The sequence below is a fragment of the Medicago truncatula genome, chromosome 1, assembly GCF_003473485.1.
Source record: "Medicago truncatula cultivar Jemalong A17 chromosome 1, MtrunA17r5.0-ANR, whole genome shotgun sequence".
In the NCBI taxonomy this organism is placed as follows: domain Eukaryota; kingdom Viridiplantae; phylum Streptophyta; class Magnoliopsida; order Fabales; family Fabaceae; genus Medicago; species Medicago truncatula.
Genome location: NC_053042.1, coordinates 46,297,467 through 46,369,555, shown reverse-complemented (window position 1 = coordinate 46,369,555; position 72,089 = coordinate 46,297,467). Strand labels below are relative to the sequence as shown.

The 72,089-nt window shown below is 31.5% G+C and overlaps 6 protein-coding genes across 7 annotated transcripts; 2 read left to right on the top strand and 4 right to left on the bottom strand.

Moving 5' to 3' along the window:
- Positions 1-3,746: 3,746 nt before the first annotated feature.
- LOC11405393 (GATA transcription factor 8) lies at positions 3,747-8,124 on the bottom strand. Of its 2 annotated transcripts, none has more exons than XM_024785310.2 (4): positions 8,008-8,124; positions 7,082-7,136; positions 6,150-6,370; positions 3,747-4,875 (listed from the first exon to the last, which is right to left on the bottom strand). In XM_024785310.2, exons 3-4 carry the CDS (start codon positions 6,360-6,362, stop codon positions 4,093-4,095), a joined length of 996 nt encoding a protein of 331 aa, XP_024641078.1. In that variant the 5' UTR covers positions 6,363-6,370; positions 7,082-7,136; positions 8,008-8,124; the 3' UTR covers positions 3,747-4,092. The 2 variants fall into 2 exon arrangements, with proteins under 2 accessions (XP_024641078.1, XP_003591890.1); XM_003591842.4 differs by lacking the exon at positions 8,008-8,124 and adding an exon at positions 7,356-7,605.
- Positions 8,125-29,609: 21,485 nt separating this feature from the next.
- On the bottom strand, positions 29,610-36,012 carry LOC11415222 (protein ENHANCED DISEASE RESISTANCE 2-like). The gene is made up of 20 exons (XM_024782801.2): positions 35,735-36,012; positions 35,214-35,288; positions 35,058-35,111; positions 34,902-34,967; positions 34,757-34,818; positions 34,090-34,217; positions 33,944-33,990; positions 33,763-33,863; positions 33,218-33,313; positions 33,055-33,119; positions 32,885-32,956; positions 32,209-32,355; positions 31,569-31,919; positions 31,279-31,454; positions 30,944-31,045; positions 30,783-30,833; positions 30,550-30,693; positions 30,176-30,271; positions 29,968-30,069; positions 29,610-29,880 (listed from the first exon to the last, which is right to left on the bottom strand). The coding sequence occupies exons 1-20, from the start codon at positions 35,858-35,860 to the stop codon at positions 29,788-29,790; spliced, it is 2,154 nt and encodes a 717-aa protein (XP_024638569.2). The 5' UTR covers positions 35,861-36,012; the 3' UTR covers positions 29,610-29,787.
- Positions 36,013-44,227: 8,215 nt separating this feature from the next.
- LOC11419421 (dolichyl-diphosphooligosaccharide--protein glycosyltransferase subunit 1B) lies at positions 44,228-50,319 on the bottom strand. The gene is made up of 9 exons (XM_003591837.4): positions 50,155-50,319; positions 49,886-49,930; positions 48,313-48,944; positions 47,554-47,701; positions 46,927-47,106; positions 46,768-46,836; positions 45,753-45,842; positions 44,581-44,729; positions 44,228-44,491 (listed from the first exon to the last, which is right to left on the bottom strand). Exons 1-8 carry the CDS (start codon positions 50,272-50,274, stop codon positions 44,604-44,606), a joined length of 1,410 nt encoding a protein of 469 aa, XP_003591885.2. The 5' UTR covers positions 50,275-50,319; the 3' UTR covers positions 44,228-44,491; positions 44,581-44,603.
- A 5,316-nt stretch (positions 50,320-55,635) lies between these two features.
- Positions 55,636-57,828, top strand: LOC11427984 (BTB/POZ domain-containing protein At5g03250). Its single transcript, XM_024782733.2, has 2 exons — positions 55,636-56,988; positions 57,146-57,828. Exons 1-2 carry the CDS (start codon positions 55,828-55,830, stop codon positions 57,656-57,658), a joined length of 1,674 nt encoding a protein of 557 aa, XP_024638501.1. The 5' UTR covers positions 55,636-55,827; the 3' UTR covers positions 57,659-57,828.
- Positions 57,829-58,668: 840 nt separating this feature from the next.
- Positions 58,669-62,109, top strand: LOC11427983 (uncharacterized). Its single transcript, XM_003591834.4, has 4 exons — positions 58,669-58,825; positions 59,046-59,243; positions 61,534-61,660; positions 61,737-62,109. Exons 2-4 carry the CDS (start codon positions 59,077-59,079, stop codon positions 61,812-61,814), a joined length of 372 nt encoding a protein of 123 aa, XP_003591882.4. The 5' UTR covers positions 58,669-58,825; positions 59,046-59,076; the 3' UTR covers positions 61,815-62,109.
- A 1,429-nt stretch (positions 62,110-63,538) lies between these two features.
- LOC11410528 (E3 ubiquitin-protein ligase WAV3) lies at positions 63,539-67,907 on the bottom strand. The gene is made up of 2 exons (XM_003591833.4): positions 67,351-67,907; positions 63,539-65,947 (listed from the first exon to the last, which is right to left on the bottom strand). Exons 1-2 carry the CDS (start codon positions 67,579-67,581, stop codon positions 63,992-63,994), a joined length of 2,187 nt encoding a protein of 728 aa, XP_003591881.2. The 5' UTR covers positions 67,582-67,907; the 3' UTR covers positions 63,539-63,991.
- Between the last annotated feature and the right edge of the window lie 4,182 nt (positions 67,908-72,089).

Genomic DNA, 72,089 nt, shown 5'->3' with positions numbered 1-72,089 from the left:
GATACCAAGATTGCATAGAAAAGAAAATTTACTCCATGTGTATAGTTAATAAATTACAATTTTATAAAGAATAATTAAATTGAAGGTGTATCACTAATATATTTTTAACTTTGAGGGTACTATAACAACATAGGGTGGGTTTGAAGAATTTATCTAAACCTTCAAAAATCTTCATTCAATTCAACTTTTGAGTTCCCATATTTTGGAAGGATTTTCTTAAGAAGCAAAACAAACCCCCTTATTTAAGCTGGAGGACTATCATTTCTTCCATTTCCCTTTATTTGTCCGTGTTATCTGATGTAGGTTTGGGCCATTTTGAGTTGGACTTGGTTAGAATTCTTAGTCCACTATCTAATTTCTTCTCTAACTCACTTAAATTAGAATAAAAAGGGTGAGGTGAAGAATATTCATCAAATGGAATTTACGTGTTGTTACAAGAAATTTATTTGTGTGATATACATTTAAAATAGGGATTTTATTTATATATTTTTAGATATTTATATCCAAGCTTTTTTTTTATCTTATTCTGTGAGCATAACTAAGTTGGTAGGAACATTGCATATAATATGTATAGGAGTAGGGTTTACATCCCAGATTCTCCTCTTATTTGTCTTAAATGGTAATTTTTTTTTTGAGAGATTAAATGGTAAATTTCTAATCACTAGGTTATTTGACCAAAAAAATAAAAAAAAAATTATTTTACATTATATAAATATTTGTGTGATTTTCCTTCAAAAAAAAAAATATTTGTGTGATTTATAAACAAATATATTGCTAGAAATATACTTTAAAATTACCATATTTATCCTTTTTTTTTTGGTTACATCCATATTTATCTTTTAAGATGTCATCAAACACCACAAGTCTATTTTAAAAAAATAAAAATCAAGCACCACAAGTCTTCAATTTGATAAAAAATAATGTATCATATCTCCCGTACCAAAGAAAAATTATTGGATCGTGTTAAAATAAAAATGAATTGCAACAAATTTTACGAAAGTACAACGTTAACAAATAAAAAATGAAAAAGATGTGGCATGCAGGATTCAATTAAGTGGCTTCTCCTTTCTTTTTGTATTCTTTAATATTAAGCCACTTTTTTTTTATTAAGAGATTCATGTAAAATGTGTTTGGCCCAGCTTATTCCTTAAATGAGAAGAGAAGTTAAATAAAGGCGGGCCAAACATAGTCTTGAACTTCAAAATAATATGAATGAAGAGTTGCGTTGCTAAGCAATGATCAAATATAACTATTTATAAGATGATATAACAGTTGAAGATTGTGACAGATTTAGGATAGGGGCTGACTGATCAAAACGACTATAAGTATATAACCAAAAATGAATAAACTCAAGTACCTCCGTGAACATAGTTCAGTTGGTAGGCTTACCATCATCTCATGGAACACATTGTGGATAACTCGCATCTAAGGATACAGAGGGATTGGAACAAAGTATGGAGGTTGAATGTGCTGAACAAATTTAAAGTCTTCCATCTCGCGACAGACTTGGCCAAAGAGGAGTGCACTGCCCGAATACATGTGTGATGTGTGTACTGTCAAAACAGTTGGGAAAATTAATGACATAAATTTTTTTAGTTGCAACTCAGCAGTTGAAGTTTGCAAATAAAGAAGTGGGATATTGGAATATCATTGAATCTTATGTGGAGCAAGCTGAAGGATTTGTGAGTCCATATTTAGTATGGTAGATTTGACATTATCCGTGGCAGATTACTAGCATGGTAGCTTTAACGTTATGGTGGAGAAGAAATGGAGTGATATGGGAAGATACCAACAGAAGTGGATGTGGCTATACAGACTAGCACAATTTCTACGGAGTAAAACCAATCAAAATCTCTATCAAAATCTGCTAGCTCGAACCATGACAGCAGCTGCGTGCAAATACAGAATAAGTGACCAAGCGGATTTCTGAAATGTAACGTTGATGCGGCCTTATTTATAATGGATAACATGTTTGGTTGCGGTATGTGCTTGAGAACTGATAAAGGTTAGGTAATACAATCCAAAACAGTGTCGCAATTTGGCTCCCCGTCAGTAAGTAGCAGAGGCTAAAGCTTTTGGAGTGTTGGAGGTGCAAATTATGTTACGTGGTTGGAATACTCACAACATTTATCTTTTTTTAACAAATATGGGATAATGTTATATTAGGAGACAAGCCAATTGTGTTGCTCACTCTCTTGTGAGGGGATCACGATTTTTTGCTAGTCCACAATTTTTTTTATTACAATCCTCCTTGTATTGATACCATTGTGATGAATGAAATGCATTAGGTTTGCTTTGGTAAAAAATATTTTAAGGTAGTAAGAGGTATGGCCTCACGTACATACAAAATGAATTTGGAATATCACATTTAAAGTGATACATGGATGCAAATTCCACTTTGAAACAATAAAACTCGATTTTATAATCTATTTGGGAATGTTTTATATTGTGTTTCGCAGGCGTAATATAACATATTTTAAGGTCTTCGCAATGGAATTTCAACCAAAATTTTGACCACAAGGCCACATTTTATTCAATATAAAGTTTTGCAGCGTAACCACAACTTCAACTTAAAACCATTGGTTTTGCTTGTGTCTAGCAGGACTAACTTATGTTAGAAACAGATTTTTGAATAATTTATTCTAAAGTCATCAATCAACCTTTATAAGAGATTTAGGTTTTTCACAGACTTGGAAACTTGTAATCTAAGGAATTGGAGATAGATGCTAATCAGTAGCAATTTTTTAATAAATGAACAGATCAATGATTATGCTTTCATCTTCTATACAAAAAAACTGTAAGAAGTTTCTCTACTCAGACCTACCCCAGTATGATAGAGAACTTGAAACAAACTTGCTTTTGAATAGATTGGTTATTAGACCTAAGAGGTTGGTGATTAAATTGACCCAATTTTGCACGTTATTAACAATGTAATCTTGGTTACTTGAATTAAAATATACATAAAAAGTAAACATGATGATGAAGAGGTAGCTTGTCCTTTTATGATTTTATCAAAGTAGTAATATGTCTTAAAATATGGTAGATGTATATGTCTGAAAGAAAATCATATCACCTGGAGAAGTTGAAGCAACTGAAATTCATTTGAGCAATTAATTGAGCTTACCAGCAAAGTACCATACAATTTATTGTTAGTTGTTAAGTTATGGAAGATCATGACATGTTGCCAAATCCTTTAAAAGGAACCTAAACTCATAATTAGATTTATATATTAAGCATGGTTCTTACCTTATAAGGCATGAATGAGTCTTACCAATAAGAATCATCATTTCTTTCTCTCAACTTTTTTCTTTTGGGTTTTGGTAGGTGTCTCCCAATATAAGTAATTTGCATTATAAATGATGATTACTAACATGTCTTTTTCTTCCATGTTCTCCCCACTTCCTAGTTAAGGAGTCAAATCTTAAATCCATGTAATAATAATCACTTCAAAAGAAATTGTTAAATGAAATAAAAACTTCTTCCACAGCATAATAGCATATCCTTTATGGGCAATTAGCACTCAGAACCAACTGGCACAGCAGAAAGGTTTTGGTATTGATTCTTGATTTTATGGTACATTTCTTGCTTCACAGAGAATATCAGCAATATGACAAGAATCTAATACTTCCAGGCATTCATCAAAATGCAATCCAACATTCAATCCAGTTAAAGTTTTACTCAAAAAATATATATTTGGGACATATTCATATAGATGTTAGTATAGGATATATGCACAACCAGAGTGATTGAAATGAAACAAAGCAAGTGCAAATGCAAATCTTGTCTCTTACTCAACTCAGAAAATTTGCTACAAATAAACTGCAAAAAGAATTCCCATGGATATGGATATTATAAAAAGAATGCCAAAGAAAAAAGACACTGACTCCTACTGACCTAAGTGATCTAAAATAACTAGACCTAAGATCCTACCCTTTTCTTCCCTTTTCTTCTGTTCTATTGATCCTATTCTCCCCATTCCAGCCCTGTACAAAAACCAATGACCAAAGGAAATAAAATTCAACAAAAAATAACATACGACGCGACTCTAGGTAAGGCGAGGAGAGAGAAATCTCCAACTAGGCTCAGTTCCCTTCAAATGTTGTATTCCAAGGCGAGAACATTGGTGTTTGGAATGAGTTCAGCCGAATCTGATTCAAAACTATCCTTGCATCTCATTTCAAGGACCTTTTTGTGCGAATTGGAGTGCACAGCTGGACAAAACGTTGGACTAGCAGCAGGCCGGTATTCAGGGAAAAGTCGGCCAGACTTGTACCGAACACCGCAAGCATTGCAGAGTGTTTTTGGCCCCATTGGACCTGCCCTCCATTGTGGAGTCTTGGTTATCTCACAATGCATGCATTTCCTAACAGGTAGTGAACCAATCTGTTCACCACTGTCAGCAGGAGCAGTAGGAAGTGGTGCCTTGATTTTCTTTTTCTTCTTGGTTTCTCCAGAAGAGAGCTTTGGTTTCTTGACAATAATTCGGGACTCAGCAAAATTTTCAAAATCTGAAGACATCGCCTTGGTGGAGATAACATTAGGCTGCATGTTCTCCTCAACAGAAGAGGAAGTAGGGGAAATGAGTTGCATGGCAGAACGAGGGTTGAAGGCTGTGGGGCGTGGACGCTTGGTGCGTGCACGTCCGCAAGGCACGGGGATGGGGACGTAAATCCCTGTGGTCTTTCCACCAGAGCAGGAACTACTGCTTTCAAGGACAGAAATAGGACTTGGTGTCTGAAATTGGTAATGCCCAGAGTCCTCCTTGCTGACAGCTGATGATGATGGCTGCTGCTCCACCTTCATTGTGAGACTCTCCTCACAAAATGAATCGTCCACAATATTGGACACCCATTCCAATGAAAGAAGATCTTCGAACTGCAATAATATAACAAGATTGATCAAAATCACAATTTTATTAAAAGAACAAAGCTTAGATTGTAATAAAAACAAAAACTTAGATTCACATCTTCATCTATTATTCTTAGAGGCTAGTTTTATGGTGCACAAATGAGATAAGTTTTGCATCATGCACAAGTTATTTTCCACAATTCGATCAATAAATCGCATCAGTGGATCAAATGAGATATCATGATACTTATTGATTCAATGGTGAAAAACAAAATATATGTGTGCATTGTGAAAGCATGTTTTTACATATAACTAATATTGAAGTATAAACACAATGATTTATTAAAATGTCATTCAGTTCAAGCAAAGAATACAGTTTAGTAGAGCATATAACAGACACAAAAAGTATATTACTCTTCAAATTCAATGAAGAATAAGAATTTGTGCTTTTGTGTTAATTAAATAAAATAAAAAAACAAACATGGGTTGTTACTGGCTAGATTGACCACCAATTTGAAGGTTCATTATTTATTTAGGTGGGTGCTCACATCACGTGATAATCACATGCAAAATCACATGACATCCAATAATGATGATCCAAATAATTGAGACAGCGCACCCCTCAAATTGGAGAGTAGGGTGGAAGTGATGTGCCACATGTCACCGACACAATCAAGTGACATGCCAAATGACCAAACTGCCCTTCTCCATAAATACTTTATATTAAAGATCTCAATTGGTTAATAATAATAATGCCTTCCAATTCAAGTAAAGCAATTTTCAACTTTTTGGACCAATTTTAGAAAATAAAAATAAAATATTAAAGTATAATATTTTTCTATTAGAAATAAAATCACATGGAAATATAATATTTACATGTATTTTACAAATTAACTTAAAAAGTGATAACATTCAGTGATTTTACTTTTATTTATATTTTGGTCAAGTAGAGCGGTTTGATTTTTTATAAGTTGTATATAATTAAATTATATTAAATTTTGTCAAAAAAAAAAAAATTATACTTCAAAATAAAGACAACACAAAGAAATGTTCCTAAAATAATTCAAAATGAGTCAATAAAAAAGAATTTAGAAAAATCACATAATCCGTATGACAGGCTGGAAATAGTAAAGCTAACATTCACAAACAGACAATCAGGTCCGTACACGGAACTATTATGATGTCATAATCAATCAATCAGACGGTTACAAACAAAGCTATTACAGTATGAATTTATTTATTTTATTTTTCTGACAAAGCAATTATGAAATAAATTATACTTTAAGTAACTCTCTACTCACCGGATCAACGGGGAGCTCCGCCGAGAGGTCTGAAGTACTATTGCCGGAAAAAACCGAGTCAGACTCATTCGGCCAGATACTCGCCAACGAGTTGTAGTTTCCCGCGGAGGAAGGCAATGAGGCGGCAGCGGTGTCAACATCGTCGACGGGGTAAATGTCATCAATGTTGTCAAATAAGTTGAAGCAATCAATCTCGTTCATTGTTCCAGCCATTTTCTTCTCTGCAAGTCAAATATTTTTTCTTAGAAAACGTAAAATAAAGTTCAGTTTTGTAATAAGTGAAAAACAAAGAATTCCTTTGTTTTTATAGAGGTGATTGCGCGTATGTATTAATTGTGCCATGGAGTATTTTTTTACGGAAATGTTTTAAATAAAATAAAAAAAGACTAAATTAAATAGGGCAATGTGAGTTTTTTGTGCAATTATTTAATTTTGTTTTCCTTTTTTAAACAAAGAAAATAGAAATTAAAGATTTTTTATTATAAGTATGAAATTCAATGTTTAAACAAAAAAAAAAAGTTAATTTTTATGTGGCAGCAGCGTAATTCATCCAATGAGGTCACGCCAGATAGATATTAAAATGACTTGATTGGATAAATGTGTAAAGATTTCATTGCATCGTGTATATAATATATAATTAAATAAAAGAGTATGAATTCAATTAAGTCAGCAAAAGCCCATTGTATTTTAGCCACCGCTCGCGCTGGTCCCAATATTTTTCTTTCGAAACAACACTGTCCCAATTTATTTATTTCATATTATTAATACTTCTTCCGTCTAAAATGTAAGCAAAAATAAGTCATCATAAGTTGATGTAGCTAGGACGAAAGAAGTAGTATATTAATTTCCAGTTTCTCCATTTATTTTAGAATCAAATAAGCTGATGTATCTTCGGAATGGAAAATTGAGATAAAATTAGGAGGGCAGCTAACCTTGTTGAATTTGAGTAAACTATGACGCAGAATGTATAATTTCACAATTCAACTCCTGCATAATAAAAATAAAAAGGTAAGAAGAAAATTAAGCAAAATGGTGACAATTTATTCCTCTCCAAAATCAAAATTGTTTATAATGAGTAAAATGAAAGAAAGCAAGGGCAAAATTGAATTCAACCGACACTGCACTCACTCACTAACTAATGTTTCTCAACCTAAGAAAAAAACTAGAGAATTTGTGAAGCAAATGAGAAAATGAAAAGAACCAAACCTGAAACAAAACTTAGTTGTTTATTTGAGGTGAAATTGAAATTAAGGAAAGAGTAGTGAGAGAGAGAGAGAGAGAGAGAGAAATAGTGTGTTAGAGTGAGTTATTTGAAAGAGGAAAGAGGAGAGTGAAGAAGGTTTAAATGGTAAAGGGGGGGTTATGAAAGAAGAGAGAGAGAATGTGATGGATGGGCACTGGTAGGTGAGGCTCCTTCTTCATTGCTAGCTGTCTTTTACTATCCCCCACTGTCGTGATGTTGAAGTCTTCTTTCTTTCTTTCTAGTTACCTTACCCCTCTCTCTCTCTCTCCTCTTTCTTTAGAACATTACCCACGGGTCCCACACTTCCCACCCCTCCCTGTCTCCTTCATCCCTTTCCTCCATTCACGGATTATTACCTTCATTTTCTTTCAACAATTCATATTTCATTCATCACATACACAATTACAAATACGTCGGCATTGATAATAATTTGAGAAAAAAATATATATTATTTAACGTAATTATATATGTCTGAGTCGTGTCAAATACTATCTGTACATAAATTTCTATGAATATAAAACAAATGAAAAAATATTTTACCAATTTAACGTTAAAAAAACACAATTGAGTTTTGAAATTGAAGAGGAAAAATGGTCACATGATTTGGGTTATTACCTTTGTTCTTTGCGGTTTAAGATTGTGGGAAGTGCAAGTATAATGATTCTTTAAAAGAGGAAAAAGGGGGAAAAAGTGAGAAACGAAGAAGAGGATGGTTGTAGTATAAATAGAAGAAAAGGTGCAAGTTGGAATAGTCTTTAACCGCCGTTGTTTCAGACACGGTTTGTCTTGTTGTATGTTTTGTTACATAAAACAAACAAATATTTACTGCATGGGTTGAAGAAAAGTGGTACTGTACCATGAAAATTGTTCAAAAAGTCAGAGTTTCCTAGAAGCGCGTGATGTACACGGAAAATCATTTAAGTTTTTGTTTTTGGTTCAGAAACCGATAATTGTTCTCTATTCTACGCTATCTATGGTAAGTTTGGATTGCGTTATTATTTAATTTAAGAAAAAAAATTATAAATTAAGGAATGAAAATATTTTTTTAAGAAGAAATTAAGGAATGAAAATATTAATTTTATCACAAAGTATATTAATTATTATTATAAATTGCAAAGTACCATTTGAAAATAATGCACAGAAATTCTCCATATTCTAAAATAACTACTACCTAACCAAATTGTTTGGAACTCCTTCCAAAGACGTATCCAGAAAATATCGGGTTCGATTTTCAGGGGAAACAATACTTGGCCAGTGCGCATGCCTCTACGCATAAACCGAATTAGTCGTCCACCATTGGTAGATCGGAAACCGATGTAAAAACCGAAAAATAAAAATAAATAACTGCTACCTACATTCTAAAGAGTGAACCTAGCAAAGGGTTCAATCGCTCGTCTCACTAGTTCTTTGGTGTATTTTTTTCGTGTTTCTTTGTTTGCTTTTTTATTTTGGTTTTCCTTGAGTGTCTTGGCTTTTGTCCCCCCTATTTCTATGTACTCTACTCCTTCCGTCCCAAATTGTATGATGTTTTGGGCATTTCACATATATTAAGAAATATAATTAATATTGTGTGGAAAAGATATGTTATGAGTTGTTTTACAAAATTGTCCTTAATAAATGATATGAGAAAAATAAATGAAGGAATTGAAAGAAGAGAGAGTAATAAATAGTTAAGGATATAATCGAAAAAATAACATTAATGTTTTATTGGTATTGTAAAGCGACATATAATTTGGGACAAATATTTTTTCTAAAGTGACATACAATTTGGGATGGAGGGAGTATTTCTTTAGATTAATACATGATCGGGTGCAACAGGTAACCCCTGTGCATCCAATCTTTTGCCAACAAAAAAAAAAAGAAATAATTTTACATCGTGTATTATTCGCATAACTTATTTTGATCTTATTTTTTTTCAACTAATGTATAAATATGAATGTTTTTTTTACAAAATATAAATATTAAAATTAGCATGGATGATATTGTTCGATTTATCTCAATGAATGTTTTTAAAATATCAATTTTTTAAAAGATAATTAAATATATTACTGGTCAAAACTGTGTATTGACATGTGTGAAATGGTTGACTGTAGCATGTATATAGGAATAGATGGAGTACTGATTCCATAATAAAATATAAGCAAAATGATAATTGAAAGGTCAATGTATGTAGTTCAAAATTTAGTCTACATACATCAACTTTTCAAGAACCCTTTTTGTTTATAATTAATTCATTTCGGAGGGAGTATTTCATAATTCACTACACATTTATAATAATGAGTTAATGACTAACGATCAATAGTTAATCCTACCTCCGCCTCTTTTTAATGAGTTAAAATCTTCTATGTTCTCCTTGTTAATAGGTTAGGATCCTCTCCGATTTCACAAAAGAAATGGACATGTAAGTTATTGTGGTTTTATAAATGCTTATTGTTACGAAAAATATTCTCTCCTCTCACATTTATATGTAAAAAATAACATTTTGAATTCATTAAATAACTGATATATATATATATATATATATATAGTATAAATAATGCACAACACAAGAAACACACGATGGTTACTATTCGTATATGTTTAGTATCATGGTAGATATGTCAGAATTATAATAGATATTAATGAGATATTCTTTTTAAAATCACAGTAAATCACCGTGATTTTACCTAAATTATAGAGCGTAACTTTTGAAAAATCATACTCCATCCGTCCCTTAATAAATGACCTAGTTGACAATATGCATTATTGACTTGATATACTTTGACCATACTTTTCTACTAATTCACAAAGATAAATAATATCATGTAAGATGTTGTTGGATTCGTCTCGATGAGTATTTTTAAAATATTAAATTTTTATAATTTTTTTAGTAGAGAATTGAAGATATCAAATATAAAACATATGCATTGGTATGTGTGTCAGAGTCAACTAAATCATTTATTTAAGAACGGAAGGAGTAGTAAATATTATAATTTTGTCATAATCACCGTAATACCAAACATATTTTCTTATATCTTACTTCATAAATAGCAGACTATTAACCTCTCACATCTCATATAAGAGCTGACATTTTGAAGAGTAATTATTTATCCTAGATTAAGAATATGATTACTGCGAAAACTAGTACAATTACCAGTACTAATACTATGTTTGGGGCTTTACCTAACTGCCTCCCATTTTATGTTTGACAAATTCAGCTCTTTTACTACGGCCATTGTTATTATATATTAGGCATGGCAATGGGGCGGGAGGTGGGGACGGGTTTTACCCTCCTCATCTCCGTCTCCGACGGGTTCGGTATCCCCGTCCCAATCCCATCCTCATTCCCGTATCGAATAATTTTTTTTAATAAAAAATAGAAGTTTTTTTGTATTCTTATGAGCAACGTTGTAATACATTATCCAACAATATGCTCACTTTAACATCTGTTAGACGGAATGATTTAGTTGATCCTTTAAATATCAATGGTAGTTTTTATTAACATGACAATTATCAAACAAAATAACATGACATATCAACATAAAATAATTTTTTACATTTGGGACGGGTATGGGTTCGGGTGAGTACTTATATTCCCGTTACCCGTCCCATACCCGTGTTTTGAAATCGGAGAAAACTCATACTCATACCCAAACCCAGTCAAAATGGGAAAAATCCGTCAAATTAAATTTAGTTTGGACGGATAACCACGATTATGGGTTTTGTTGCCATACCTAATTACTATTGGTTGCTTCTATGAAAAATTCCTTTTCATCTCATTTTGTTGCCATGTATAAGAAACAAACAATCAAGTCTATTAGTCCCGGCTCAAATTAATTATAATAATGCAACAATACGAGTTTAAGAAAAACTATCTTTGAATAAAAACCAAGACTTACGTGCTGTCATCTCAAAACCAACAAAGAAAATGTGTTGGAAATTCTTTTTCTATTTTTATCTTTTTTTATCTTGTTTAATACTCCAATTGAAACAGTTTTTAATTTTTCAATTTTTCACACATTTCTATAAGCCTGATTTTCTAATTTTAAAAAAGTTACCCAAAATTCATACCCCTTGTATATAGTATAAATAATATTTTTCCGTGAGATTTTTTTAATTAACATTTAAAATAATATTGTTAAAAGATAAAATAATAAATAAAATAGTTTAAACAAAAGATAAACTAATTAAGAAAAAAGTCAGACCAAAATCATGTATTCTTATTATATATCGTATAGATTTGCTCTGGTTTTAAACATATTTCACTAACGAATAATTAGATTGCTCTCCCAAATTATTTAAAAATGTATGTCTATATAACTTTTTGTCAAAAATATATATTATATCTAGCCTTGTTTTTTTTAAAGAATCTATATATCTAAATAGTTTCTTCCACGATTTATCTAAATAGTTTCTTTCACGATTTATCTAACGACTCGAATGATATTATATATACACCAACAAAAATACTTCTAATATTAGAAATTAGTTTTTTAAAATGAGGAAAAAGGGGGAAATTGAGCATAGCTAGAGCATATTTAGTGAAAAATGCTTAAAGTTTTCTTTAATATTACTCCTTCATGGTACATTTCGTTCACAGGCACAACATAGTTATTACTTTGATAGAACAGTACATGACATTACAAAACTATACTCGAGAAAGATAGACATGATATTTTATGTTCGAGAATAAAAAAAAAAAAAAATTATTTTTTTTAATAGTTTGTCTATGTATAAAAAGTTATCTCATGATTTAGTGAAGGACGAGAAATCATATTTTTGTCTAATTCTTACTACATATTTTGTTAAGTTCCATTACTAGTTTTTAAATCAAACAGGTGCACAAAAAGTTGTTCAATTTATTCTCATGTCTTTTAGCAAATAAAAAATACACTCAATCTCTAATCTTCGGTCGTTTAAAATGTGGACGCATACATTAACCAATAATGTAATTATATAAGTTCATATCGTTTTATCCTTGATTTTTTAAGACTATATTTGATAAAGTTGGATTTTGAGCTTTTAACTTATAAGTTTATATGACAAAAGAAAAAAACTCATCGATAGCATTTTTACGAGTGCATAGCTTATATTTACTAGATTATAGCTTATTTTGATAAGCTAATTCAATTAGCATGTAGCTTATCGTATTTTCTCTCAATGTTACCCCTATCATCTTACTTAAAAAATTAAATATTAATATAACATATTTTTCTTTATGTCATTTTCTATTTATAAACCAATTCAACCGTTAATTTAACTAAACACTATAAATTCAACCAATTCGCTTATCCGTTATAAATTAACTTATAAGTTATTCGTTTATTTGCCATAAACTTGTTGCCTATAAGCCGGCTTGTAAAAATAAATTAAAAGAGAATTATACAACATTATAATATGTATTTTTTCTACATTTGAAGTGTACAAGTTAGAGAGAAAATAAGAGATATTGAATAGGGTGACAATTTCTTGAGAAATAATCCAATACAACAGTCGCATGATGGACCAACTGTGGAGACTTTTATCTAAAGATCTCCAGACTGCTACATTGAGAAGTTGTTATATGGGATTCAAGTCCTTTGCTAATATAAATGATAAAAACTCATTAGTGATGGGTATCAAAAAAATTAGTTATTGACCTTAGACTACTCAAAAGACTTAAAATGAATAAATTTAAATTTAGAAGTATTTTTTTTAGGAATGTTTGGAATCAATGAATCAAGGGGGGGTTTTGTACCCAAAAGATTAGAAGAACTTAAGATTATATATTAAGCGTGACCGCACAATGTTTAGGAATGTTAGGCACAATATTCTTAAGGTTTGTATCACACATATTCACATTATATAGGTAGAAATTAAGGTTTGAAACTTCAGATTTTTCACTTATTTACTTTTTAAGGGTATATTTTTAACCACTAAACTATTTTGAAAAAAAAAAAAAAAAAAAACTCATTACATAAGTAAGGGATATGTTTGGTTTGCAAAATAATAAGTATGGGACATAACAGTACAAGATAGAACAACACAATAACAAAGCAACAAATTTTTTATGGCAATGAGTAATTTTTTGTTTTATATGATTTTTGGGGGACAAAATGCTATTTTGACATTTCAGACAACTTGTACGTGGGACGAAAAGTTGTGTTGTGGTTTGGTGAGGGACAAAAATATGAGTTTTTTTTCCCGTCCCTTGTCTCCAGTTTGTCCTGTACCTGAAACAGTTTTACAAATCAAACACTGAACAATCAGAGTTGTTATGACATATTCTTTATTTTTTCGCAAATCAAACGCACCCTTACGGTTAGAGCGTTCAATCTAACAATTTTATCATTTTAATTACCAATTGAATTAAGATTTTATAGATCGGTAATGATTGATATTAATAAGGATACGGTAGTGAAATTACAAATATTTCCTTTGTTTATACAATTTTCATAAGTGTGAAACGGTCAAAGCAACATTTACAGCTTAAGAAAATTGGAAAAGAAGATTTTTAGAAAATAAAAGAGAAAGGTTCACAAATGTGACTGCACAACTGAAGTGTGTTTGGCTTTAGGGCAAAATAGAAATGATGATGGGTCTCTATATATCATATGAAAAAAAAAACTACCTTGTGTTACACTCTTTGAATCAATTCCTTAAAAAATACTCACCCTTCTCCTTTAAAAAAAATAATAAAAAATCTGTTAAAAAGGAACAGATGGAGACAGTGTGTGTGTGTGGTAGTGCAGTGGTGCTTCTTCCATTTATCCTTTACTTCTTTAACTAACTTGGGTTGCACTCTTTGAATTCCTTTTTCTTACAAAAGACTTCTTCAAACGAAAAGAAAAAAGATAATCATAATAATTGGTTCAAAATCCAATAAAAAAATCTCTGAGCAAATCGTTAGGCTTAATAGCAATCAATCCCAAAATCGCCGCCTTCAAAGTTTGTTGAAAAAACAATTTAGATTTTTGAGTCACATATACACGTACTCATACATACATATACAAATAGAAGTAAGAAGATACACACACACGAACATATTTATCTTTATTTGGTATAATTGGGTACACATTCACGAATTTATCAATACAAAAATAAAGTCTGAAATAGCCTAACACATAAATTTTATTGATATAAGCCTAACACATTTATTCATACCAAAAAGTCTTACCATTCTTCAATAAAAAAACTAAAAGTCTACTTTTAGCTAACATGTTTTAGGATTAGATTTCCCTCAAAAAAAAATGTTTTAGGATTACACATTTTTATATTGTAATAATTTTTATCATATCATCATATTAGGAATTGGTTTGTAAGTTATTTTTTTTTCTTAAATAATATTTTTGTAGTTATTTTTAGTTTTGATCCTAACATTTTTTATTAACATAACAATATTTGGATATATATCGATCCCTAGAGAGCTGATCACTGCATGGTGCAGTCTACTGCCAGGATCTAAGCACATGTATACACACATATGTACATATCAAAAGTGTATTATTTAATCATAATAACAAGGTACATGTGAAGAAGAAAAAATACTCTTAAAGATGGTGGAAATTGCGAATTTTTTTCTTTCTTTCTGATTTTTTTAATAAATAATGGCTAGCATCTTCTTTAGTTTTTGATGGCTAGTATAATAGTATTGCTTTAAACGGAAGCAAATAGTCGAAGTCACATTTAGAGGCTTGTTTTTATCTTGTATATGAATATTTTTCAACACGCTTATACGCACCAATACAACTATATTTTTTTGACTTCACATAGAAAATACAGTTCATTTATCACAATTCACAAGCAACTTTCTCTTTTCTTTCTTTCTTTTTCTTTGTTTTTAAAATACTCTTTTTCCTTCTTTTGTATATACTCTACAATTTTGAGTTCAGTCATAATTATTATTAATTAACGACGTGCTTGGTGATTGCTCATTGAAGGTGGAGTTGCATGATCATAGTTATTCTTACTTTGCATGCCTTGAGGCTTGTAAGAGTTATAAATCTTTTTTCCTTTGTAAAAGGAAAAAAAAAAGGACGATTTTACATTAGATTTATATTAAACAAAATTATCAAGTTGGTAGCTTAATTAATTCTTTGTGTGTCGGTACAAGAAGCAAAATGCTCTCGTACATGTACGAATTGAAAATATGTCACATGGGTTTGTATCCTTATTGTATGAGCATGAATGATGAATACGTAAAATCAAAATATCCTTAAAATTGAACTACTACATATTATTATTGTGCATAATTTATTGAAACAAATAAATCACCGTAAATATTGATAGCATGCGTGCAAATATATATCAATAAATGATTTATTGTTCTGTGTGTAAAAAAAAAAAAATCATAAACCACCGTATTTTTTTTCATAGAAATGGATAACAGTTAATTAATAAATATAATTAACAATTGTTTTTCTCTTAAAAAAACAATATTCTTTTGGTCTTAGCAACTACTCTTACAATTTTAGGGTGGAGGCATTTGTTTGCTATCGTCTTCATAAAGTAGTTATGAGATTTCCATAGTCAAACATTGGTTGTTATTTGTTAATATGTTACTAGTTAGAAACCCCCGTTCTCTAAAATGTAGTTATGCATGGTTATTGAATCCAAATATTAATTAACATTATGTAAAATTCATTTGTGAATATTTCATTTTTGTAAATTAAGGTATTAATGTGCCAACTTTTAAAGACTAATCACTCAATCAAGGTAATTATTGAGAAAAATCCAAATCTGACATTGAATATATAAGACTATCAATAAGAGTTTGTAAAGAGGAGACGCTTCTCACCTTACAAGTCGATTTTGTAAGGACGAGTTAAACTTAATTTAAATAGTAATCGAAATAATTAAAGACCGATATCTTCCAAGTTCTGACATACTTCTATGTTTTTCCATTATATAGTGAGCAACAACAATCTCTTTAAATGACTTTTAAATTTTAATTATAGAAAATAAATATTTGATGGGTTGAGGTCCAACTCAAATTTTGAAGACTCTTTTTTTATTTGTTTTGGTATATCGCTTACTTGAATTAATTAGTCCACTTATAAAATATTATTTTTCAGCTAAAACACTTGTTGCCTAGCTCTTGTATACTAGAGCAAAAGGATCTTAGAGGATAAAACTTAAAAGATCAAAGCACATGATATACTTATCGATGAGATTATTATAATATGACAACATGGTGGATGGTGTCATTGTAATTGTATGATTGTATCCGTGTATGAAGTATCTGTCATTGATGCAAGATGAACGGAAGTTGAAGCCAGAACAGAACAAATTCGTGCAAGCAAGTAACAAACAACTAACCTTAACCTTTGTTTTATTTTAACTTTGAATATTTTGATTGATCTAAGTTTCTTAATTTCCCATGTTCTAGTGGGTCCAACATTGCATGTTCTTAGAGTCGGTCCACACGTTGATCAACGTGGCGAACGAATATGGACTATTTTCACTTACTGTGGACCCTACCCAGTGAATCAACCCATTCACTTCCAGCTTGTTTTTTCAGCAGAAGCACGAGACGTGGGCTCGTGCTCACGTGACCTTTACATCTTCTTCATTCACATTTTTATCCATTGCTTCTTAGTTCTTTTACTTCTTATTCGTCACTTTGTTACACTGTGTCGCATCTGATTCAGCCACGTGTTATTGCTGACTTTTGCGTCAAAGAGAGAGAGAGTAGTGAGTGAGTGCTAACTAACTGCTACCAAAGCCAAATTTAAAATTAAAATAATGTTACATTTATTTGATTTTATTATGAGGAAAGGTGAGTGAGTGAGTGCTAAGATATTTTACTTTCATTTGTTTATGTGAATATTGTTATAGTATTTGAGATATTTGGATGCATCATGTGATGGTGGGGCATAATGGAACTAATGCCGTACCTAAGCAAGGTCCCCGACAAAATGTGATCTCAAGGGCTTTTGTGGGTCATCATGAGTACATTGTCTACCCCACAAATCAACCCTAATTTAGGACAACAATTATGCTTAAACAAAATTGATTTATCATTGTCTTTATTTATTTATTAGACAAATTTAGTTGATGCTTGTTTTAATCAATATTAGGATGTGTTTTCTCTCGGGGAAAACGAGCCTCAGTAATATGAAGAACGGCGGGGTAATAAAAGTTTAATCAAACTCATATATTTTTTTGAACAATTTATTTTGTTAAAATTCATTAACCAGGATTCTACATAAGAAGAGAAAAAAAAAGGTCGAACTGGGGAAAAGAGGTACTCATGGGTTGCAAATTTAATTTTTGAGTAGCTTTCTCCCTCTCAATCATGTTTTCCTGGCCTTTCGACCTCATTTGCATTTTACTTGGAGATGGTTCCGACCATTCCCTTGTATTTTTTTTAACCAACATGATTTTTTTTATTGAACTGAATTGTATCATCTATTATTATAGTTGATAATTAATATTTTAAAAAGAAAATTAAACAAAATTTAATATTTGGACTATTTCAAAAAAATCAAAAATCAAATTGAACTGTTAAACCGAACTGAATTGAGTTGGTTCGGTTTGCTAACTATAGTCACATTTTTTATTTCTTTGTGCAATTTGATAATGTTTAGCGGTTTAATTTAGTTTTTTGTTTTTCACAATTTTAAAGAAAATGAGAAAAATGAAATAAAAGTCTTTGAAATTGACACTCCTAAATAGGGGAACTTCGACGAAATAAAAAGGGAGGTAGACAAAAAAGTATTATAAATATTATTCATTATGTCTCAGGTTCGAACTCAAGTGAAGATGTTCAGTCTAATAATAACAATATTGTCAGTTAAGTTAGACCTTACACATGACACCACTAAATATGAGATGCGTGAGTTATCTTTCTTATACAAAATATTAAATTGTTTTTTTAGTAAATAAAATATTAAATTGTAGTTAGAATCATGTTTAAGTTTTTATTAAAATTAAATAAAAAATGCATATATATTATAAAAATAAAATAGTGTCTCCGTAAGCATAACTCAGTTGATAGGAACATTACATTTTATACGCAGGAGAGTTTGAATCTTGAATTACCCACATATTCACATCATCGGTTTATATAGATTATAACAAGAGGCTTCAAACTACTAGCTCCTAATTTAGAAAGGATATTTACACAAGAATTGTCCATAAGAAGGATAGGAGAGAATCAAGAATAAATTAGACGAGTGATAAAATATGAGAGTGTCACTGATCGCCCGGTAAAAAGAGTAAAAGAAAGATATAAGCTTCATATAACCTGCCTAACAACACAATTTTAAGGTATACATCCACAATTCATAATCACCTCATGGATATAGTTTAAAGATAAATTCAAGAAGTGTCGTTGATGAACAAGAAAAGTGATGGTGGTCGCAACATTAAGTAAGCACGGATAGGATTCAAAAGAAAGATAGTCAACTTGGAGTAAACTGGCACATTGACACTAAAAATTGTTATGTTTGCAAATATTGCCATTAATGTGGCCTTTCACTCATTGATGTAAATAAGGTTGAATATACCTACATTTACAACTACAAGTACTTGTGTCCTTCATATCCAAAACACTTCATAACCACGCACTCACACACATAAGATTGCTTAGATTATCAATTAACCCGTTCAAGATTCCATGATTACATTGATTAAACATTCATTTATTTTCGATGTGACACATTTTTGAGTTTACAATAATCACTTAGATTCCAACTTCCAACCAAATGAGTCGTTACTATACTTCTAGTGGCATGCTTTTGCAAATGTTAGTTGTAAGTCACGTGCATGCATGATATTCCAATTCTAAACCTACGAAACTGGAAATGCAATAGCAGGACCAACATTTACATACGTAATTACACATTTCCTCCGATTTGAAATGTAAACAATTTTTCACTTTTTAAATTTATATTATAGATTACGTACATTATTTATTGACTTAACTTAAAAAGTGAAAAATTGTTACATGTAAGACATGAGGGAAAATAAAGCAAAACGATGTCGTTCCACACTGTACCATTCTACTCCTCATCGCAGATAGTTACTCCCCTAATCTACCTGCCACGTAAGCTGGTATTAAATTTCAAAGGCGAAAAGGAAACATTGATAGTGAGAGCATGTAGAAGGGACAAAGTGCACCGCTCCTGATATTAATATTTTTATCATTGGTCAAGTTTTTTAGACAATATTATTCATCAATTTATCCTTGTTACTACTTTATAAAATTTTGAAAGCATGGTATAGTATAAAAATGATAACGACCGTGATAAATATGTGGTGTCGGTACCGACGGTTATTGCACGGTTTGCACCGACAGGTTTACCGGAAATAAATAGTTGTTTACCGGTTAAGGAAGGTATTAGCGTCGGTGCAGAATATTTTGACTATAGGTTTTCTGTTAATATTATGGAGATTGTATGAGGAAATAAAAGTAACAAAGCCTTTTTTTTCTTTCTATAATAATAAAAATAAAGTAATAAAGCTCACGTATGGTCAATGAGAATGTGAAGTAAAGCTCATGCATTCAAGATACAGAATGATCTAAGTAATTTTTTTTATGTAATTAATCATATATATAATACATACTCGAACAATATTAAATTATAAGATACTTTGAAAATTCCATTTAGACTTTCTTTGAAAGTTTGCATGGAAGGAGAAAAGAGGACTTTGGTCGTGGAGAATATGAATAAAAATTGAGAAATATTCACATTTTTTAAACACATTTGGGAAAATGAAAGAGGAATGTGTATCATCAAGAAGTAGAATCTCACATATTAGCTCTCTCCTTCTAAAGTCTTTTATCTCTTTTACCTGCTTTTGTTTCCTTCCTTAAAGCCCTCCGCTTCAAACTCGTAAACAAAACTTTATATTAAATAGGTGTTTGTGAACTTCTTGATCAACCCATTAGAAGGAAGATTGTCACTTAGACTAACATATTTTCTAATGTAAAGATGAGTAGGAGGAAAAAATGCAAATCATACATGATAAATGAATTTTGTTCACAAGTTGTTAGTTAGTTTTTTTTAATCATTCTAATGCATTATCAAAAGAATCTTTAATCTTAAAATAAATCCTTGGACCAAAAATAGAAAAGCCCTAATATCAAGAAATAAAAAACATTACGAATAGAGATAGAAAACATCTCAAATAAATAAATTCAATTGACCTTAAATTCGTCATAACATAAAAGAGTTCCTTCAAAATATATTAATTCATCCCCAACAATGAGAATTTAACAAACTCATTCATAAACATAAACATTAATAAAGAAATAAGAATTGCTTCCATGAATAACAGTTCCTTTCGAGGGAAAAAAAAAGTTGATAATGTAACGCCCTATTTAATTATTTGATTATTTTGTGGAGTTTATAATCTATTTGTATGACTTATGTGATTTATATGATTATGTGATGTGTTGTTGATTTATTAAGTGTCTTATTTTATTATTTAATAGAATAAAATTTGAAAATAAAATAAGATTAAGTTGTGGGGGCTGTTTTGAAATTTAGAAGAGTTTAGTGAAATAAGTGGAAATAAGATAAAGAGGGTTGAGGAAATAAATAGGAGAAACTAGAGTCAGAATAGTTTTCACGTAAAACAAGTTTTTAGAGAAAAATGGAGAAAACAAGATAAGAGAAGAACCAAAGAGGAGAAACTTGCAATCGATTAACCTAAGGTAAGGGTGAGACTAACCTTCTTTAATTCTAAGTTGTATAATTCTGAGAATTGGATTTAACATGTTGTAGGTTGTAGTTTTGAGGATTTGAGAATTAGGTTAAAAGTTGGAGAATTGATCAATTAAGAGTAGGAACCAGTTAAATTGATGTAGAATTAGTGTCCATACCTTAGACTATTCATAAAACAATGATTAGAATCAGTTTTATAGTTAGAACCATGAAATTGGATGAGTTTTTGAGAAAATCTGCATTCTACCCGAGCTGACATTCATCGCTCCCCTTAGCGAGTAACTGATCTCGCCTCGCGAGTGATGAACTTCATCGCTCGCCTTGCGAGTAACTTCCCCTCGCCTCGCGAGTACACCTAGTTGTCACTCGCCATTGCGAGTGAATCACTCGCCATGGCGAGTTACCCAGAAAGAAAAACATGATTTCGAGAATTAATGTTAGGGGTCGAGTTTTAGATGGTTTTGAGTGCTTTAACCTGTTTAGGAATGATTAGGCAAGTTTTTAGATTAAATTTGGGCATAGAGAAGTTAAAAATGAGATTTTTGAGTGAAAAATGTCAAACTCCTGAGAGCCATCAGTTTGAGCTCGCCATATCGAGTAGAGTGGCTCGCCTCGCGAGTACTCAGTGGCAGACAGTCCTACTTAGTGTTCTTGCGATCTTTTTTGCACGTTATGTTATGAGTTGATCCTTGGGGTAGGAATGGAAGTTGTTTATAAAGGTTTAGCCTTTCAGAGAATCTAAATTGAACTGATTAATGTTCTTGATTAATGTGAAATACATATATTATGTGAAAAGGTATGATATAGAAAATAATGTTGTTATATCATCCAAGATGTTGTTATTAATGTTGCTACGTTGCAAGTTGTTTTATGTTGTTGTCTCTGCTGTTGTTGAGTCATTAATATCATTAAGTTGCAAGTGTTGGTCTAAGTTGTAAAGTTGAAGTTGTTGTTCCAAGATATTGGAATCATATAAGTTGTTGAAGTTTGTCTAAGTTGTAAGTTGATGAGTCCATGCATACTCATATATGTTGAGGGCTTGATGCCCTGTGAGCCTTTGCTCTTTACGTTGAGGGCTTGATGCCCTGTGAGCCTATTTGCTCTTTAAGTTGAGGGCTTGATGTCGTGTGAGTATAATTATACTCTACATGTTGAGGGCTTGATGCCCTGGTTGGTACCACATGCATGATTAAGAAGTTGAAGTTGCATAGTCGAGTCGAAGTTGTTGATGTCGCATTGTCGTTGTCTTTAAGTTGTCATTGCTTTCAATGAGTTATTAATGAAGTAGTATATGAAGAATTATTATTATTAATTGATGATGTTTAAGTTGTTAAATGCATTTGATGAATTATATGTTTATTATTATTGAATGTAAAATCTGACCCCTTCTGCTTGGAAATGTTGCCTCTACGTGGGTAACTTGCAGGTAATCAAGGATAGCTGTTGAAGTGAGTTGTCTCTCTCACGTGTCGTCTTAGGGTCGCTCTGATACGTAATGGGGTGGGGATTTTGTTTGTTTTTCATGTGTTATGTATTTATTATGATTTTATGTTGAAGATTTGTTTAAACTGGATTTTAATAAGTTGTTTAAGTTGAGGCCGTTGTGCCAACATGATGTTGAATTTAAATGTTTTCCGCTGCATTGAGATTTAAATTGATGACATGAGATGATTGAAATAAATAGTAATTTTACTATGTTTATACTTGAAAAAAGTGTAGCATCCTGTTTCAGTTGTTTATTCTGATTTATGTAAAAAAAAAAAATTGAAAAAACGGGATATTACAGATAACAACGCTTGTCTCATGATCGAATATTCACTTTTTGGTCTTTAATGTGTCCTAACTATTTTTCTCTATGCTAATATATACGGACCACTAATTAGGAATTAAAGTATTAAACAATCTAAGTAATATTTGGCAAAACTTGTACCAAAAAAAAAATAAAAAATAATTGGCAAAACATGGTATCCATTGCGAGCAGATCGTGTGACATCCATCTAACACGTGTCTTGGTAATTAAATGTTTGTTTCCTGGCTCAACCGCTAAAATACCGAAATTGTTAGCCCAGACGCCTTGACGGGAATTCGAACCTCCGCCGCTCCAGTTGTGTGTGAATTTATAATGGCTTTTCCATTTCGTCTATCTACGAAAAAAATGTTTGTTTGGTAAGACATGTATTTGAGATTATGTCTTATAAGTTTATTTGACTAAAAATTTGTTTGATAACATTCACATTCTCACGTGCTTAAAATTTATTTTTATGAACAATGTATGATAAGCTAATTTAAGCAGCTTATAACTTAATCTTATACCTTATCACTTTTTAATTCAATTTTATCTATGTAATCTTGATTGAAAAAATAAATATTAATTAAATTTACATTTTTTTAATGTCATTTTATATTTATAAGTTATTTCAACTGTTAATTTTATCAAAGATTAATAATTAAATCAGTTAACTAGCTTATCCGCTATCAGTTATAAACTAACTTATAAGTCATTCAGTATAAGTTCATTCGCTATAAATCAACTTATCAGATATCCGCTATATTTTACCAAATAGAGTCTAGGTCTCGCAATACGAGTTGATATGAATTGTGTAATCATTTTCATAAAATATTTTTTTAAAACTAGATATCCATCCTAATTTGCGACTAATATGGAGGATCAATATCACAATCCACAGGTGGTCCAGTTAAATTAGAACAAAATGGTTATAAACTAACCCAACACAAAAAAATGTTGGCAGGTGAAATACAAACAATATTGTTCCGAGAGAAAATGCATACGTTTTGGTATTTTCTTTAAGCTATATTGTATTTTGCTAAATTGATCAAACCATGTGATAAGTAGAAGTGGCGAACAACACATTGGATAAAAGAGGGTTAAATATGTTTTTGATTCTTATTAATATGTCAACTTTTCGTTTTAGTTTTTCTAAAAGATTTCTTAAATTTTTGGTCCTCTAAAATATTTTTATCTTCACTTTTGGTCCCTCATTTGAAGTAAACTCGTATGTAGAATTCATATTTTTGAATAAACTTTATAATATTATAAGGATATTTCCAACAAAAAGTTAGATTTTTTTACAAAAATATGAATTTTTATATTTTTGGTGGTAAAAAATTCATATTTAATTTATGTTTTTTTAAATAACTATAATTATTTTTGGAGTGATTTTTACAATATTCTATACATTTCTGCACAATTTTATTAAAAATACAAAAATTTAATTCAAAATAAGGACCAAAAGTGTTGGTTGAAAATTTTATAGGGACTAAAAATTGAAGGAAAATTTTAGAAGGACTAAAACGAAAAATTAGTATATTTATAGGGACAAAAAACATATTTAACCCTATATTTTTTTTGACGGAATATTTAACCCTATATAAGAACACCAATATATATATATATATCTATATATAATTATAAACCCAATATTTAGATATGAAACACTTTGTATACATTCTTGCTTCTATAATACCCAAAGAAGAAGACAGTACAACAACGGTCAGATTTGAAGTATATATAACTAATTTTTTTTTTTTTTTTAGGAAAAGTATATATAACTAATTATTATTAGCTTCTCTTAGACGAGTTCGAAAGTGTTGCCATAACCCTTAATTAATATCATTCTTAAAAAAAATATTTAGACACAAATTTTCTACGTTGTTGGTACTCTTTCAACATGAGTGTGCTGGCAGCAAAGGAAAATAAATGAAGCACGTGAGGTCTCATGTGGGTCATTATTTTTAATTTGTGAAAAAGATATTATTTGTAAAAAATAGATTTTGATTGAAATGAGAATTTCAATCACCGAATTAGACGCCGATAATAGGGAAATGAAAGCGATGGTTACATGTGAGCTGAGGACTAACAAGGTCGTTTAAACATTTTTTCTTTAAAAAAAATAAGCTAAAATTTCAATTATTTTTCAAACATATGCGTACCAAACATTAATTAAATTAAGGAAAGAAGGGAGCACATAAAAATATGGTGTTGTGGAAAGTGGCAACCCACTCCTTATCAAAAACATTGGGGGACACATCTCCAAAGGGCTCAGAACAGTATATTTTGTTAATCACAGCCAAATAAAATAATTAAGAGGTAAAAGGGAGAGTATACCAAAAGTAATATGTTACTATGTTTTATAATAAAATAATTAAGATATATTTGTGTGCAGCACCTTGTAAGATGGATTGACTTTTTTTTTTTGGTCATAAGACCATCCAGAATGGTGAATCCTTCATTTATTTAGCACCATATTAAATAGGCACCTCCAATGTGGAGTATAACATATGGGTGTTTATGGAGGAGGGTGGCTATGGAAGCACCCTCTCTCTCTCTCTCTCTTCATTTTCATGGGTTTCATTTAATAAATCTTAGTAAAATGAATAAATTTTGTTAAAAATGTAATGATATAGAGTTATTGGTGGAGCTTATTAAATAATTTCTTTTGAGGTGCTAGGTTGGAGAAAATTGGTGCTTATTAAGTATTACCGTAAAATTGGTGATGCGGACATAACGGATCCACTTAAGCACCCAATATCGGGTGCTCTATTATGAATAGTAAAAGATAAATTGACATTAAGTATTCAACTTTTACTACTAACTGGTACTTAACAATTTTGTAAAAGGTAAATTCACCAACCTAATGATAAATACTGTGATAATACCTTTTCTTTGGTTACAAAGTTAATCAAAACAAAACAAAAGAAAGAGTAAAAAAAAAAAGAAACTAGAGCTTAGAGAAAAAAGTTCCCAACGCGTCGATCCTTAGTAGGACAGGAGGTCGACTGGAGACGATGAGTGAATGATGAAATCATAGGAAGCTCCTAATTTAACCAAGTAGTCGATATACTAATTTCCCTTTCTCAATATGTTGAAGAGAGAAATTACGGTTGGCTAACAGGTCCTTAATATCTTGAACTAGAATAGCATATATGTAATACCGCGGAGTGTCAACCGAGATGAGATTGATGGAAAGGAGGGTGTCTGAATAGCAAATCAAATCATCAATACCCATTTCGATAGCCATAATCATGCCATGGTAAATTGTTGAGAGTTCTGCCAAGAGGATATCATTTGAGTTGGGGATGAAACCTGAAAAGCCTAATAAATAAAAACCTTCACTGTTGCGGAGGACACCGCCATAGCTTGCACGAATAGGGGTTCCTAAGCAGCTACCATCAACGTTGAGAATGGAACTAGGATGATTGTTGCAGTTCCAATTAATTAGCCAATCTGGATGGGCGACACACCATCTCTTTGGAAGCTTGAGCTGATTACATCTGCTGAACTGTGTATGTTGTTGCAAAGACGAGTCAGAAACGAAGTTTCATTATTGAAGCACATTAGGTTAAGGTTCCTCCAAACCCACGAGAGACCGACATGAAAGACAGTGGCGCGAGGGCCTGAGATGCCATCTTTTATCCAGTCATGCACATTTGTGATATTACCTTTAAGATCAAATGAACCAAAATTTTAATAATTTAGACTTTCGTGGTTATACTATTCGATCATAAATATTTACTTTTATTTTAAATAACATACAATACATTAAATCAAAAAGATAATGAAGAAATAACTTTTGATTTGTATGAAATTTTGTAAGTTTATAGGAACTCCTTGGTTGACTTAAGTTTATTTCCATTCATAAATAGTTTTTTTTAGGTAAAATTGAAAGTGCAAAAACATCATTACATTTTATTGACATCCAAACTATATTGGCACTCAATAAGACAAAAATCATATGTAACATCTAAAAGTTTTACGAAGAAATAAAGAAAAAGAGGAAAAAACATTGGTGGGGGTGGAAGACTAGACCAAAATCCATATAGAAAAATGAACGAAAGTGGTATAAAAAAAATATATCAAAATTGATTACGGTAAAAATCATCACATATACAATGTTTTGCAAGATCCCATCAAGTGAAATAACAACTGGAAAAACCAATATTATACATATATTACATATATATTGAGAAATTGCTCTAAAAAAGAGTTTGTAAATTGTGAATGTTTTTGTTTACATATTAAATTTGTGGGCCAACTGAAGTACAGCGTTGTCGAAAGCCTAAACCATATTTGGAGTTTATGTAGAAAATTAATGATGGTTGCTTTATAAACCCCTTGCATTGATCAAAATCTCTTTAAATTATTCGGATTGTAACTCTCGATTCACAAAATCTATAGATAGTTACGACTCGATCGTTGTTTTTTGGGTCGGTGAGAAGCTCTCAATTGGCTTATTTTAGAGGTTGAAGAATCTGTGATGCCTATAAAGCAATTACTAAATTTAATTAAGAACCAACAGGGGCCATGTCCATCCCACAACCAGAAAAATGAAAAAAAACAGATAGGGCTAGCAAAAGCAATCAAACGAAGCAAAGTAATAAAATGATGATGATGGGCAAATTAACATCAATGGATTATTTATTATTGACTCAACAAACCACCGACATTTTTCATTCAATTTCAAATTTCCTTTGGAATTTTATTTTTTGGGTTGATATAATCCTTTGCAAATTATTTGAGAGCAATGTATTTCAACTATAATGATTCGCATAGACAATGCTTGATGTCTCACTACTAACACATGAAAAGTATGTGATGAACATTTCTGAAAATTTTAGCAACTTGACAACTCGAGTTCAACTCAAGTTTAGTTTCTGAAATTTTATTGTAAAAACCATTCATGTACAGAAGTAGCGCCATCCCTTTTATCTTTATGACTAAAAATCTAAAATTTCACGTGTAATGGTAATAATATCTGAGTGATAAGGGCAAAATTGTAAAGATCACACTCAGCCTGCGGACGCATGGATTTTTCTTTAGTTTTAACTTTTAAAGACTCTAGAGATGATCTAATACATTTCGTTCACAAAATCACAATGAACGACCGTAATTTTGTTAATATTATACACTTTGTAATTTCTGTCAAATCACAGCACCACCGTAATACTAAACATGTACTAAGTGGATAATTGCTCATTTCAACCTCCGCATATCATATGTATGAGTTGTACTTACATGATTCATTGTATGTTCTTTTAGTTGTATACTCATAAATAACAATTAACAAAATTTGATGATATGGATGCTTATTTAGAGAAGAGTAGCTAATTGACCTAGCTGGTAGTTAACCGCAGAAAAACTAGAAAATTTAATTTGATGTGTCTGAACTTATTAACAATTATTATTATTTTAAGAAAATTAATATAACTTATAGATTTTTTTTTTTTGAGAGAAATATAACTTATAAATATAAGATGACAAAAAATAATGTTTTTCATTAATAAGTTATCAGCTTGAACACAACTAGAAGTTTTATGTAAAAAAGTGCTACTAGATATCAAACTATGGGAATAATACTCACCGTTTTTTCTCTCTCATATTTTATGATCTTTATCATTTAAACTATTTCTTTTGTTTTCTTCTAATTTCTCTTTCTTTTTCTTTTCTAATGAATGGTGGAGATTTCAATGGATCTCATGTGACATGAGAGGGTCCATTTCGATCAAATTATATTTTGAAACATAGCCTAAAAGGAGAAGTAAAAGGTTTCGTTTTTTGAATTGTTAGTATTCAATTAAAAGGAAATTGAAAAAGAAATTAATAATTTTGAACGAATAATGAAAATGACCATTAAATTTTATGGTGTGATTGTTGATGAATTGGATAACAATATGGCACACTAAAGATTAAAGAATACACTTTAGTTTAATCAAAGAAAAATAATATACACTTTTGAACAAAGAGAGAGTGCATACATGTATTGCATTGCCAGTCATCATCCATAACCGATGGCAATAATGTGACATATTATGTGGAGTTGTGAGTCATGGTACCATGTGACTTGTCTTTAATGTAGGGCTACTTGCTCATTCCCTGTGTTGCTCTTAATCCCTCTCAACCACCACAATTCAACTTTCGGTAGAATTTTTTTACCATGAGGATCTACTTGAATCCATTTTTCGATAGGTTTTTTTTCCTTGTGCAAATGAGCAATGTAGGGGGGCGTGTACAGCAATTGCTAGGCCCGGTTTCTAACTAACGTTTGTTCAAACCCAAAACTCAGCTCAATTTTTTTCTTTTTCTTTTACTTCTATACTTTCTCAAAATTTGAAAAATCATTTATTTTGATAGAATTTTTTTGAATTATGAAATGGAATGTGAAATGGCAATCTAAATGTGACCGGCACCCACTAGGTTGTGGGTTCAACTCTCGTTGTCGGTGTGAGAATATAATATCTCTATTAGTGTCTGCTGAACTTTGAGGTCTATCTTGACTATGCTGAACCCTCGAAACCCAACTCATCTAAACTTTCGTTTATCATAAGAAAATGTGACTGACAACTAAAAGTTTTTGTAAAAATTCTACTTTATAATTAAAACTTCAAATTGATTTAATTCTTATGGGTTTAATATCCCAAATTAAAGATTGTAAATTTTTTTTATATCCACAACAATGGCAGTTCAAAAATTAAATCCATAACAACCAATCACAAGTTCACAACTTGTCAACACCTTAAACAAAAAAATGAAAAAGGTAATTATGCAAAAAAAAATTAATTAGTATGCTATGTGAAAAAAATATATCTAATAAACCAAATATACATAGGTGGAGCTGAATTATTTGGTTAGTTCTATAACATGTACCACTTCTCATCCTTAAATTTGTTTTTTCTTCTTTTGCTTGTGTGTTAATACTATAGGAGACAATTTCAGCTTCAAAGACATGAATAAATTTCAAGTTAGAAATTAAGGATTCACTCCAATTGCTTTGGATGCATCCATATGATTTAGTCGACACGTTCCGATGAGGACTTCAGGGAGCTCATCTTGTGTGTTACCCTGCACATTATTTTTGTGTAATACAAAAGAGTTACAAAAGTTCTACATTATCAACAAGTCATAACCATATTGATTAATTATTTTTACCTGTATCAAAAATGCCATTTCTACCACCAAATTGTTCAGATATCCAAGAACTAGGCTTGCCACTCCTCTTGCAACCGTCGAAGATCCAACATCGATGTCAAGCTAATAATATGATTGACACAATTTAAATGTTAGCATATCATTAAAACTGATACAGCAGCAACCACTATTGCTTTAAGGATTAGATATAGTTTGCATTGTCACTAACCTCTAGATAGTTCTTGCCACGAATGTAACGTATTTCTAGTGCTTGGCCAACCAAACATGCTTTCTTTCCAACACTTTGCTTGACTATCCATGATCCCTAAGAGAAGAAAATCACAAGGTAATGCAAACCATTAGATACATAATCATCTTGATATATAAACTATATATTTGTAAAGATTTTTTCACACTGCTAATTGATTGTAATCGTCCAATCATTAAAATTGTTTGACTTGAGCATAACTACTATTGTCACAGATGATTGATTTTGATTTGTTGAAAGTGTGCCAAAATTAAACTCTACCCTACAATTTTGTTCCAAATTTATACTTGTAATGAACTTAAAAAATGCAGCTGAAATCTTAGAATGTTGTTAACCTTGGAAATATATGGTATCAGCTTAAATCTTGAGTTTCTATAAGTATCATCTCCTTCAACAAAGCTGTGCAATAATGGATTGTCTTCTAAAGGAGTTTTCATCATGTAATAGAGTGCAATGCTATACATGGGACTTCCTGGCATCTGATTCATGACAATAGTGTAAGTAAATTAACAGTCCAATACTTAAAGGTGGTTAATAATAAATAATCAAGATATAAGATCATACTCACTTGTATGTGGATAACAAAAAAGAATTCTGGACCACCTTTTGCTGCATATTTCTGAATAAATACAAACCAATAGCACACATGATAAGAAATTTCTAGCAGTAATATTTTAACAATGATAAGTAATCTCTCTCAAGTAGAAAATGAAAGGAAAAAGAAAATACCTGAACTATGGAACTGGGACGACTACTCAAATCATCTTCTCGTGTGTTACATCGGAGCCAATCTGCACCTACTAATTGCATCAAGGTGTCGTTTGCTTTGACCTATAAAAGAAAAATTTGAACTGTCATGTGTAAGCGCATTTAATTCTAAGATGGATTTGGCTTCTCTGAAGCGAGTAAACCACTTTAGAGTGGAAAGGAAAGCATATAATATGGATCATTGATAAGAAAATCAATGCTCTATATTCTCATACACGGAATTTCTTATGTATAACATTAATTATTAATTTGCTTATATATACTTGAGATTATTTGCTTTACTCGTATTAGTTTACCTTTTGATGATCTTGTAAATAAGTTTCTCCTCGAACCAAAAATAAAGATGGATCAGAAGGAGCCCAGCTGCAAGGTAAAGTACAATTTGGATCTTTTTGAAGAGTGTTTCCATAAGAGCATGATGCACTTTCCTCCTTAGCTACCTCTTGCAAGTCCATGTAACCCTTTTTATGAACTGCAACATATGTTTAAACATGAAACATTTTCTCATAAAATCTTTTAAAAAAAGGCATTGGCCTCAAATTACATCCCAAAGTATTCTAATTGAGAAACTTCAATTAAAACTAACCGGCAAGTTCTTGTAACTTTTTCACAAAAGAACCAGCTGGTGATGGTTTGGGTTCTGAAGGAAAGTCAGAGTGCCATTGATTATCATAGTGATCATATTCTGTTGATTCAGGAACATCAAAGAACTCATCAGAATCAGTTAATCCCATTAAACTGATGCGACCGGGAATTTCTTTGTCGTCCACTTGATCTTTCACCTCAACAAGTTCCTCAATTTTGCTCTTATTCTCATTTGCAACTTCAATCTTAACATCCTTCTTTACAGTAACAGTAACAGGCAATACAATATCCTTTGTCATTGTAATAGGTTCTGAGTAGTTTCCTACTTTTGTTCTATACAACTCTCTTAGTGCTACAAAAAAAGAAAGGATCATTGTAAAAACTCATCTATAGTATCACATTCATATATGTATAAAATTATGCGAGTAAACTACATAGAAGTAACTTCATCGAAAAGTAAGTAATAGTAAAGATTGCATGCAAGAACGTTCTATACATTTACTTGCACGGGGCTTTTACTATTAGTTACTTACTAATAGTTACATCCCACATGTTAACACCGAATGCCGTTAAAGATAAGTGCGAAATTGTGTCACATGTCAACAGAGAGAAGACTTTTGTTAGAACAGATAGGTAGATACCTGCAATTCGCTCGAGCATACGAATGGTTATGGATCTAGTAGATGAAGCTCCCAAATATAGTTTCCATAACTTCCAGTCAATAGTAAGCATATGTCTCACAACTGACTGAGTTCCTTTGTTAACAGGAGTCACCACAAATCCTCCACCTGCCAAGCGTTACAGTAAATATAGAATCAAATCAAATAGAATAATGTACTCAAAACATCTGTGTTATTTTAGGCATTTTCCCAAATTTTAGGAAACAAATATTGATTTTAGGTAAGTCTTCATTTGATTAGGATATGGGGGTAGGGTTTTGACAACCCCTTGTGTTCCAAATATCTAAATATTTGAAGGCGATTTTTAACAAAATCTTGAGGATTTGTTTTGTTTTTATTCTACATCATGTATTCAATTGAATAAGATACAAATTAACAAAAAGGTGCCCCTCTATATTATTTTCAGTACGTATCTAATTCAACCAAACAAAATTTCTTACGCCTATATGCATCTAGGTAGGAATAGTGAGAAAAGGAAATTGAAAATAAGCTAATATAGTACTAATATGATATAATGTTATAATAACTCATATATGCATCTCCTATAATATGCTGCAATATTTCAGAATTAATAGCATTTTAGTTTAAATGAAGGTAAAAAAATCAAGAAAAATGTAAAATTTAAAGCATACATTACTTTTAAGGCAAGCTCGGACGTAGCCTTTCTTGGGTGGGCACTTGGAATGATACACAGAATGATATAATAACACTGTTTGTTGCAGAACCAAATCAAAAAAAGGAAAAGTTAAGTGATGAATGAAGCAAATCTTCAAGATATTATAAATATAGCTATATAGCAGCATGTACCGTATGTGCCATCATCCTCTCTTCTCCAGTATCTTTGTAACAGTAAATCTCTTGGTTTCATACCCCTACACATATTTGATGAGATAACATTGATAAATGTCACTAGTATTAAAACATGTTAATTAGTCGGTGAATATATAATATGTGGATTAGTACTACGTACCATGGCAGCCAATCATTGTACAACTGGAGGTGAATGATATCAGTATGACCATCTATGTGATCAACCACGATGCCTCGATGTATACAAAAGTCCCATCTGTGTGCAAAATTAATAAAATGACATATTCTCAAGGAAGAATGCATTCTTCAAAATAGCAAGTGAATCATGTTAGCCTTTATTTTAATATGCAGTTTCAAATTAGTCTTCTATTTTGTATTTGTTTAGGTAGTCTCACATTAATTTATGAACAAATTATTCGACCAGAACCATCTGAAGCAAAACATGTTAGTTCGCTACATTCACAATTTACTATATCAGTTGTACCACAAATAAGAACTTGAATATCTTCTGTAGAAGGTCAAAAACAGGTCGATTAGACAGAAGTTGCTAAAATTTTAGACCATGTCCTATAGTAGCTAATTTGTGTTTTCAAGTGTTAAACAAATTATATATAGCATATCAAGATAAGTAATGTTCTTGAGCATTTGCATTGCATGCAACAGAATAGTAATAAATAGAACCATAAAGTGATTTGGAATACTTACTCCGATCTTGAGGGATCAAGAGACATAAGAGTATGGAAAATAGCCTCTGAAGTTCCATCAATAACACCAACCGCCATTATTGCCGATTGCTCACCCCAATGCTGAATGAATAATACACAATTTTCAAAACAAGATCATCCTAGTACAGAAACAAAACATTACCAAATTAGTAACAACTTACCCTTCCACGTGAATCCGAAGATTTGGCTTCTTTGAACATCCTTAGTCCTGCACAAGAAATCAATCAACTATCACATTATATACATTAAGCCACTAGCTTTATATTTGTGTGTACTATAAGAGTCTAGCTAGGAGAAAAAGCTTCACCATTTTGACAGCCAAAAATCTTCCATTGGGAAGGTGCAATAACATCAGAGGTCATAGCTTCAGAGTATACACATGATTCAAAACTCAAATTAGAGTATTTCCAATCTGTACTTTTTGACCCTCCATATCTGTTTCAACAACACTTTACACATGAAGAAGCCATAATTTGTAGTATAATACAATTGAATATCATAATCACGAATTCAAGAAGTTTAGGATAATCAATTTAAAATACAACGATAGAGCCTTATTCAACTAAGTGGGTGTCAACTATCAAAGACGTCATAGTGTTCTATCATGATCAATCTAAAGTAGTACAGAAAAAAAGTAGGTATATCACAATTTCAGTGTTGTCAGTCGTGCATCGCGAAAAATAGTATTCTTTTTTATTTTCAAATTCCGCTACACTGCAATGTTATAGCGGTGTGAAGAAATGGTATAGCCACTATTTGGCAATACATTATACTAAATTGTGCATCACAAAACATTAGCAGTTTATTAAAACTCTGCTACAATACAACACTATAGCACCTCTATATCAGCTATTTGAGAGCACTAAATTATTCATAACTCCTTCAAAAAGGGGTGTGATTGTGTTCATTCTGAAGCATTATAAGATGAAAAGGAGAAAATGGAAGGATTAAATATTGGAAAGTAGTTGATATACCTTAAACTTGAACGCCTTTTCTTGGAACAAGCCACATAATTCTTAGCTGGATTTGGATACTCCTGAAAAATACATTAAGAGAATAAGTTTTTCTTTTTCATGAGACAAATCCTTCTACTCATTTAAGGCCGAGAGAATTTAGAACCTTCACTGCAGCTTCCTGAAAAGAACGTATCCATTTTGCAGCTTCTTCTGAACTACGTGCTCCCAACTATAAATATATGGAATTTAAACCATGAATCAATCTAATGAAAATAAATTTTGACTAAAAAACTTGTTTGAATTTTTAGTTTTGACAAACCTTAAGCTTATCCCTTTGATTTGAAGTATTACATACAGTGAAAATAAATAATACCTGTGAATTGCAAATAAATTTCTAAATTCAATTAATTGCTCAAAGAAACAAACGCCATTGAAAATTAATGTAATCAGAATATCAACATCCTAAGTTTCTTACTTTTTTGTTAATACTCTCCCTTCCATTGTCAGTAACACGAATAGTCGAGTCTATCATTGCACTTCTCATTGGCTCCTGAAAATTACAATCCTTTCATTCATTTATCACAATCAACAACATGATCATTTGCAATAATGAGAATTATGTTTAAATTTTGCTCTTATTGATACATTACAACATTTAATATATGAAACCAATGCATGTTGCTTGCATAGTAAAAGTTGTTAAATTAAGGAACAAGATTTTCTACAACATCCATAAAAATCTATTAAGCAACTTGAAAATTTAGGAAAAATATAATAACTAAATCACAACCCTAGATGGCAAAATCATTGAAAAACCAAGTGAATACATAAATAAATCAGAAACATTCTTAAAATTGTTATGCATGCAACATATTAAATATGGTAAAACCTAAAAATAATACCATTCCTATTATTCTTTTGACGTTCATCAAGAATCAAAACATGAAAATATATATATAAAAAAAAAGGAGAAAAATGATAAACATGAAAATTTACCTCCATTTGTGAAGTGGGTTTGGTCTTGAAATTTCTGAGAACATTTTCTTTGAGAATGAAGTATCTTTTACGTGAGTAATGTTGAGTAAACCGATTAGAACGAACGAGATAAAGCCACCCTTCCATTTTTTTCTTTACTCTTAGGGCTTCAAAAAAAAAAAAAGATTATGATGATGACGATGATCCTCTGATCCCGCAAAAAGGGAATCAGAGAATCAAAATTGAAATTGCAGAGACAATGTTCTTATGTCGTTGTGTTTCGTCTTCTGTTTCCTACGTTGCCGGTTCAATAACAACTATTTTTCGCATGTTTTATTGTTGTACATGATACGAGAATACTTGAGTTTACAATATTGCCCTTTTTTATCCAAAACCAAATTTACTGCCACTCTGTAAATCCAATAACAATCTTTTTTATTCATTTACACGATTAATTTTTTTATATGAAATACATTTAATTTTCTATATTAAACTAGTTACAAACCCGTGCTTCGCACGGGTTGAATAACGTATTTTTTTTAAAATTTAGTTCTGAAGGAAAAATCTTATAAATTACGGAAAATTGTTGTCCTTTATAAATGTGCAGATTAACGTTACATAATAGTTAGGTTTATAAAAAAGACTGCAAGTGTCATAGACTAACCAAAAAGGGATTTTGCTAATATTTACATCAGATAAAATAAAAAAAACAAATGGCATCCCAAAGTCAAGATAGTTTACGATTACAGTCCAAAGTGATGCGTCAAAATAGTAAAAGTTCAAATAGTTCACCAGCAAAGATCTACTTTGGAACAACTCGAACATGCAAGTTCTTCGGTGACTTTTCAAAATCATGAGCTTACCACCTTCTTCCATCACACGTTCTTTGCAGAAATTGAATCACTGCCCACCCAAGTATTTTTCATAGTTTTCTCTTTCGGCGGTAATGAGACGACACTTATATTTTCTCTGTGTCTGGTCATCAATGAGAGTGATTGCTTTGCGCTTTTCTTTTAGAATTGTTCTTGACACCTCGTTTGGGAAATGCTAAACAGGGAAATAAGAACAATATTAGTCTAATGGATATTAACATGGATAAAATGTATGCGAATATAGTTACATATAATTTATAAAATAAAGGTAGCATAACTGATTTTAAGCTAAAGAAAATGTATTATGACTTCAAATTTATTTTCCTATTATCTTCCTAAAAAGGCTAGATAAATGCATTCATGTGCATTATATGAATCCCGTTGACCAACTAATATTATTGAAACAAATGGAAATTAAGCATCGCTCTCGCATGTGCATCTATAGCTAGCACCATTTGACATTGATGTCTTCGAACATTTGGCGCAACTCTCATAATATCATCCAAACTGGTTAGGATTGAATTTAGTTGCTTTCCAAATAGTGATGCAATATGTATCCTAACACAAATTATGCACGTGAAATAAAGAATAATGCAATATATATTTTTAATTTGTGTGTAAAAAAATACAAAGCATGCTTGTGCATAAAAAAAGCAGACCTTGACTAAGTTTATAAATTCAACAATTGGCCTAACCTGAGACAGATTGGAAAAATCGTTGTACGAATACATTGAGAAGAAGCCGAACTCTGACTTAAGTTCAGACTGATGCTTTGACTCTGAGCTTGAGAAGTGTTAAGGTCACGACAACAATTCAAGAAACATAGTCAAAAACAATCAAATCAAATTGTGAAATAATAATTTACTCTAACACTGTATTGTGAAATCATAATGCAAACTTACTAAGTCTTAAACTTCTCAACAACCGGATAATGTAGGTTGATGAGCAGCCTCGAACCAATTGTTACATATATTTGGGTTGTCATTGACTACAAAATGGAAGCAAAGAACTCAAGGTAAATAGATGGTAAATGATAAAGCTACGGAATATTTTTCCCATAGTGTTACATCAACTATATTCTCACTGCATAAGGAAAGACATCTTTCAAGTCATTATCAAACTTATACAAAATCCTATCATCTTATGCTGACAAATTAGAAAATAATACCTTTTATCTTTCAACACTATGTTCGTAAACAGTTTCTTTCTAGTCCCAATTGGCATTGTCTTGACAATCTCATGAAGAAGCCCGATGATTTCTTAAAAAAAATTACTATTATAAATGTTGGAATTTATATTATATGATATTATGTCATGGAAACATATATGTTTAGTTTTTTTGAATAAGAAAAAGATATGCATAGTTTGTTACAATATAAAGGTGGAATATATATATATATATATATATATATATGGCATTTCAAATGAGAGGAGTGATTAGAGGACTTAATAATAACCATTGGATCTAAACTAATCATGTTACTTCATCAATAACTATGTAGTCAATTAAAACCAAAAAACACAGCTCTTCGTGTTTCCTCTGCACACGCTTCTCAATGCAACTTGTACATAACCATTTAGTTGGCGATGGCGATGACGATGCTTACTACTTTTGTTAGAAGATTTCTATGGCCACCTAAATCATACATACCCCAATTGAATGTTTTTTATTTTTTTTATTTTCCATTTTCGTGATCCGTTTCTTAACAATTGATTAAATTTTTTAAAAAGGGTTAAATTAAGTTGGATTTGAACAATAGTAGAACTAAACTATAATTTCACTCTTAACCAAATCAGCTTGTGATTATTTGTTAGTCTTCTACGAAATTACTCTAACTAATTGAAATTTCTCTCCCAAAGCTATCATAATCTTTCTTTTCTTTGACAAAATCTTATTATGTTTTCTTTCTATTGAACCTAAATTGAGGGAGAGGAATGAAAGGAACAGAAGAACCTTGAAGAGATCCTTTCTATAGAGAGAAAAATCAAGGAAGAAAAATACATAGAAGAGGTAAAAAGAGCAGTCACTTATGGCTTATGCAATAGAGAGAGAACGGGATAAGGGAAATGGAGAATGCCAATTTACTCTTAAGAGGTGCAGCAAAGGAGTGCTACCTCAAAATTTTATAAAAATAATCTACAATTTTGAAGAAAAGACATCTACAATTTTACTTTTTTTTTTAGGGATCTAGACCTTTTTTAAAGAAAAGACATCTACAATTTTACTCTTTTTTTTAACCAAAAAAGAGGTGCAGCAAAGGACTGCTACCTCAAAATTTTATAAAAATAATCATACGCATTATGCAACACCAAAAAAAATTATACGCAGTAGCGTAACAAAAAATCAGACACACATAAAGTATTACTCTAAACACTAATGTGTGTTGTGTATTTGTGAGGTTGAAGAAAGAAAATAAAAATATTTGGTATCATCAATTGACAGCGTGAATAAAAATATTTGTGAGGTTGTGATGATTAAACAATATTGAAATTAAATATATAAATGATAAAAAGATAATAAAATTCCTTTGAAAAAAAGGTAATAAAATTAAATGGGACCTCCTTAAAAAAAATTAAATGCAACGGTTCAAAAAAAAATTAAATGGTAGAAAAAAACGTATTGAAATATAATATTAAAAAATAAAAGAAAAGCTTCCCAACGTGAATTGTAGAGAGATACTTGTGAAATAAATTGTCGAGAAGTAGATTTTTGAAGTAACATTCAACAACTTTTGGCCAAAGCTCATTCCATTCAATTCTATGCATTAAAAAAAGTACATTTTTTAGTAAGTACTTAATTGATATTGTATTTGGCCTAACTTCTCCTTAAAAATGTAGAAAAGTTGAAGAAAAAAAAACCGGGTCAAACGGTATCTTATTCGTCCACAACGGCAGTGTAGAAGCAACTGAATTTGGAAGAAAAAAATTGGAAAATAGTTAAAAATAAAAAATTATAAAATAGTTAAAAGTTTTTAAAAATATAAAAATTGGAAAATAGATAAAAATAAAATAAAATTGGTGAGGTAGCACTCAACCAAACAACACTAAAAAAATTATATGCATTAGTAACAAAAAAACAGACGGACATAAAATATTACTCTAAACGTTAATATGTGTGTGTATATTCGCGAGTTTGAAGAAAGGAAATAATAATATTTGGAATCATTAAATGACAGGGTGAATAAAAATATTTGTGAGGTTGTGATGATTAAACGATATTGAAATTAAATATATAAGTGATAAAAAGATAATAAAATTTCTTTGAAAAAAGATAAAATTAAATGGAACCTCCTTAAAAAATTAAATGGAACGGTTGAAAAAAATAAAGTTAAATGGAAGAAAAAAATATATTGAAATATAATATTAAAAAATAAAGAAAAGATTTTGCGGCGTGAGTTGAAAAGAGGTGTTTGTGAAATAAATTGTCGAGAAGTAGTTTTTTAAAGTAACATTCAACAATTTCTGGTCAAAGCTCATTCCATTCAATTTTATGCGTTCAAAAAAGTACTTTTTTTAGTAAGTACTTCTCCTTACTAATTGATATTGTGTTTGGCCTAACTTCTCCTTAAAAATGTAGCGAAGTTTGAAAAAAGTCGGGTCAAACGATACCTTAATCTCCCACAACGGCAATGTAGAAGCAACTGAATTTGGGAGAAAAAAAATGAAAAATAGTTAAATATATAAAAATTGGAAAATAATTAAAAGTTATTTAAAATATAAAAATTAGAAAATAATTAAAAAAATTGGTTAGGGGCAAAAATGGAAATTCATAGGTCATAGTTCAAAAAAAAAATTAACCAATAAGTAGATTATCAAATTGCCCCTTATAGGGATAAAATGGTAAATTCATGGGACATTTCTTTTTATATAAGTATATAGAAATATTTATTTCATTTTAAAATTATTTATTTACGTAAACGTGTTCATCGTGAATCTTGCGTATATAAAGAAAAATAAATAAAAAATACTCAAGTGTTAATCAGAAAATCATTGGTGGAAATTATAGTATTAGTCATCGTTAAGAAAATAAATGGTGAAAACTCATATCAATAATACGATAGAGTAAAAAACAAAAACACTTGTACCAAGATGAACATGCTCACCTTAGTGAAGACCGTTAGGGTTTATACCAGGTGAGTGACTTTGTAGCAGGTAAAGCTAAGACGATTCTGATGAACGGTGTTGAAGATCCAACCACTGCGTTCTGTAACCCTAGAATCCAGTGGCGGAGCTAGAAAAAATATCGAGGGTGGGCTAGCAAATTATACTCTAATATATAAACTTTATCAATATAACATAACTAAAGTAAGCAAAATCTTAATTCACAGCTATACATATTTGGGAAACAAGTTTACATAGAACTGTAACATGCATTCTCATTCCAAAGAGGGAGAAGAAGTTGTGTCTAACGTGTAATAGAGGAAGGGAAAAAGGCTGGGAATGCTGGGTGAACCATTTGAGAAAAATAAATCAAACTTGGGTATTTTTGTAGTTTCCCTATAAGGAATTTATTTTTTTAATTTTTTTCTGGGGGTGGGCCGTGGCCCACCTCAGCCCATATAAGCCTCCGCCACTGCTAGCTAGAATCAGTGTTAACTTTGTTAGTCGCAGGTGCAATGGATTTGGGGCCTATTTATTTGTTTTTAAAATTAAGAGGTTAAAATTGATAAAGATAAAATGCTTCCTTTTTTTTTTTTTTTGGTACAAGAGAGGGCAAAGCCCAAAAGAAAACAAAATTAAGAAGTTAATCGAATATTCCTAGGCATGCAAGCCCCAGATAAATCATCAAAAAGGATTCTTTTGACCTCACAAGGAGGAGACTCCAACACTAGAAAATTAAAAAGATCTGTAGAAATGCTTAAATTAGCGAGCCAATCAGCACTCCTATTTCCTTCACGCCAAGTATGGTTGAGTTGAACATTCCAACTCATCTTCAGCAGCTTCCGGATACGGTAAACTAAAACAGGAATATTTCCATTGAACTTGAAATTATCAGAAATCATGTCGATCAAAATGCTTCCTTAATTACTCTCTTTTTATCATATGATTGTAATTGTGTTAAAGCTTTTTTTTCTTTCTTAAATTTATATTCGTTTTGTTACTTAATCTTTTTTTTCTAAATCATGTTAGTTATTTATCTTTTTTCTAAATCATTTTAGCCGTTTATCTTTTTAAAAGGATGATGTTTTAGTCTTTTTGACATACCATAGCGAAAGAAAATAAGGATTAAAATATCAACTTGTTATCTATGTATATACGGTATATAAAATAACGTTTAAAAATTATGAACGGTGTTTTTTTATGAAATTTTGATTTTAATTAAAACTAAAAATATAAATATTTATTATGAACGGTGTTTTTTTATGAAATTTTGATTTTAATTAAAACTAAAAATATAAATATTTGTTTCTTTTAAATTATAACAAATCAAATTAACTATGATTATCTATTTCAATGACGCCAATGTATAACAAAAACAATCTAATTTTTTTTTTAATGACACCAACAACAATCTAATTTTTTTTAATGATTGTGTAATGAAAAAGTATGTGTGTGTGTGTGTGTATATATATATATATATTCATCTTGTTTGTTACACTTTTTAAAGGATAAAGGAAAAGATATTGGATGTATATATAATCATATTGTGTTTGTTACACTTTTATTTTAATATTTGAATTTACCCTTATCTATTTGTTATATGTAGTATTTGTATTAAAAGTTGAGGGTAATTTTTGAAAGATGAAAAATCAGCCCAAAATAGATAAAACATGTTATTTTCTTTATATGTAGTATTGATATTGATTATATCCTTTTTTTTTTTTTTTTGGTATTAGATTATATCCTTTTTATAATATTACTTAAATTATTAATTCAAAAATTAGTTAAATCTCATTAAAATATGGACAACCTCAACAATACTCCTATTTATAGCAAGGTATAAAGAAAATAAGAGATTAAAGGTTAGATTATTTACAATTCCAATTATACCATTAACGAATTTTTCTATAATAATATTATATTGCTGATGTCATTGAAAAGGATACAAATTTATATTATATTGTTTATATTTGTTGGTACAATTTTAAAATAAAATAAGCATGTCGTTACAATTTTGATATAAAAAATACTATTCATAAATTACACGTGTTGGTCCATTAAAAAGAGCAAAACAAATGGGTACGAATTGTCCGTCTAAACGCTAATAAAGACAAAAGTACTAAAACGATTTTAGATAAAAATATAAAGAACTAAAACGATTTAAAAAGAAAGACCGAAACAAATTTTTATTTTTAGTAAAAGATAAAGGAAGAAAAATATATTTAGGGCTTTTATTTTAAACGATTTAAATAATTTTCAAAACTCAACAACAACAACAAAATGTCATTTTGTAGCAAAGGGAAAGGCAGCATGGTCAATGAACAACTACTATAGTCGTCCTGGTTCAAATGCTTAAATAAGAAGGATATAACAAACTTTTTCTTCCGCCAATGATGTGGTAGTTAGGATCTAAAACATTACAATCAACAAACATAACTGGCGGGAGAACTTTCATTAAATATCGTCATTCATGATTGGTTTTAAAACAAATAAAATATTAAGATGAATATTTCTTCCATCTCAGATAAAATATACTCTTAACCCTTTATTACTCCTTATTTCAATTTTTTAATTTATCTTTTCCATTCCATCAATGAAAGATAATTTTGAGAAATAACTCATTATTTATCCTTTTTATATAAAATAAATAACAATTTGAAATTTGTGTGAGATGACTAAAATGACTTATAATTTAGAATGGAGGGAGTATTTCTAATTAAAAAGATGAATATCATTAACTATTTTTTGTTTCACTTCCCATACACGCTAGGACTATTTTTAGTTTTGCAACTTCTGTATTCTTACGGTGAAAATACCTGGGACAAAAAATGGTTTGAAAACGCAGTTTCAAACACCGCCAGAGACGTGTTTAGACATTGAACTTTAGGCAACAAAAATGGTTCAAACCCAGTTTTAAGAGTTGAAAAATCATTTTATCGATTCAGAATTCACTTCAAAATTGCAGCGTTAAAGAGAAAAGAAAGAAAAAAAAAATGAAAGCAGAATAACAATAATATGAAAACTGATGTTGCAAAACAACACAAGAATTTTCTCCTTCGACCTTATACACAACATGTGCACACATTGAGTGCAGTGATATTGCAATCACTGAATGAAAATATGAAATTCCTTTTCTTGTTACTACTACTGCACCCAATACATTGAAAAATTATTAGATCTACAAACACTTCTATATTCATGATATGGGAGAATGTTTCTCACCCCCTAATCACTTCTGAACATATCAAAATCAAGAACTTCTATCATGTGGTTTTTCAGAAATATGGAAGTGGGTGATTTACTAATGGCTAATGAATGAGACATAGAAGATGCTAAGGTACCAATTCCAATGCCATGGCACTAAATTGTTCCTAGCCGCAACTATTCCTCTTTGTCGATGGCCAAGCTGTGTGACTAAGTGGGAGTCAGGACAGCAGCGTGACAAAGAGAGAAGATCATAAAAGGGGTGTTGTGCCTAACCAAGTATTTCTCCATAAAAGAGATGTTTTTCTTTTCTTTCTTTTTTATTTTAGATTGTATATTGATTACCAAGTATAAAATTAAAACATTTCTAATACCTCGAAAGGAAGATCCTGTAATCTTCTTACCATCACCTGCCTTTATAATGATAACCCAACTAACACATCCTATGTTTCTTAAATGCAAGTAATGCTTCAATTCTAGTTTAGAATCATGACATAAGATTAATTTGCCAGGGGGAAATCATACAAACAAGCAAAACTATAGCTGTGCTAAACTCCATACAATATTGCCAAAATATTCGATCTGCTCAGTCCCGTGTCGCCTGTCAAAAATGCAAAAAGTGTTGAATTGCCAAGAGGGATTATTTCAATCATTAAAAAAAAGAAGTTAAAGCGAGGATTTAACATGTACCTTTAAGAAAACTAGCTAGTTGTTCATGACTTGCGTATGGAAAGATCCATATGTAAATATGTCACAGAAGCCGCAAAAAGCAGAAAAAATACAGATGCTAGCATCAATGGCTCAGCAAGCATGAATATGGGGTTAAAATTGTAGTACACCTACACAACAACAAAAAGATGGTTAGAGCATAGTCTAGAGAAGAAAATTGTTTATAGATAGGAATTAAACTAGTAAACATTGACCTAGATTTGACAAGTTGGGTGCACATATATCTTGAATAATAATAAATCCATGATTTCACAGCACGAATAGAAGTATGTTATATTAGTAGTTTTGGATAGCAAAGTATGTACTTTAGTGTTTCAATTTTCTTTTTCAGCTTCTATAAATAAATCAAAGTTCGAAGTAAATTTATATGCAGACCTTTGTTCCAAAGTCGAGGACTAAAAATAACTACCCAACTTGATCAAACATGTTACATGTGTCATTAATCAATAAGCAACTACTTCACAACTTTATATGCCCATCATATAGAGGGAGGAAGAGAGAAGGAAAGCAAGTTGAATATGGTGAAACATTGAAGAACAATGATAGAAGAATAAATGTCATAATGGCACAATTGAAATTGCTTTATGTTTTAAGGCATGGTACTATGGTAGTAAACAATAATCTAAAGCCAAACATGTCTGAAAGTAACAGATTTGACAAAATTAAATAGAGTGGAAGTAGAAAATACAGTTACAATTTATTTGAGATTACTTTAAAACTCTACAAAAGCATTGTTTCACTCGGGTATATTTTCGAGGGGGGAAATAATACAATGAAAAGCAGAGAAAAAAAACACCTATAGAATTTTTTTACCAAACATGATTGGTAAAGTTGTCTAAAACCACAAGCAAAAACAGATTTTTTTTACCAAACATGATTTGTAAAGTTGTCTAAAACCACAAGCAAAAACAAAGCCATAATATTGTAAAACAGGATAAATTTCTGACTGCGATCAGAAATCCATCCATTTGCATACATCTGACACAGGTTAAAAGGTCACGTTTATCAATTGTCATTAAGAATTTACTCTTTTATATAACTCGAGAATTTCAATCACATCATCACATACAAATAAACAGCATTTTTGCGTACATTCAAAACCAACTTTAGAAAAGCCTGGGCTTGGTTGATACCTGGAAAGGGATGTTATGCTCAGGAACAACATTTCTCTTTTCCAAAACCACCACAGTCCTTCCCACAATGTCAAGGTATGAATACTTGGTCTGCAAAAGTTCAAACATAAAACCACTTTAATCGCAGATTTTACTATGCTATAAAGATAACAAGTGAAATTCAGCATTAGCAAAAGCAAGAACACCCAGAAAAGAAAAAGAAAATATATCACGGAAATCTGTGTATATAATTTAAACATTATTTTTCCCCAATGAAATATTACAAATTAACTAAACCACTTTTTATCTTTTCTCAATAAATAGTTGGTAGCATAGTGTTTATCTGTAATTCTGAACGTTCGAAATTCCTATCAAACTAATATGGTTGTATATCATTTCTTGGACATAAAACAAATGATACAACAAACCACTTTTGATTTTCAAAAGCAGATACAACTGCAGGTTTTCTTAGAAGCTGCTCCTAAAAATAATCAGAATGCCTTTTTTCCAGATTCTAATATTTCCAAGAAGTCTTCAACAAGACATTCTAACATAAATTGAAACAACTCTTTTCAGATTCTAAATCCTAAAAAATATTAAGTGTTTTTATTTTCTTTCTGAAAGATGAGTGATCTTTTCAAGATCAGCATTACCATATTAAGGACGGCTCCAATGATTTGTCATAGAAATTGCAGACTCAATGTAAGACTTAATTGCATCAATTCGCTCACAATTGTCATATCTAGTCAAAACTAAATATCTTTCATTATTAGGAGGCAAAAAATGAAAGATATGGTGACTACTTGGCAAATGATTTGATACATACAGCTTATACTTGGTCCCTCCTCATAAAACAAAGAGAAATGCTATGACACAGTTGTTAAGTCATGACTGCATCTGTAACTCCATCTAAGTTTGATCGATCCCTCTGAACACTTCCCTTTTATTTAAACACTGATAAAGCTACATATGCAATTTGTGCAGTTGAAACAAAGGCAGTGTTGAGTAAGCAGTATTATCCTAAAAAAATCATTACCTCTAGATGTTGATCTACTTGAAAAGGAATCACGGCTGCAGGATCTTTGGATCCCTCTGGAAGAACAACCTAAATTAAATGATTCAAAAAGATAAATTTAGCCTCCATTATTGCATGCAGAACCAAAGGGCAACAATAACAATGCAAATCAAACCCCACTTTTATAATCAACTTGTCAACCACCGTCTGAGCAAGAGGGCAACCATAAGTAAAGTTGAGGTATCTTCTGCCATCTGGAGACTCAAAAAGGAAGTCTTGTAATGGTAGTCCATAACCAAGAAGAAAGGTGGATTTCCAGCCTCCAAATAGAGGATACCGAGGTTCAAATTCAAGCTCTGACTGCAATTAATAAACATGTAAAGAAGTATGACATCAGAAAGGCTGACGGAATAAAATATAGAATATGTAAGATGCATCATTTTGTTTGTCAAGACTCAAGACTATTGTCCTTCCTTTTGATGAACTCTAGCCTCTACAAAACTAGTAGTATAATATTTCCCCTCAAAACATTTCATTAACATAGAAACATGCCATGCAGAAACTACAAGAAATCATCACTTCCGTACATCTGCTTTTATCGGCTCACTATGGTCTGGTCTGTGTCAATGGCATCCAATAGTACATGGTCATAAATCAAATAAAGATTACACTCATGTTAAAGAAAGAGATACAAGTGAATTTTTTTTTTGGTTACAGAGATACAAGTGAATTTGAACGACTAAACTAAAGTCAGGTGGGGGTGTGAGAAAAGGCATGTTATTTTAAACCCCAAATGATATATCTCACCTTTAGAAAATCTGTGCGTAAATGTGATGAAGAAATATTGCCTATTTCATCCCGATAGTATACTGAGTGAACCCTAGGGGGTAGTTTTGCAAGAAGATGTTTAAATGAAGCAACACCACTAGCACCTGATCTAGTTTGATATTCAACCCTGTCAATAGAGAAAACCCCAATTATACATGATAAAAGAAATTTCAGATGAAATGAAAAAATATTACAATAAATCCAGAAGAATTTCAAGATTATACATAAACCAAGAGATGCTATATGCTAGCCAATGTTTTATTAACCTTAACCCAGCTGGTCCATTGGAAAAGCATAAGTCAAAGCCTAGGCCTTTTCCAAATCATGACAGTCCTAACTCCTAATACAAGAGTAATAACTACAACTGGAGAACGTACTGTAGAATGATCATTTTCTGCTATTAACTACTTTAAAAAGAACGATTGATCTATTTTGCCAACCAAATGTTGCAAAACCCTACATGTTTCATTCCAAGTTGCAATGAAACACAATTTTGATGATACATCTATTGATGAATTAGAATACACATAAGAAAAACATCCATACAACTAGCATATAAATATATCAAAAGGCGGGGTGTGTCGCTAAATATCTAAAACTCCAACTACTTCAAGGTGTTGAAGAGATCATTTTGTCATGTAAGTAGTTTTTTTTAATACAGTTACACGTGTTGTTCCGCAAAGAACAAAATGAAGGTATGGAGCACTGAGAAGAATGGGCAAGAGATAGCAAATATACCTTGAAAAAACACCTTTGTGTCTAGCACCAGCATGAACCAGCTTATATCGCTCTGTGATTTGTAGGCTTCCCCAATGAGATATTTCAATTTCACGTTCTAGCTCCTCAACAACGGCAAAGGGATTGTTATTCTCAAAATGAACAAGTACAGGAGAATATGAATACGGTGTCTGCTCATCATATGGCCCATATTTCAGCTCTGTACCAGCACGTTTAGTGGGCTCCACTACTGTGAATGATTCTACCCGAGCGGTTGGTGTCTTAATGAAAGTTGTTTGTTGCTTGACATGATAGGGAGACAATAATATTGCACTATCACGGAAATAAACCAACTGCGACTCTGATTGACTTATTTCTACCGGGAAAGGTTCCAGGGAATGTGTTAATATGTAAAGCACCTCAAGTGTTGTCGTCTCACCTTTACTCAGTGGAGTTAACAAGGTTACAGGGAAAAATTTAGATCCATTTGGTCCATCGGGTATCTCAGCAGATTTAACATCAAGCGGAACATAAGTCTTCTTCTTCCTCTTCCCGGTAGTTGCGGCAGCTTTGAGTACTGCTAGATGTTCGGCTTCAGCCGGTGAAAAAGCAAGATGTACTTCTGAAGCAGGAGTAGTGCCCGAGTTTTCAACCTGAAATGAAAGCTCTATGAAACACAATATCTCACTAATTGTAGTAGATGTTTTAACAGTTAAACTCATTGAAAAGAAAGAAAACAAAAACTAAATTTAAGGGAAAAGTTTGGCCAAAACAAATACTGATTTGTTGGTTTACGAATCCAAAACAAGTTATGAAGCTCAATAAACTGGAGCACACTTGAAATGTTCAGTGGCAGAGCCTGGAGGAAAGGGAACATTGTCATGCCCCGCCCCCCTCACCCCCAAGTTTGTGCTTTTCTCACGTACTCAGTCATATACTTAGTTGATGTCCCTATTAGAGTTAATTAAAGTGTCGCATAGCTCTTTCATGTTATATATGCTTAGTTTGGTCCCCTCTTATACGAATATTCTGGCTCCGGCCATTCCATTCCAACTCTGTAGGAAGAGTATTCTTACTCAGTAGAAAATAAGGCATGGAATGATCTCTCCATCTCTTCACTCCATAATCTCTTCACTCCATACAGACAGAATCTCCACGTCCTCCAACAAGGAGAGAACATCCATACATACATTCCTTACACATTGGATGAATTGTGTTTTTCTTCGTATCTAATTTCATTAATTATAGGCCAAATACATAGTTTTTTTAGTTTCAAATTGTAAACAAGTTAGTCCATCAATTTTATTTTTTTTGGGTAAGAAACTGGTCCCTTTTTTCATCCAACTTTGTTCAAAAGTGCTTACATGACCATTTAACGTTGAGGTGGAAGGTCCAAAAAGTGTTTATGACACCAAAACTTAATTACTTGCATACATTTTCTTCTTATTGTTTCCCAACTCAATCCTAATTTTCCAGATAAATATTTCATCAACAACATTATAAATCAAGTAATTGAAGATACTATTATGCATCAGCTAATGCCATCAAAGATTGAGTTACTATCAAAAGAGTAACAGCGTAGAGGATGCATTACCTTCAATGTCAAGTAGACCTTAATTATGTGAGAATTCAGATCAATCTGCATGAAATCATTAGCATATTAGTCACACAATTTGAATTAAACCCAAAATCACACACAAAATTAAGCACGAATCTATGATCTATATAAGATACCAATTTCCAAAGTTGAAATTTATTTCGTCTTTGTTCACAGATCTAAAGCTAAAAGAGGTTCCTTTATTACGCAACAAAGAAATGAAAATTGATGTGGAAATGAGTAGAAAAAGAAGAAAGGTTAGTTACTCTTCGTTCGGCATTGATGATCTGAAGGTGTTGAGAAGGAAATGAGTTAACGAGAATGGAGAAGTGGAGGAAGAGAAAGAGCAGTGCGATTCTGAGCAGAGGTTGTTCCATGGCGACCATTGATGGTGAAGTTGACGAAGAGAAGACTCTGTTAAAAGAAGAACTCAACTCTCTCTAATCTCTCTATATACACTTCTTGGGCTTAGTATCACACAAAAATTCATGTGGAAGTTACTATCCTCACCTCCTATTTTTTTTCAACGTTTATTTTGTGAAAAAATTCCTAACTTATTTCTTAAAATTTGTGTTAGTTTTAATTTGTTAACAAAAAAAATTATTGAAGTGAATAAAAAGTTATTTTTTAAAACAATGAAAATGTCAAATTTATTTTCAATATTTTTGTAGCATGCATTTTTTTTTTAAATGGTATTTTATCTTCTCTTCATTATTCATTATAAGGACATCGTTGACAAGTAAAAGTAACACAAATTTTATAAAATGAAATAAAAACTGTTATTGGCCTACAGAATTCTTGTCGATTCAAATGCTTCGGTTGAGTTTTCTTCATTTATAATCTTTTTTGTTTCAATAGAGTATGAAGTTCTTCATTCATTTTGAGGTAAACGTATAAATATATAATGAAAATTGAAAAGTTATCCAAAATGAGAATTATAAAAGGAGCATTGCTAGCTAGTGCGAGAAACAATAGCACGACAGGCACACGAATCATGGGGTAGTGGTGTTATAATTTCAAAATACATGAAAGTTAAAATAATTTGCAATCTCATGAAGGATTCTACGGCATTTATTAATTCGTTGTTTCTCGTCATTAGTTTTGTCGCACCATAAAGCTTTTTCCTTATAAAAGATTTCGACCAAATTTGAAATTTGAAAATAGGGATTTTTTCCGTTAAGTAGTAGCCCAGTGGCTAGAATTTTATCTTTTTAAAGTGGGAAGTCCAAGACCCCTGCATATATCATGGCATATCCTTACCACCTGAGTTACGCTCATGGAAATAATATGAAAATAAGAATCTATTTGAAAATTTTAAGAACCAACTTGGTAAATTTGAACATTTATAGGGATCATTTTCTTGGAAATTTATAGGTGCCAATTCACAAGTTTTTTAAAAAATTTATAACCAATTTGCATAATTTAAAAGAGTTGTAAGGACCAATTTCACATTGTATAGTTTAAGAAAGGAATTTCAGAATCTTAGTTTTTATATGATACTTGAAATTTGGTAACCAAAAAAAATATGATACTTGAAATTTTCTTAATTTAGTTTTGATAACATACTTCATGAAATCCATTCATTATAAAAAAATCTTCAAACTTATCATCCAAACAATGAAAAATAGTCGGGGTGTTCATGGGTTGGGTCAATCCAAAAAAACCCATTTAAAAAACTCAAAAAAAATGGGTTGGGTTGGGTAATTGGGTGGGTATGGTTTTTAAAAATGAAAAATTCATAAAAATAAATGGGTCTCGGGTAAAACCAGACCCAAACCCAAAAAATTCACTTACGCAATAATGTTAATATTTTTTATCTTTATTTTCATAGGCGAGAATAAAGTTATATTTCCAAAACATACACATTGTACCCTATATATTAAAAATCAAAACATACTAGAGTTACTAATTAATATCTTACACTTTTTGATTATTTTGATACTGATGCAATTTTATGTCATACAACTTTAATTTGTTGCAAGTATTTTATGATGGAGTTTATTATTTCATATTTTATATGATGCATAAAATTATAGTAAAATAAGTTAAACATTTTTTTAGGAAAATTGAAAAGTAGAGTACTATTTTAAAACAAAATTATGAGGACTTGTCATTTAGTCATTTAATATTTAAAAAAAAATGGAAAAATAAGTTAGGTAACCCATTACCCAATCCAACCCAACCCAAAAATTAGTGGGTTTGTCCAAACCCATCCAATATTATAACGGGTGGTTATTTTACCTCACCCAAATCGAAGCACCATCTTTAGTTTGGTTTTGGGTTTAGTCAAACCCAACCCAAACCCACCCACGAACACCCCTAAAAAATAGTATATCCTGGAAAATTACACTACCTCCAAAAAATTCTCCCATTTAAATACCGTTCTAGCGATATTGATAATTTCTTGTGAATGAAAACGGTATTGATCATATATTTCTTCAAAAAAAAAAAATAGTATATCCCCATTTCTAGTTAGAGTATAATTCAAAGCTATAATTTTTTTTTTCATGCTAAAGTTGCCTTCTAGAAGTTCATGTCTGGACTAAGCATTCTTTTATAAAAGAATTGTTGGCATCTTTCTTAATATGGGAGGAAGCCTTTTGGCGTCAACGAATGTAAGACTTTTTGAATTCCAAAATTTTCCATACCTCTAAGTTAAAGGCAAGGTTTTTGGGATGATAAATGGTGATTAAAAATTTATTGGCATTTGCTCTTGGGGTGCCAAGATGGTGTTCAGTGTTTGAGATTATGGCTTTGTTGATGTTTTTTCTCTCTTCATGTTTAGGAGCATCTCAGCAAGGATCAAATGGAAATGTTTGTGATGATAATTTGAGGCATTTGATAGAAGTTTTTGGTGTAATGTATGTTCTTTGATTGTGACTCAAACTACCTAGTTCCAAGCTGTGCGCATGGATACTTGATGGCTCACACCACCACCCAAGAGTATCAACGTACGGGTATTGGGTGAGATATGAACACTGCTATATAAAGTCTATTTATTGCATATCTCTTATGTTTTCCGCAATGATTTTTATTATGTTTGTGTATGTGTTATGGACTTTATATGCAATGGTATTGGTATGAGCTAACATGGTGTAATTAAAAAAAATCTCGACTATGAACTACATCCAGAAGTAGAATTTTTTAACAATAGATTTTTTTTTAAACGACAAAACTCATACACATTAAGCATCAAGTAGTGAAAAATTACGGATTTGAATCCACATCTCAAACATCAATATTTATTTTCTGGTCAAGCATCACACTAAATAGAAAATTTGGATGTCTATGGAAACGTGGAAGGAATCCTATAAGAAATTCACATGACAAGAATCTTTCGGGCTGATTATTGTTGAATAAAACAACCATTAAAAATCCAATTTTCTCTATTTTAATAAGTAATTTTCGTTTTTATTTTTTGGTGGATTTTTAGATGGTCTTTTGTATTCTCCTAGCCTCTTCAAATGCTTCAAAGTAGTGCTCTAAGTTATTATAGTGGCTAGTGGGAATTTTAATCATGTTAGTGCCTATTTTCTAGGTAATAAACATGCACTCATTGTATTTGCTTCAAAATTGCAATATTTTGTTAAAAGATCAAGTTTCCACGACATCAATGCATAGTAATTAAGTTTAATTTTTAATTTTATTTAAAAAAATTAATAATCAAAGAACGTGAAAATAAATAAATAAATAAATAAATCGTGGTAACAATTTGAATAGAGAATCATTCTACACTACAAGAACAGAACTGCCACATGTAATGTAAGAGTTGCAACCTATTCTTCTTCCTAGATTTCCCCTCCTTTAGACTCGGGATACTATTTACGTGTTACATTCACATTTCACACTTCTCAAATTATTGCATCTGAGTTGAGACAAAAATCTCATAAGACAATAAAGGGAACACTTTAACGTTTGATGTTTTAATTCAATCAACAAACATGGCGTGCTTGAAACTTGGATCCAAGTCTGAAATATTTTACCTCTATGGCCAAAGTTGGTTAGTTCTTTCTTTTTTGTTACTCTTTCATTAAACCACTATACAATTCATTGATGTCATTAGTTTTTGTTCTTTCACGTCTATGTTGCTGTCATAACATGTTCCTTTCTCATCCTTTACTCGTTGCATGTTTGAAATGCCAATATGATGAAATACGGTGATTTTTTTTTTATATACTCTAAAGCGTAGTTTTGTTAAAATATTGAATCATAGTAAGTCGTTGTAATTTTGCAAAAGCTATTGTAGCTTCAACAAAATCACGGTGCTACCGTGATTTTGTCAAACTCATCGCGTATGTTTATTGAATATTGGTAATTGAAGAGAGTTTTTCGATTCTAGTCCATGCTAGATTGCTACCATGAAGAAAGAAAAAGAGAAATGTTTAATTATGCACGTTGGTCGATTAAATTCACAATCTGATAGTTACGAATTATTTTAATTACATTACATTATCCTATTCTACACATAATTCACCATTTTTATGAGGTAAATATCATTATGGTTTATGATCATTAACATTGTTGTATCTTAAATCTCCATCTCTAGGCTCTGCTCTACTGGACTTCCAAGTGATGTTATTATTGAAATTGGTGATGCATCCTTCCATCTCCACAAGGTATATATGTTTCATTACTCTAACGAGAAGGTTAATGCATATTTTGATTGACATTGAGTTTTGCAAAATCATGGTGATAGATATCAACGAAAGTTACACTTTAACAAAATTGAAGTGTCTATGTGATTTCGTCAAACTCGTCATAATTCATAACTTGCTCTTCAACAAATCTTAAACTTTAAGAGTCTTAGTTTTCATGATTCCAATTATTGAAAATTGTGCTACTAATTATTTTTTAAAAGTCTTGGAAAATAGAGAAACAAATTTCATTACATGCTCCTAAGTCCTAATGATAGAAAAGGAAATAGATATATTTGACACCTAGGGCAAAAAAATTCTTATTAATTTTTCAAGTCGTCTTGATGGAGAAAAAAAGTTTCTCATGATTGTAAAGTTTAATAAATGTACCATCGACACTTCAAATCAAAAGTGTATTTCGTGTCCAACACCAACACAAATATTACATTCAATTACTTTCATTTTTTCAAAGGGAAATTCTATGGTGAAGTCATGATAATGACTTTTTTAGTGAAGTTAAATTTACTATATCATATATATAATGCAACAATACTGTATTGTGAAAAAAAAAAAAAAAATACTAATATACAAGATTTTGTAGCCATTAACCACCAAACCAACGCTATAAGTACCTTAATTTTCTTAAGTAACTCATAGCCTGTCATCCCTGGCATGCAATGGTCTCTGATGACTAAATTTACTTTGGAACCCTACAAAAACCACAAATAGTCACTTGTTAGCAAGTGAGAAATGACTTGTACGAAAAGAAGGAAAAAATAAAGTAAGGAAAAGGAAATCAGGTGCATTAAAAAAACAGCCATAAGATGATGTTGAGGCTATTCTGCCACTGCTTCTCCTACTATGCCAGTAATTTACTCTAAACTCTAAATTATTTTCTTAATCTTAGATGAATTGAATTTAATTGAGACTTTATGATAAAGTTTAGTCTTAGATTAGTCCTCAAATAGAACACTAGCTGAAATGACATCAAACCGTTATATTATTGACTAAATAAAATAGTTAAATAAAATAACTTTTTCAAAAAAGTCAATTTCGTGACTGCACCATAGAAGTGCCCTTTTTCAAATTACTATCATTGTCAATGGGAGAGTGCTTGGTTTTTGTGTTTGCACTTCAGTTTAATACATAAAATATCAAGAGTATCTCATATATATGCTTTGTCCTTGCTTGTTAGTTATTGTTGTTACTTGTCATATATGTTGCATTTTTTTTTGTTAAACCCTTAATTTCTTGTATTATTACCAGTTTCCACTGATATCAAGAAGTAAAGAACTGGAACGTTTCATGAAAGATATACCAAGTGACAGTGAGAAGTCAATTTTGGAACTTCATGATCTACCAGGAGGAGCCAAAGCCTTTCTCCTTATTGCTAGGTTCTGTTATGGTGTCAAAATGGAACTAACTCCATCAAATGTAGTTCCTCTAAGATGTGCAGCTGAGTTTCTACAAATGAGTGAAGATTATGGAGAAGGAAACCTAATGATACAAACTGAAAATTTCCTTAACCACATATTTGGTCAATGGACAGACACACTCAAGGCACTCAAAACATGTGAAGATGTTTTACCTTTAGCTGAAGAGCTTCACATAACTTCAAGATGTATACATTCTTTAGTTTTGAAAGCTGCAGATCCAACTTTGGCTATCTTACCTCTCTCTGGTCCAAGTTCTGTTCAAAGTCCAGATAATTCAGAAATGTGGAATGGAATATCCATGAGCCTAACATCAAAGGAAACTGGTGAAGATTGGTGGTTTGATGATGTTTCTTCACTTAGTTTACCTTTGTATAAAAGATTTATGCAAGGTGCTATTGCTAGACACATGAAACCAAGGAGAGTTTCTGGATCACTTGTTTACTATGCAAAAAAACACATACCTTCTTTGTCAAGTTTTCAAAATGGAAACTCGTCAAAATCAAATCTTTCTGAAGCAGATCAAAGGAATCTGATTGAAGAAATAGTTGAGTTGCTTCCAAATGAAAAGGGTGTAACACAAACTAAATTTTTGCTTAGAAGTTTAAGAACAGCTATGGCTTTATATGCAAGCTCTTGTTGTTGTGCAAGCTTGGAGAAAAGAATTGGTTTTCAATTAGATGAAGCTGATCTTGAAGATCTCTTGATTCCTAACATTGGTTACTCAATGGAGACAATCCATGATATTGATTGTGTTCAAAGAATGCTTGATCATTTCATGATTGTTGATAATGATGATGCTGATTCTACATCTAATAATGATATTGTTGAGGAAGAGAGACGCATTGTTGGAAATTGTCAACGTGCTACTCCAATGACAAAAGTTGCTGATTTGATGGATAGTTACTTAGCTGAAGTAGCACCTGATGTCAACTTGAAATTTCCAAAATTTCAGTCACTTGCTGCTGTTATTCCTGATTGTGCTAGGACCTTGGATGATGGTATTTACCGTGCAATTGATATCTACCTCAAGGTTGCCTACTTTCTCTATATGCTTAATAGTAAATAAGAGGATCAAATTAATAATATTTGTCTCATAAGATTTAAAGAGATTTGTTTTTTCATTTAGTACACATGATGTTTCATTGGTAATTTTTAGACAGACACTAACGGAAAATTATGAATTTCAGAGCCATGCATGGATGACAGAATCTGAGAAGGAACAAATCTGCAGGCTGATGAATTGCCAGAAACTCTCATTGGAAGCAAGCACACACGCAGCTCAAAACGAAAGGCTACCACTTCGTGTTGTTGTCCAAGTTTTGTTCTTCGAACAACTCAAGCTACGCACATCTGTTGCAGGTTGGTTCTTTGCTTCTGACACTCTTGAAAACTCAACAACCCTGAGTGGAAACCTTGCTCTGCTAAGAAATGATGGAAACACAACACATAACAACCCTGTTGTAGCTTTTGATCACATGAAAGATAGAGTTTCAGAGCTTGAAAAGGAGTGTCTGAGCATGAAACAAGATTTGGAGAAAATGATGAAGTCTAAGGGAAGTTGGAACATGCTCTTGAAGAAATTGGGATGCAGGTTAATTCCTAAGCCATCTAATCCTAAGGCTTCAAAGCCATGCAGGAAGTCCAAAATAGCACCAGATGCAGTAACTGAGTTGGAAGAAAATGTTGTGGCAGTTAGTTAACTGATTATTGAAATTCTAAGTTTCATTTACCTGTTTTCTCCAAGTAATAATGTAACTAAATAATTAATAGTTGCTTCTTCCTTTATGCTACTTGGATTGGATTGTTATGCAGTTCAAGTTTTTGTTTGCGTCAAGTGTTAAGAAGATGTTACATCTTTGCCTCTAATATTTACAACTAGTCAAAACAAATTTTCATATGTTTACAATTCAGATTGACTTTATGCTTTTAATTTTTATCCAATGTTTAAATGCCCCATCAAATTCTACAATATGAAACTAAAACCAGTTTTGCCTCTAAATATGCCCCATCAGTGTTTGGTAAGTTTTATCATGCTACATCAATTTTAAGCAAACTTAACATATTTCTACTCTAAATGACACACAACCAACTAAAAACTTAAAATGGACATGGAGATTTATAAAAACTAAGAACTTAAAATGGACATGGAGATTTATAAAATTTTGTTAGGAAACTAAAATACCCATTGTTCACATTTAAATAATTGATGTATTTGAACTATATTATATTTCTTATACATCAATTATTTAATGAATCTAAAAATTAACTTACATAATGTAGTATTAGTTTATCCATTATATTTTAAACAATTTATAAATTTTTAGCGAAAAACTAACTCGTACTTAATCATTTACGCTAGTAAGAAGATACTCCTTTCGGTCACTATTATAAGCAAAAGTTCATTTTTTAAAATCATTCAATAAATGATGTATGTGGTCTATATAATGATGTATACATCATTTATTGAATGAATCTAAAAAATCAACTTTTGCTTATAATAGTAAACGAAGGGAGTAAGAAGATCTCCATGAACTTAATTTGGTTAGTAGGAATATTACATATACAAGGCTCGGTGTTCGAAATATATACACTTCTTCACATTTAAAATGTGTTATCTTTGACGAGGTTTCTTGAAGAAGAAAAAAAAAAAAAGAGAAAGAAGATAAGATAAGATAAATAAAAAATAAAAACCTCAGTAAGTAGCTCAATATGAAGCGTTGAATAAATTAATTAATATTATATCAATGGCTGTAAATGAAAGTTGAATTATTGATCCATGGTGGATCACCTGAGGCATTCCTTCATCGTCCTTCTCTCATCACCACCGCTCTCGCTCTCTCTCTCTCTGCGTTTGTTTGTTGGTTGCTGTGAGTTTCTTTCTTTCTTTTTGTTTTTGCAAAACAAGTTTTTGTATGGAAAATCTATCAATTTTTGATTTTGTTGTGTGATTCTGGCTTGTTCTGTTTAATTTGTACAACCTCTATTTTACTATATTTGTGTGTTTTGCACGTTACATGTTTGATAAAATGCGTGTATGAAATGGTGATAGTGTTTTAATGAATTTCACGCTTTTCCCTAATTCTGTAGTTGAAAGAAGCCATTTTTGTGTGATCAATCAATGACTACAATTCAGAGTCAGGCTGGAAAAGAAAGTTCTACAGTTGAAAAAACAGCTTCCACTTTCAAAAGATGGGGCAGAAAAGGCCCTTTTCTTAGATATGGCCTTCCTATGATCTCTCTTACTGTTTTTGGTGCTCTTGGTCTTGGCCATCTTTTGCAAGGCAGGTTAGTTAGTTAATTTACGCCTTTTCATCGGTTATTGTATTTTATCACTGAATTGTTGGATAGTGCCTCTGGTGTGTGTGCATTTGTTTCGGTTTATTTTAGACCACTTTTGTTGTATTTGAAATGTCTACCGTTTGGACTGATCATGTGATTTGACTAGGTTAGGGTGTTGCAGAGGGTTTCCCATCTGCACCCCATTTGCTTAAAAAAAAAAAAAAACACTGAAATGCTTTCATTTTGCTGATTACTAGTTTTGAGGCTTATGTTAATATGATAGGAGACTTGAACTATGTTTGATAATTAAGGGTCCAACCCCTCGAAAGTGAGCTACTCAATTTAGAGGGTAAAGTAAAGAGATCAATATCAATCATTAATGAATTGATAAGTGGTTTAGATTAATTGTACTTGCATAACAAATGATCATGTTATATGGTAGGTTATTTTCAAAAATGTTATATGGTAGGAGTCTGGCTAACCGATATATCCATAGCTAATCAACATTGACACTGTATTGCTTTGCCACTTCATTTTGCTAATTACAAGTTTTAAGGCTTATGTTATACGGTAGGAATCTGAATATGTTTGTGAATCAAAAACAAGGTACATATGATATGATATGATACAATACAGGGGGAGAACGAGAACAAACAATCTGAGTTAACGAATGATTAGATATACAGTCATCTTTAAAGCAACTTATAGCATGTTTAGAATCACGGTTGAAATTCATTCACCGTTTAGTACCCCACATCTCGAAGGCGTAGCTGCGTGTTCACCACATGTTACAACTGCAGAAAACAAGATTTTCTAAACGTGCTTAAAATCCTTGTATTGTTTATGTTTCCAAGTTGGTTTGTGAATTGAACAATGGGGAGAGGGAGGGATAACAGACAGAATAAATGAATTATTGGATTAGGATTTTAAAAGACAATTTTTGCATGAAAAAGTCTAGTGGATTTTAAAAGACTATGCAAGATTTCAATGACTTTTAAGATTTTAAAAGATTCTCAAGATTTGTAATTTGGATTTCAATGGATTTATATACTAAGATTTTATAAGATTTTAAGAGACTATCAAGATTTCAAAGGATTTATATCAAGATATATTAATTGTGTTTTTCCTGGATGCTTATAGGATGTTTTTATTTTTTCCAACGCCGTGTATTACACTATTACATTCATTTCTAACTTTTAACAGACTTTGAAGCCTGTTAATACACGAAGAATGGTTCTATACATAGAGTCGTCTTCGTTAATACACCAATAAAATTACTGTTAATGCTTATAGTACTGACTCGTTAAAAATAGTGTACTTATAGTACTGTTAATCACCAATAATACACAGAAGTGACAAGAGTTGTCTTGAAAAAAATAGTTTGAAGTAGAAGTAATAAATTGAACAAGGAGTTAAAATCTTACGAGAATGAAATTATAGAGGCCTCTACACCCAGAACAAAGTTAGAAAGGACCTTACTCTGTGCACATGAAAACTAATGAGAAAATGGAATTTTGTTGGACAGCACGGAAAAGAAAATTGTGAGAGTCTCACCAAAGTCTCACAAATTTTTGTGAGATTGTTGAATGAGTATTGTGTTCACATTTTTAACTAAAAAGTCTCATAAAATCCATTCCATAGAAGAATCCATCAAAATCTTAGATTTTTGAATACCAATGGACATTTTATAAGTTGTGAAAAATCCTAATTGAATACCAAACAGATTTCGTTACATTGAAAAAAAAGTCTTGATTGTCTTAATTGAATACCACAAGATTATTTATATTTTATGAAAGTCTTGATTGAATACCACAAGACTTTTTTATAATTAAAAAGTCTTTTAAAATCTCTTGAAATCTCAATCCAATACACCCCCCCTAAGAGGGACAAAGCTTAGCCTGAACAGCGGGGAGTTGTTTTATATTTTTCTTGAACATGCAAGTCTATATTACTACAAGCTCTGTTTGGTATTAACTATCAGGTTGTATATGCTGTATCTTTGGATTGACAATGAGTTTGATGAAATTACGGTGTGCCATTGTGATTTAGTAAAGCTATATTTTGAAACTTTAACCAAATCAAGTTGCCACTGTTATTTTGCATAACCTACCTCTAATTCAAACATGTACTATATAGTCGATCTAAGATTATATGACTGCAATAGGAACAGGACATGGTTTGACTTTGCTTGTGTATAGGGATATATGAAGTAATTTTTATGTTTAACCACATCCTTTATTTTTATCTTGTTTTACTCCGTCCTTCTTCTGATGTACATGCATCTGTGTCTTCCCAGCAAGGACATTTCAAGGGTAAAAGATGATAAGGAATGGGAAATAATTGAAGCAAGAAAAGCACTGTCTAGAACAGGACCAGTAAATGCATACAAGCCAAAGAAGATTTCATTGGACGATGAGCTAAAGGTTTGTTTTCCCTGTCATTAGCAATTTAATGTAATCATGATGATCCATAATTTGATTTTTATTTGTTGTTGCATAGGCTTTGCAACAAAAAGTGGACATTAATGACTACGAGTTCAAGAAAATTCCAAAACCAAATGAAGATAGGCGAGTCTAGACTTAGAAAAAACTTGTCAGAATTTCTCATATACAAAGCTAAATTCAAATTTGAAGGAGTTATGAGCCAGTTCATCCTGCAGATGAATTTATCGTTGTGCTTCTTTAGTGTTTTGACTTTTGAATATGTCACTGTCGTTATTGGAGAGTAGTTGGGATAAATTGTCTCCATGTCTGTGGAAATTTTGGGTATCAAGGATTTTTAAGTACTGTAATGTGAACAGTAAAAGGTACATATTTGGTTCTACTTTAATAATGGTGAATAAAATAGCAAGTGTTTCTTCACTTTCTTGTCATGTTTTTGGTTTGTCTTTTACCCTTCTTGCAGTGATTCATATTGACTGTCATAACAATAACAATAGCGTAATGCTAATGAAGCCACTTTTGCTGTCACAACTACACGCATGGCTCATTTCAGTGTTGTGTCAAGAAACATTTCTTGCAGCATTATTCCAAATGATAGCAGAAACAGTGGTTTTGGTGAAGGTTGTGTGTGTAAGTGAGTAGGACAGTGGTGATAACATATAAATTGGCGTATTAAAGATGTGAGCATCTTTGTCAAACTCTGCAAAGAAAGTCGGAAACCATTTTCTAAACTCTTTCAAATTAAAATAAGCTCTTACAGTCTGACTAAATCGGTAAACTCTTGATTTTACTAGCGAGTAATTTACAATTCAACTTTGGTATCTCCTAATGGTGTCTTGTTGCAAATTGTAAGTTAGACACTAAATGTAAATGAACATCAGAGGAAAACAACCTTATATGGTGAAGTGAATCATTTCAAGTGATGATCAATTCATATACATTACATATAAGAATAGACAAAAGTGCAATCGTTTAGCATGGTGCAAGAGAAGAACCCAAAAATGACATGATTGAGTAGAACAGAATGGACCACACCAACACAGGGGGGTTCCCTGGATTTGGTCATCTGTGACTTTGTTCACGTGTGACTTACATGATATCAGTTACACGTGACTTGCATAATTTCCCTAACAACAAACAACCTATGAAGCTATAAACAACCTCGAGTGCTGCGTTCAGAAACAAAACAAAACAAAAAGTTCTTAGGATCAATGAGTGTAAACATAGAAATATGCATCTCAGTGTAAAATAAAGTTTTTCTTTATTCATTCTTAATTTTATGAAGTCAAAACTATGAATCTATGATCTCTGTTACTGTAATTTAACTGTTTTAAATGAAATCAATAATTAACACAGTTTATTTAAGCGTGGTAATCTACTTCTACCATTTGTGGAACACAGCAGTAGCCTCTCAGTGTCAACTCTACAACGTGGCTTCAAATTTTTGAACATTTCAAGTGTATCAATCATAGTTTAGGTGAATTCTGTTGTATCTTTAGGGGGTGGGAAAGTGAGGATTAGAGTTGTAAAAACTTAAAACAGTTAGCTGCATGAATTTTGAAACATCAAGTATGATCATTGAGAGAGTATACCATGGTCCATGAGTTTTAATCCATGATGGATCAATGCACAACGACCGTTGATATACTGTTACTATAAAAAATCAGGGTATTATTTTAAAATCTATCAACAGTTATTAGAAGTTGTGATGGATCAAAACACATCTGGACCATTCAATACATATGTATGATCATTCATTTAACAATTGCCTAATACCATTCCTCTGGCATTCCAGAGAGAGATTGGTGGAAAGCCTTGAAATTCACAAGCATTTGCTGAATCAAAATACAAAATACTCAATAACAAACAACTTGTTAAAGAATTGAAAACATATATTATACTGAAGAGATCATCCAAACCATTTGCACAATTACAAACTTTATACCCCAGGTGTCCCAGAATTAATAACAAAAAAAGAAGCATTCTTCTTTATGTACACCACCTCCCAAAAAAACAACATAATCAGAGGAAAGAGATGTGAAGACAAAAGAAAAACCTTAAACCCCCCAAAATAGAAGAAACATAATGTAGTAAATTCCTATCTACTCCCCTTTTCTCCATTGATTGTAACTCCCTCCACCATTTCCTCACCTTTTATTCATTTATACATAATATTAAACAAAATCACAGCTCAAAGTAATCTTTGTTTATCCCCCGTCCGTTTACCGCCTTTCTCCGGGTATTTATAAGCAAAAAAGAGAAAATCACTGCAAAGGTTAATTTGAAGATGATTTTCACCAAATCCCTGTTGGATTACCTTGGGCTTGGTTGTGATCTGTATGACAAAAGTGGCTGAAGAAGCCTCTGACCTGATGGACTACCTAGTAACATGGCCTGAGATCGAGTAAGCATCTCAACCATCGATGGTGTCTGATACGCTTGAACAAGACTTGAACTATCGGTGGAATCGCCTCTTGCAGTTGCTCTTTGCCACGAGTGTGAACTCAAACCGGAGAGTATATATGCTCTCCCAGATGCTTCATACACATGCCTACTCGCCATCCGCTCTTGCATTTCCTTGAGTTCAGCATCCAATGCAACACAAAGGCGGTCGTGAGATTTAGCTGATACGGTCTCCGAAAGCATCTTCCGACAGTTTTCGAGAATGAATACTGCTCCAGCGAGGTCTCCCTTTTCAGCTGCGGTCCGTGCATGTGCCATTGCCTCGGCAGCTTGGAGCCTGTTGCGTTGTCTGTCCACTTCAAGAGACATTACAACCTGCCTTGCTATTTCGGGCCTCTCAACCTTTACTTCATCACTTTCCAATGTTGATGTCTCTTGAGTCAAGGGATCTTTGTAAACACATTTGACCTTTATCAATGATGTTTCATTGCTGGACGTAGCTGGAACATTAACCGAAACTAGAAAATCCCTCTCTTCATCAGCATACAAGTCCCCAACGTCGATCACTCCTTTGCGTCTATCAGCCATCAAACGACTCGGGTAACTTCCTGCTTTAAGTGAAACAAGACCGAGATCAGGTTGTATACACTCGATTGCCACTTGCAATTCTTGAATAACAACACTTAGTAGTCCTCCAATGCATTGTGCAAATGCATCCTGCAACACAGCTTCAGTTTCGATGAACGAAAACGTGCCGCCGGAGATCTCTGAAATTGAGTGCATTGACGAAGCATCATGGTCTGCACCAAATCCAAAAGCATGCACAGGAATTTGAAATCCTGAATTATCACGACCACTGATGGAAGTAGGCAAAAGCAAATGATAATTTGGTTGAGGTTGGTCATTTCCAGGGCCCCCAACAGTGTAATTATCCTGTCCATCTGACAGTAAAATAATACTCGCAACTGGATTCTTTTCTTTTCGGTCTTCCATTATCTTAGCACCTTTTCTCAGCCCTTCGGCAATATTGGTACCACCATTTGCAACCAAAGAATTAACAGCTTGCAATGCCTGCTGCCGCCCAGAATCAGTCATCTTACACAGTGGAAAGAGACGGCGAGCTGTGGAAGAGAAAGCAATAACAGAAAGCCGGTCATTAGTGCCTAGGTTCTGGATAACAAATCCCATCGCCCTTTTTAGTAGTGCGAGCTTAGTTCCCGCCATGCTACCACTGACATCAAGCACAGTGACCAAGTCAACCGGGGCACGTGGAGTTGATGAAATCTGTGTAAAGCTAGCCTGATTTCTGGTAAGGTTTTGTTTTTTGGCAGCAGAAGCAGCTGCAGCGGTAGCTTTGAGATGAACCAAAACTGTGAAGTTAGAGTAAGTATTGGACCTTGGAGCAGAAGACACTTCAGGGTACGTTTTAATCTCCATTGCTTGAACAGCATCGGTATCTTCGGTACTCTTAGTGCAAGTACTTCTCTCAGAAATCGCATGTTGGTGATTTAAGGATTCATCATCATTAAATATGCCTGGCTCAGAAGCTTGATAAAGTGGCACAATATGCCGCCTGTTCAAATCTCGGCGAGGATGAGGGAGAGGTAGGCGATGGACCACAGCCATCAAAGCATCATTTTGTGGCCAATTTATTGGACTTGGTGTTACTCTACCTTGGATAGGAGCTAAGCTGGAACCCGACAAAGGTATTTCCTTCCACTTTGCTCGGCACACTGGACATACTTGGTTCCCATGTTTCACATTTGAAGCAATGCAATGGAAATGGAAGGAATGTGAACATTCTGCAGTGAATATAGCTTGGCCGGATCCTTGCTTCATTTTGGTTAAGCATATTGCGCAAGTTTGCTGAAAAGTTGAACATAAAAAGTTTGTTAGAACATATGCAAATTATTTTACAGTTGTTCTGCTTCATGCAAAGAAAGAAAATTCTCAAAGAAAAACAAGTTTTAAACATGCAAAAGTAATTCATTTATAATATTTATTATCAAGAAGTAATTCAATAATACTTATGAACCAACCAAGCTATTCTAACAAGGCAGATAACAAGTTGCTTTAAAATATCCAATGAAGGCTTAAGTACTTAACTATCAATTTTGGTATTTATAATATTACTTTTCAATTTTGGCATTTTGCCAAATGAAGGCTCAAGCACTTAACTATCAATTATTAATTAAGATTTCCAATAAACAATAAGCTTTTTTTTTCCACATGGTGAGATTAGCATGATGGAGAAAAAAAATCTAATCCTCTTGTCTAGTCAAATAATTTGAATATTCCACAAAATAGTTCTATCCTAGTCCTCAAAAACTGTTAATAAGACTTTGACTAAATAAACATGCCAACTAATGTATCATACTGATCTCATGATTGCTTATATAAAATAAATAAACAAATAAACATTGATCAACATAAAGAAAGGAAAATAAGGAGAGAAAAAATCTTATCCAGAAGATGTGGCATTAAAGCAGGAAGGAAACAATAATACCAGCCTTAGGCATATTAAATTCACAATTGATGGCATAAAACTTCAAAATCAAAATTGTGACACATTTATAGATTGTTGGAAAAAGTCAATAAAACACAACTCTATCAACTACCTAGTTGTAACACAATCGAAAGAGACAAAGGAAACAAAATCATTAGATGAAATTAAACTGGTAAAACAGTGTTCTTTTGTCCATGAAAACAACCCCACTTCCGATTTGAATATGACTCATCTGGTACACACTAATTAAAAAAATATAAGTTAATGTAATTAAATTTTCTCAATGTAATAAAAAAACAAAGTAATTGTATTCCACAGACCGTCCTTTATGAGAAATTGTTGTTTCAAGGCAATAAAAATGTCATTGAAAATTAAAATCTAAGTTAATTAATTGAAGAAGTATTTAGGAATATTATTTGTTTTCTTGAAATAAAGAATATTATTTGTTAAAAAATGTTAATATTTTAGACCATCAAACATTAATTATTTTCTTATAGTAGTACAATTCAGTCCTTGAATATTCAAACTCATTTCAGATTACAGTATTTCCTACGAAACCAATTCAAATAATTTAACAACTAAAATCAAACATTAATTATATAAAGTACTAAACAAATTGCAGATTTTTAGCAAAAACAAATAAATATTCTAACTAACTAAAAAATTTATGCAAAAACCAAAGTAATGTTTACCATTTTGAACATTCATACAACATGAAGATTCTAGATAACAAACAAAGCAAACATCTTTAGAGAACACAAACCTTAGAAGATTTGCTGCTACTTTTGGAAAGTTTGAAACCATGAAAAGAAGACACTGGAGTGGTTGGTTGAGAAGAACCCTTGTCCCAGTTGACAGGTGAGAGAAGAGCAGCATCAGACAATCTCTCAGAAACCACAGTAGAAGGTGGAAAATCATCATCTAACGTTCTAGGAACAAACATGCAAAGATTAAGACCAAGAGCAACCTTTGCTTTCTTCCATTTACTTCCCATTGTTGTTTAGAAAGATCTCAACGACCCAGAAAGCAAAACCTTGTTAATAATGGTTGTTGAAGAAAACCCAGATCTCAAATGGTAAAAAGCTTCGAGCTTTGCAAAGAGAAGTTGGAATAATAGAGAGAGAGAGAGAGAAGAAATGGGGTTTTATGAAAAGTAGTAACAAAGCACGAAAATCGAGGTAGAGAGATTGTGTTTTTTTTTTCCCTTCTTTCTTCAGCTTATGAAAATGAAAATGAAGAAGCAGTATTAGTAATATTAATTGTTTTATACTATGTTGTTGTTTGTTTTTGTTGACAATGTTGTTTGGCGGCCATGGACTTGGACAATGGTTAAGGATTTTGACCTGTTATTTTAGGGGGAGTCCTTTTTTAAGAGTAAAGAAAGAGGAGAGGGTAAAAGTTAGTGTGGAAAATGATTTTGAATTGAAAAATAAATTAATAAAAAAAGCACGTTTGGGTTGAATGGGGGAAAAAGTTGGATGCTTTATTATCCTCTTTACTTGTATCATATCATCATGTCTGCATTTCCTTTCCTTTCCTTTATTATTATTATTCTCCTTTTTATTGCATCTCTTTTGATTCAGATTATTGTTATGCCATCACTCACAGATTTTCTATGAGAATAGTAAATATGATTTTATAATAGAGGGAGTGAATATAATGGTGCCTCTTTTGCTTCAACTTGAGTTTGTTTCTAGCGTCTCTATTCTCTGCACAAAGTCAATATCACCATGAATTAATAATGGTTTATTCCGGTTATTACTTGAAACCTACTATAAAAATACTACTCCGTCTTTTTTAAAATAAATGTCACTTTAACAAAAAAATTGTTTTAAAATAAATGTCGCTTTACATTTCTAATACAACTTTAATTTTTTTCTTCCAGCTTTACCTTCAAGAAATACTTCAACTTTTTTCTCTCACACAATTTTCAATGCAATTTTAAGTTTGTCTTTTTCTTATAAACTAAGGTTATTTTAGTAAAATTGCTATGACATTTGATTACTTTATTTCAGTCTTTAATCTGTGTGCAATTGGCTAAAGCGACATTCATTTTGAAAGGGAGGGAAATTAGGGGTGGGAATAGGCCAGGCCAGGCTAAGCTTTGATAGGCCTGAGCCTAGCCTACGAAAAAATTTACAGGCCTGAGCCTGGCCTATGACCTATCATAGGCCGTTTTTCTAGGCCTGACCTGGCCTATTTAAAAGCCTGGACTGGCCTGAAAGCCTAATTACAAGCCTACTTGACATTAAGGCCATCAAATAGTTCATTTGGCCTACTAAATAGGCTAAACAAGCTTAAAACCTACTTAAAAGCCTATTTCACTATAAGTAAATTTTAACTAGATTAAAGCCTAATTAGAAGCCTATAACAACAAAGTCTATTAAGGTATTAATAGATAGAGAAAGAAATGTTTATATTTTTAATGTATGCAATTATTTTAATATAAAAAAAAACATTTTTTTAATAAATAAGTATTAATAGGCCGGCCTATTAGGCTTAACAAGCTTTTCTGAAAGCCTAAGACTGACCTATTTAACCAAACAGGCTTTCTAAAAAGTCTAAGCCTTGGCCTATCAACTAAACAGGCCAGGCCAGGTCAGGCCAAAACAGGTCAGGCCGTAGGCCCCTGTAGGCCGGCCTGGCCTATTCCCAACCCTAGAGGGAATGGAGTAGTTAGCAGCAATTTTAATGTAAGGCCACCACAACTTATCAGGCATCGCAATTATTTTGACTATTTGGTACGGTTTATAAAAAACATGTGATATTCTTGGACAAAAAAAAATCTGATATTTATTAATTTCAGAAATTAATTTTTTAGTAAAAAAATCAGAAATTAATTTTAAATATTTTTGAAAATGGAAATTATTTGTGTTTAGTTATCAGAATGAAAATTATTTTTAAAATAAGTCTTGTATCAAAAATAACTCCGAGCTACTAAAAACGGGGCGTGGATCCTTTATGTGAAATTTTCACGAGGAGGTCCAATGGTCCAATGCACATCTACACCATTTATTTTTTTAATGATTATAACTACAGTCATAAAAAGTAAAATAGATTTCACCGTACAAAAAATACACATGAGAGGATCTCTTCTCACTAAAAACACTTTGTTTGAAGTAGTTTTTTTTTTCCATTCTTTTCGAGATCCTTGATTTCTTTAAAAAATTGTACTAAATGAATGAAAACTTCTAAAAATCATTATGTTGTTTTAGATAGATGGTAAGTATCCAAAAAACAATAGATGATGATTCCCTCATACTTCAAATTCTATAAACAATATCGATTTGATTCAAAAAAAGAAATATTGTTAACAAATGCTCTAAGAATACATACTTTATTTGAGAAATTGTTCACTTAATTCTTTAAAAATAGTAATTTTAAACACAAATTCCATGACAAAGTTTATATCTTTGGCAACCTTCAACATGTAACGGATTTGTTAGAATTTTCCAATTAAAAAAAAGGATTTGGACCTCTTTTTAACCGATAAAAACATAAAAACTATATTTCAGGGGCTTAAAAATATGATACATTTAATATTGTATTTATTAATATAAAAAGGATCCCTCCCTCAAAAAAAAAATATATATAAAAAGGAACAATGAGGCGGGACTAAAGAGAAGCATGATCCTTTTAAACTCTTATCAACAAGAATACTAATACTAGCATAAATAAGTTCTATCTAACAAACGAGAAACTAACATCATGGCCTTTAAGCGCTAGGGCCTCACCACAAGAGTTTGCTTCATAGTGAATGTGTTTAAATTAAATAGTTCAATTTGAAAGATGAATATGAGTGAGGACGTCATAAATTAGAGGTTGAAGATCAATTGTGAATCATATTAATGACATGTTAAATCAACTTCTATGATGAAATAAGTCAATTTTATTTCTCTATCCATTTGAATATAAATATAGTCATTCATAACTTGGAAAAGGGACATTTTCTACTAGTACAAAACTACATAAAAAGAGTCATTATTGATAAAATGGCTATCTTGAGGTGTAAATAATATATCTTATTTCCGATCTTATGAACCATGTTAACTACCTTGAACGTAATTTAGTTAGCAAGTTCATTCTCTTTGTAGAGGGCTAAGTTACAAAGAGTCTAAATTGACATACCAAAGAATTTAACCTAGTTCCATTGTTCTTTGTTGCGATGAGTCATGCATGTAAGCCGAAGCTAATGAATTTAACCTAGTTGTCTTCAATGATTCCTCGCAATCTTGAAGCATATATGCATGATGGTTTTGCATATTGAGACCGACATCCGTGGGAACATGTTATCAATGAACAATAAACCAAGTTCTAGAGATATTTGCAATCTCATGACATAGCCTAAAACGCAAGGCAGATAAATTGTTCGTTTTTTAAAACAATCAATTTCTTATGCTTTTTTATCAAAAATAAAAAGTTTATAGAAAGGGAGTTTCTATTGTACACCCTTAAATTAAGGTGTACCGGTACACCTGTTTCATAAATCAATAAGTTAAATATCATTTTTATGTAACAAAGAGCTACTTGTCGACTTTTATATTTTAGAAAATATTATTTCATAAGAAAAAACATAATTTCATTGTTTATAAGAATCATATTAATTTTTTTATATTTTATCAGAAAAAATAATAAATATTCACTATTATGAGTAATAAAAAATTCAAAAATTTGAATTTTGCTTCGCCGACACTTTTGAGAAATAAAATATAGTTATTATAATTTTAAATGATAGAAAATATTTTTTTTCTAAAAAAAATAACTTATTAAACTATTAATTTAAATATGGGTGTACCATAGAAATTGCCTTTTAGAAATCCTTTGGTGCACCAAAGAGCCACCGGATTTGTTTGCTCAATGTCGAGACTCTAACCCTATTTTTTTCAATTAAATCCCACATTGCTTAATGCATGTAAACAAATGTTTATAAAACACAGAAAATGTGAGATTTTCGTAAGTATAAGTTATACTCATATGATAAAAAAACTTTACAGATATTTGATGTGTTAAAGCGTGAGTTTGAACTTGCAATATCTCATTTCTCAATACTCAATTTATGTGAGTTTTATTTCTGAACTCTTTAAAAATAATGAAAATCTTGATAAAAAATCATTGAATTTTAAAAGTTTAATTTTTTTTTTGTTTGACGAATTTAAAAGTTTAACATTACTTTTATTGAATTAATTCTACAACTATGATATTTGAATTTTGAACATCCGTTATATTGAAACACTAATTCAACAACAAAAAAAATAAAATTGGTTAGGCAATTTTTTTTCCTTCTATATCTCTTTTTTCTCATCAGAGCATCAACATATCACATTTTTTTTATTTCTTTCTCTATCAATATGTGAACATGGTGGATAATCGATGTCTATGAAATATTTTTCTTAATTATATTCAATTGATTAATTTTAGTATGCTACATAATTCTTTTTTTAGGGGAAGTTACAAAAATGTTTTCTTTTAAAATTTTACTTAGAACATCAAATCATTAAAAGT

Bases quoted from the DNA above. Each gene is read 5' to 3' on its own strand.
- LOC11419421 (XM_003591837.4), bottom strand. From the start codon at position 50,274: ATGGTCGCCATGGAACAACCTCTGCTCAGAATCGCACTGCTCTTTCTC. The intron at 49,931-50,154 runs GTAACTAACCTT...GATTTCATGCAG, and splicing joins TCATCAATGCCGAACGAAGA to ATTGATCTGAATTCTCACAT. The intron at 44,730-45,752 runs GTATCAACCAAG...GTTGTTGTGTAG, and splicing joins AGCATAACATCCCTTTCCAG to GTGTACTACAATTTTAACCC.
- LOC11427983 (XM_003591834.4), top strand. From the start codon at position 59,077: ATGACTACAATTCAGAGTCAGGCTGGAAAAGAAAGTTCTACAGTTGAA. The intron at 59,244-61,533 runs GTTAGTTAGTTA...GTGTCTTCCCAG, and splicing joins GGCCATCTTTTGCAAGGCAG to CAAGGACATTTCAAGGGTAA. The intron at 61,661-61,736 runs GTTTGTTTTCCC...GTTGTTGCATAG, and splicing joins CATTGGACGATGAGCTAAAG to GCTTTGCAACAAAAAGTGGA.
- LOC11427984 (XM_024782733.2), top strand. From the start codon at position 55,828: ATGAAAGATATACCAAGTGACAGTGAGAAGTCAATTTTGGAACTTCAT. The intron at 56,989-57,145 runs GTTGCCTACTTT...TATGAATTTCAG, and splicing joins CAATTGATATCTACCTCAAG to AGCCATGCATGGATGACAGA.
- LOC11405393 (XM_024785310.2), bottom strand. From the start codon at position 6,362: ATGGCTGGAACAATGAACGAGATTGATTGCTTCAACTTATTTGACAAC. The intron at 4,876-6,149 runs GTGAGTAGAGAG...ATATTATTGCAG, and splicing joins CGGAGCTCCCCGTTGATCCG to TTCGAAGATCTTCTTTCATT.
- LOC11415222 (XM_024782801.2), bottom strand. From the start codon at position 35,860: ATGGAAGGGTGGCTTTATCTCGTTCGTTCTAATCGGTTTACTCAACAT. The intron at 32,356-32,884 runs GTAATGTATGCT...AACGCTTGGCAG, and splicing joins CGTCCGAGCTTGCCTTAAAA to GTGGAGGATTTGTGGTGACT. The intron at 30,834-30,943 runs GTATTTTCTTTT...GTATTTATTCAG, and splicing joins GTCCCAGTTCCATAGTTCAG to AAATATGCAGCAAAAGGTGG.
- LOC11410528 (XM_003591833.4), bottom strand. From the start codon at position 67,581: ATGGGAAGTAAATGGAAGAAAGCAAAGGTTGCTCTTGGTCTTAATCTT. The intron at 65,948-67,350 runs GTTTGTGTTCTC...TCAACTTTTCAG, and splicing joins GTAGCAGCAAATCTTCTAAG to CAAACTTGCGCAATATGCTT.